The sequence below is a fragment of the Osmerus mordax genome, chromosome 3 (assembly GCF_038355195.1).
Source record: "Osmerus mordax isolate fOsmMor3 chromosome 3, fOsmMor3.pri, whole genome shotgun sequence".
In the NCBI taxonomy this organism is placed as follows: domain Eukaryota; kingdom Metazoa; phylum Chordata; class Actinopteri; order Osmeriformes; family Osmeridae; genus Osmerus; species Osmerus mordax.
In genome coordinates, this window is record NC_090052.1 from 20,786,010 (window position 1) to 20,855,237 (window position 69,228).

The following is a 69,228-nucleotide window of genomic DNA, read 5'->3' on the forward strand; positions in this document are numbered from 1 at the left end:
AATCGAGTGAAATCTATGTTGTTAGGCTGGGCCAATCCAACGGCAGGCAGCACTGCTATTGGGTGCTTTAGATTGGGAAATGGTGAAGCACTACAGAGACAACAGTAACCTTGGCAACAGCCGACTAACGCTTCGAGGCACACCACCGGCGAGTCACTACAAGAATCCATGTTTTTATCTGATCAACACTTACTGTGGTTTGGGGGTTGTTGGTTTAAATATGCTTCTGTCAAGTTAGCTCAGAGCCATGTTGGGGAGGTGAAACTAACTGGGGATCAATATTTGTGCTGAAAGAAGAACCCCAGACAAACTGTTCCGATGCTCCACTTAAACAATGATAAGACTTGGCTGCAGACCAGGTTTCTTTGCTCCCTAAAAGCAAGCTGTTGCTTTATTTCATATTCAGAGTCAAGTGAAAATACAGCAAAATAGCCCTAACACTTTATCTACACGTTTTCCACAAATTAACATCTTAAAATAGCAACAACAGCAAAGACTTCAGTGAATCAGGTCGACGTGATCAGAGCTGACAGTATGAAGTGTTAAACAATTAAAAACAGATATGTAGTGACTTTTTCTAGAAAGCACTTGTGGTTTCAATCATTTGAAATAGCTCCAAACATCTTGACAAGGTTAACAAGAGAACAAGAGAGAGAACAATAGAGAAAAAGATTCTCATGGTCTGTTCCATCGTTAACCAACTCACTTGGATCCCTTTACTGAATAAACATACATACTGTTTCACTCTCAAATATGGCAACAGGAGGTATCATAGCAGATTTTGCATCTGCAACATGTCCATGAGAACAATAGGGCTCGAGCTTCATTCTCTTGTTTCTACATCGATGTCGTCTTCCTCCATCCTTTCCGACGGTCTTCTCAGCCAGCCAACAAAGATGGCGGAGGGGACATACCTCTGTGAGGAAGGCCCCCCCCTTCCCCAGGTACCCGCCCAAGTCACCGTGAGGCTACATCAGGGAACTAGTCCACCTCACCACCCGTTAAAGAGAAGAACAAAAATGTAAACGTCTCGAAAAACTCGAAAGATTTGCACACGCGAGCAAATAAAATCCAAAGCGTTTTCTTCGTTTTTCCTTGTTCCTCAGGAGTGCAAAACAAACACATAGAATGGGAGGATTGACAAAAAAAAAAAAAAAACAATAAATAGAGTTCCTCTGTCATATATTTCTGTGTTGAAGTATACATATATTTATATAGAATATGTTTGTGTGTGGGCGTGTCTCTACATGAGCACACAGCTCTTGGCACGGTCCTTCCTCATGGCAGGGGTGGGGTCCAGGTGCTCGAGCCGGCCGGGCAGGGGGGGCAGGGGGGGCAGGGGCAGCTGGGAGACCCGCTTCAGGCCCCTACGGGAGCTGCTTCGCTTCAGCTGGGGCTTGTGTGGCCGTCGCACGGACGCCAGCGTGGTGATGTGGAACACGTCCCTCACGCTGTTCTCTGACACCTTGGAGGTGCACTCCACGTAGGCCACGGCTCCTACCTGCCTGGCCAGCATGCTGCCCTGAGAGACAACGAGACAGGAACAACATCAGCATCATCACCCTGATGTCATTTTGAATGTCTCTCTTTTCCAATATCGTTTTTTCCCCCCCACAATGCTTCCTTTCCCGATTTCTCTATCTGTACACAGTTAATTTCATTCTAACATCTGTAGACAACATCAATATACTACCTGGCAAGAAAACAATAATGCTTTTTCCTCATTTCACCCATCAACCTGATATGTCAGACTTGCTCCACATTAACTCACTGTTTCAACACCTGAGCACAAACAAGAAACAGCTCGTCGTACTGCTCTCTACCGACTAACAACAATATCTCAATCCTGCTCAGCATTGTGAGGTGTTGTTGATCTGAACACATCCAAGGACAGACATCTACACTTGAAGACTAAATAATGCAGGGCTGTCTTTCTTGCCTGGCTGGGGCTGTGGGGCTGGGGCTGTGGTGCTGTGGGGCTGTGGGGCTGGGGCTGGGGCTGTGGTGCTGGGGGGCTGTGGGGCTGTGGTGCTGTGGGGCTGTGGCGCTGGGGCTGTGGTGCTGGGGCTGGGGCTGTGGGGCTGGGGCTGTGGGGCTGGGGCTGTGGGGCTGTGGTTGGGGCTGGGGTGCTGGGGCTGTGGGGCTGTGGTTGGGGCGCTGGTTGAACTGGAGCAGAAGGACTGAGAGCTCGACGGGCCAGCAGGGCAATTTATGGAGGAGGTTAGAAGGGCATCACTGACTGGAAAATCATATTGATTGCAGGAGAGTCAGCCTCCAATCCTACTCTACAATTCCCTCTTCTCAATTCTCTTTCTTGTCGTTTCTAAATTGATCATCACACAGGTGCACCAGCCCCTGCAGCAAAGATGGATAAGGGACTGCATTTCCCATGAGCCTCTCTGGGATGGCATGCAGTCACAGCCAAACAGCAAGCCTTTCATTCCCACAGGCCTACGGTGTGATCTTATCAAGGCTTTGCACAGAGCTGAAGACATGAGACTAGAAGTCTTCATTTGGTGGAATGGCAGATTTAGAAAAGGAGGGTGGGGTGGGCTGGTGGAGGGGGGGGGGGGGGGTAGCTGTGGCAACCAGAGAAGCGCCATCAGGTCTTAGGCAGATTAGTGCGGAAATGTCCGGGGTTCACCCCCTGGTCACCGTCGCTTGTGACTCCTCAGCTCTGGCAGGATTCAATTTAAGATCAACAACGGGATAACGGCTGCAAGTTATTGGATTAGATCAGCAAAGGTTTGCTGTCAGAGGCTTCGCAATCTTGTAAGAAACACATTCTCTCGCAATATTAGAGAGTTCCACAGTAGCTGCTTCAGACGAAGATTTTTGTCCGTTTCTGGATACATGGGCCTTGTGTTTTCCAGAAATGCCCTTTAAATTGTCCCAAGAAATCTGTTTCATACAGTAGCACCCTACTCAAATGTTTGCATAGTTATATTGTTACATGATCTGGGTAAATAAACATTTAGATAAACATAAATACAAAATGTTCAGGTTGTGGGGCGTTTTCGGGTGGGGGAGTGAATCCGTTTTTTCCCCCCGCGGCTAGCTTACATTCAGATGTGGAAAAAGGCCTCTTTGTTCTCTGAGCGTGTGTGTGTGTGAGTGTGTGGGGTGAAAAGCCGTTCTACTTTGTGTATGTCTGACACAGGAGAGCACAAAATGAACAAGCAAAAAGCTGATTAAAATTCACGGATTTGTGGACCAGTTTATCAACCCCTCCCTCCACCCTCCCACTGGCTTACAGGGATATGGCAGTGAGCGATAAAAGGGCTCACTCATTTATCAAAGTCCATTTTTCTATTTATCCTGCATTTTTCAAAATCCCTAAATCTGCATGAATATTTCATTTCAGGGCAAAGTGTGTCCCTAGACATAACCCTTACCAGCCCCCTCCCTGCCTCCCACCCAGTCCTCTCACAATAAGATACCTTTACAAAGCTGTCAGCATATTGCAGTCAGAAAAAGCTAACGTGGCAACATGTCAAGTTTATTTTTTTATGTTTCTACCCCATCGTTGCTGATTGTGTGTGTGGTTGTGTGTGTGTGTATGTACAAGTGTATATTTGAGTTTGGATTTGTTCTTTCACGTCGTTCTCCTGTGGGATTCACTGAGTGCATTAGCAAAGCTACAGAGGAAAACACACATGCTGCTGTATTGTTTCTCATCTCATTCCATGTCCCTTAAGAGCAATTTATGCTTTATTATATCGTCCGAATCCCTTTTGCAGTCACACTCTCACACACTCTATGATCATCAATGGTTTAACAAATGCTGCACTTCATCTCAATGGTACAATAACTATGTTCCCGCCAGCCTAGTTTGTTCACATTTTTATTAGTTACTATATATGTTTAGATTCAAGAACCCCATTATGGAATCTGCCCCAAACTAATTTGTGTTTTAGAGACGTACAACTCTTCTATAGGCCTTCATGGTTGTCTGCATATGTATTTTAATCTAGTTCTACCATTTCCTCCATCTCAACCCATCCCTCCCCCCTCTCCTCCTCCCCCCTCTCCTCCTCCCCCCTCTCCTCCCCCCCCCCCCTCCTCCTCCTCCCGTCCTCCTCCTGCCCACCTGCTCGTGTGTGACGGGGATGAGTCTCTGCTTGGACAGCTCCCTCAGCGTGCTAACGTCTGTCCTCATGTCCAGCTTGCAGCCCACCAGGACCACCTTGGCGTTGGGGCAGAACTCCTGGGTCTCTCCCTGCCACTGTGGAGAGACAGACACAGTCAGTCATTTAGTCAGTATAACAGGCAGACAGAGTCAGTCATTTAGTCAGTATAATAGGCAGAGAGTCAGTCATTTAGTCAGTATAACAGACAGGGTTGATGCAACAGTAACACAGTAACATTCATTTCTTTTTTCCAAATACAGTCGGAGTAAGCTGAGCTATTCCAGGTACGGCACAGGCGGCGACAGTGCTGTTCAAACAGTTCCTCGTGAGCTGAAGTGTTCGTTCAAACTCAGCTTTAAAAGTGTTCAACTCCTCTACTGACACAAGAACACCGAACACCACTACTAAACCATCTGATGAGCCGGAGGCTTCTAGAAACCATGTGTTGAATACAAGAAGGAGCTGACAGTTCCATTCATCAAGTAGAAAAGAACCCTTGACCCTCAAAGGACCCCCCCCCCCCCAAACACACCTCCCCACCCCCCACTGTCAGCTGATGATCTTGGTTCCACAGGAGTCAGGAGTCTAATTTGGGGTGGTGATTGTGCAACAGGTCCCAATGTGCCCCAGGTCTTAGAGATTACCAGTGCGACAGCCAGGGGTCAGGGGTCATTGCAACCCCCTACCAGGGGATTCTGGGAAAGCGAAAAGCCCGATGTGAGATTCCCCCCCCCCCTTGTTGACAGGGAGCACTGAGTCTTGCGAGGGACTCGTGGGTAAAAAAAAGAAAAAGGTGTCCAGGGTTAGATCTACAAAGTCTGTGGGGGTGTTTCAGCAGCTCCCCACAGACCACTAAACACGTCAACAGACCAGGCGTGGGAATGCCTGAAGCCGTGGGAGCAGCAGTTCAAAGGGCCATGCCACACATGGCGTCAAGATGGGAGAGCCAACTATAGACAACTGGGGCAGGTTTCAATGACACACAAACCAACAACCGAACCTATAAAGAAAGGTCCTTCAACACAATAGACTACGCATGATTTGTGACGCTCTGGAACTAAACACAAACACACACAGACACACATTCCCATACGCCCATGAAACACATAAAACACACATAGAAACTGGACTGTAACCACAGTTTGCCACCCCACCCACACTTAACACACTTTTGCCACCACCATTAAATCCTACACCCAGAAACTGTACATCACACCCAAAGGCCATCACGCAAAGGTTAATTATCACCTGCTCTCTGCCCTAACCCTAACTCAATTTACGTGAATCTCACACAGACCAAAAAGTCATAGAAATGCACACAGCAGCTGTTCTCTTGATTGAGCTGGCGCGGCTAATTTGCAATAGCCAGGTCTACGCTCGAACTAAAGCCCAACATGTCTCCCGGGGCTCTCCTCGCATTCTCTCCATTCCGACGAGGGTCAAGGGTCAAGTGCTCCTAGTGGTTTTCAGGGCTCAAGGGGGTGTTCCTCAGCCCCCAATTGTGACTCGTTCAATTGTTGGAATTCGAGAGTGCGAATGTGAGATTCTGACGGGGTTCAAGTTGTCTCGATATTAACAACATTTCTCTCGCTTCTCGACGCTGACCTTCTTGAGGACGCTGTCCAGGGTTTCGGGGCGGCTGATGTCGAAGCAGATGAGCACGGCGTCAGAGTCGGGGTACGCCAACGGCCGCACGTTGTCATAGTAGGAGGAGCCTGTGGACACAAAACAGGAAGTGCATTAGGGACCTCTGAAATGTATGAAACCTTTCTTTCGTACATGGGCAATGTTGCCAATCCCATAGCGGTCTGAGATTGTGAGGAAGAGTGAGTGTGCATCAGTACACAGCGCATAAGCGGTTACAATCAGTGAGCAGGCATACACGCACTCTCGCCCTCCTCCGGCTTGATTGTGCATCCTGCATTCTTGCTGACACAAACGTACGTTGAGGTGGACCAGCTGTGTTGTGTGTGACTAGCCTCTGTGTGCGCGTGTAAACAAATAGACAGAGTCCAGCTGTGGCCCCCTTAAGCAGAGCACTCACTGAGGTGAGAAACACGAACATGCTGACCAAGAAACACCCACGGGCTGCAGATGAGGCGGGGGTCTTCCAGTACAGGACACACGTCAGATTCCTCATTATTTGGTATGACTGACATAAAGGTCCTTGCTGGTGTAAAACTTGGGTGCAGAATAAGATTGTTTTAACAGGTAAATAACTGTAGGCCAAGTGGCGGCATTGCTCCAGTGCTCAATAGCAGACTCGACACAATGGCTTCACAGCCTGCATTTGTCTAGTGGAGGAGTGGAGACTACACAATGCCTGTTGCGCAAGTTGTAGCACTGCTATGTTCCCTTTGTGGGACAAAATAAGGCCTTCAGAATGGCTGCAAGCGGCTCATACCCATGCCCATTGGACTGGTCGCTCTCTCCTGTCCTGTCCTGCTCCACCACCAGACAGGACAAAACAACCAACTCTCTGCCATAGGGTCAAAGGCCTCAGAGAAAGAGAGAGCAAGGGTGTGTGTATGTGCGTGCGTGTGTGTGTGCAACACACTTGATCTATGCTCTGTCTATCATGATAGTTTATGCCTCCCTTCAGAGTTAGAGAGGACAATACAGTAAAGAAAGCCATGGCAACATCGAGAGTAGTCGTAGCCAAGAGAACAAGCTACCCACTCTCATCCTGTTCCAGGCTTGTTAATGCCTGGGTGCCCAGTTCTCCCTCTCTTTCTCTCTCTTTTCCTTCTTTTTCTTAGTCTGCTAAGACACACACATACACTTGCGTGCACACAAACACACAGAATAAGACGCCCAGACTCTACATCACAGCCCAATCCCATGGACACTAGTTCCACCAGTCATAAGAGTGCACCGTACATCACAGGGGCCTGATTGGTCACAGTTGTGGAGCTGGGGCTTCTGAAGGATGTCTTTAGTATGTATCAGAGCGCAACAGGCCCACGCTGAGAGGGAGGGGTGGGGCTAAAGCACGCAAGAGCAGAAGGGGCAAGGAAGATTTAATGACTTTTGCTAGGGGGAGGAGGGGCAAGCCACGAAGGGATGAGAGGGCAGAGAATTAAAACGGATTCCAAGAAGAGTAAAAATAGATTAAAAAAGGGTGAATGTGCTAGAGGAGTGAACGTTTAGACCAAGGGGCTCAGTTTGAAATGATTAGGAGGTTGGGGAAATTTGGGGAAACTAGACCTTGGCGTCAATCTGTCAATCCCACCGATGGGCGTGACTGACGGCCGTTGAGCACAGGAGGCCTCGTCATAGCAGAGCGGCGAAGGAGCAGAGCAGCCAGCTCAGCACTTTCTACAAAGTCAGAAAAGAGGAGGGGAAAAGTACTGTGTGCGTGTGTGTGCGTGTGTGTGTGTGAAACAAGCCGAGCAGGCACAAATAAAAACCAATCAGCCTAACCATCGGCAGGAGGAGCAGCACGGGGAGAGAGGAGGAGGAGGAAAAGAAGGAGGCGGCGGTTTTCAACACTCGTAAAATACGTCAGCTCCATCCCCAGCCAGAGAAGTGCCCCCTTCTTTAATAGTTTGACGAAAGGGCAGGAGAAATAACTGGGTGTGTGAGTGTGGGAGGGGTGAGAGAAGGGGGGTGGGGGGGTAATGAAAGCACTGGACATGACGAGGCAGATCAAATCAAGAAGTATAGGAGCTCTGTGCCGCCCGCTGCCAGTGGGCGGGGCTGCCTTCATGTGCTGCGAAGTAGAACAGAAGGTCAATTGAATTCCAGTCAGGGAAGGGCTGAGATGGATAGGGCAGGGTGGGCAGCGATGGTGAGGACTGAGGCACAGCCTGGCCAACGAAAAACCATCAGAGCCGCCAGTGCCAGACCTGCCAAGGACCCTGCCTTCCCCCCACCCCCCCCCCCCCCCACCCTTCTCAGTGCCAAGGACGGCCATCAAATCCCCCTCACAAAACACCTAACGGTAACATTAGCCTGATTTAGTGTTGGCCACCTCCGACAGGCAGACTGGATGGCTGTCTCTATTTCCACTGGGCTAATTAGAGCAAGGCATGGAGAAGGAGTCTGTGTGTGTGTGTGTGTGTGTGTGTGTGTGTGCATGCGTGCTGGGCTTCCTCAGCCAACACAGCCTTCTTAAAGGCCACAGCCATCCCAGAGGAGGAACACTCCAGGCTGGAGCTCACTGAAGCGCTAATGTGCACTAATCCAGCCTGAGGGGCTGTAGTATGACTTGATTTAGGCCTGCAATCCCCGGGCACATAGACACTCCCACAGGAAGATCAAGCGCTTTAATAACGTTATTGACAGCTGAAGTTATATGTAATTTAAAAACCATATACACTTTCATGCGGGGTTTTTTCAGTGTGAGAATTACTGTTGTTGTGAATCTGGGGAATACTGCCCTCTTTGTTACTTGTTTTCGTTAGAAGATTTGGGGGATTTCAAGAGATATAATTTAGATATTAAGAACACCACTTCTAGAAATGTCTTCACTAGTAACAAGATGTTCTCTCCTTTTTTAGTCTCACATCCTGGGGAAAGTGGTTTTGCTCAGCCGAGAAGCATTGTGATGGCTCCCAGCAAAGTGGGGGGAAAATAACAGCCTAGGCCCACAGGTCTTCTGATGTTCTTCTACAGCAGGATGTCTACAGCCCCCGTAACAAACAAGCTGATTAGCCACACCCCCCCACACACGTACGGCACTCCTCAGAAGTGAGTAAGTGGTACCAGAATAATTGAGCTGGCCACAGTTCGTATACACAATCAGATGTATACACAATTTGGCCCAATCACACAATTCCTCCCTAACACCACCAGACGTTTTCCCCTCCATTTCTACCTTCAAAGAGCATAAACACATTTTAAGTTGGGGTGGATGAGTGTCATAGCAACCTGGAAGGATGCAAATGGCTCCTTTGTGTGGTCCTGAAAGCAGGAAAGGAGCACGAGAGCAGAGGAGGGAGGGAGGGGTATCAATACCGTATCAGAGAGGATAGGAGCAGGTTGCTGAGGTGCTTTTACAGCAAATGTTCATCCCCCAGTTTGTGTGCTAAATATGCTTGATGGGTTCCCTTGAGCAAGCTTCACAAAACCATATTTTTTTTTACTGCTGTTCATTACTGAGTGTTAAGAAATAGTGGTTCCTGACTAAACTGACCTCTCTACAAGCCTTGTGAGGAAGGCCACCTTGGCTCTTATAATCTATAGTAAAACCATCTTTGATTGGTGGAGTTCAGGGGTAAGTATGTGCAGCGCCTCACTCAATTCAAAGTGTGTGCACAGTTGTGCCCACAGACACAGTGATAAGAAAAGGATCTATGAAAGAGATTGCCGTGGCAGATTTTTAAAGGCGTTAAAAGCGCAGGTGGGACATTGGAGGTGACAGAGGGTTAAATGGCCATTAACCTGACCAGTGTGTGGCCTCCTCACTGGGGACATTGATCAAAGCCTGGCTTTCACTCTGGAGGAAATGAACCCTTTGAAGGGCACTGAGCACCATGCATGGACCTCCTCTAAGCACTGTGGATCTCCTACAGAGTTCATTCCCGTGTCGCTCTCCAGAGATAATTCCAGTGTCTTTCCGGCAGATGCAGGTGGAGCAAGGCGGGGGCTGGAGGCTATGGAGGAGAGTATGGAGAAGGGAAGCAAGTGGGAGTCAGGCAGAGGCAGGAGAGAGGTAGGGGAAAGGCAGGGAACAGGCAGGGGCTAGCGAGGGGAGAGGCAGGGAACAGGCAGGGGCTAGCGAGGGGAGAGGCAGGGACCAGGCAGGGGCTAGCGAGGGGAGAGGCAGGGAACAGGCAGGGGCTAGCGAGGGGAGAGGAAGGGAACAGGCAGGGGCTAGCGAGGGGAGAGGAAGGGAACAGGCAGGGGCTAGCGAGGGGAGAGGAAGGGAACAGGCAGGGGCTAGCGAGGGGAGAGGAAGGGAACAGGCAGGGGCTAGCGAGGGGAGAGGAAGGGAACAGGCAGGGGCTAGCGAGGGGAGAGGCGGCTGCCAGCAGAGAACAGGATTACAGTCGGTCTTGTGCCCCCAGAGATGTGGAGTGCCTTTTTCTCTCCTCTCTCCAAAACACTCTTCTCTATTCTCTCTGTCCACTGTCATTCCACCCGAGTGGCGTCGCTGCATTTCATCTCCTGTTGTTTGATCTCTCTGTTGCCGTTTCCTGCTGCGCTTGGCTTTTTGTCAACCTCAAACTGTTTTTTAGTCTCTCTGTGGTTCTCTCTACTTAGGCATGCCCCTCTCACTTGCCTAAAGCATCTTCCCCGTGTCTATTTTTGCTCCTCTCTTTTTCTTACCTTCTGTGTTTTCGCTGCACAGTTAAACATCTGAAGTGCGCTCCTTTCTAGAGTAAATGACGCACATCCTGTCAATTCTGTTCCCTGGGAGTGTGTATAGAGACTGACGCATCCAAGCCTGCGCTTGACGTATGGATATGCGAGTGCTTATACAGGATGCGATCAACGCACACATCAGTAGTGTTCTGTCTGGGTCTGCTCAAGAACAATGCGTGTCACAGCAAGAACGCGGTGTCCTGGCCTTGCAGACCCTTCTGTTTAGACATGTGAAACAAAATAATACCATTCAGAGAGACAGGAGGCAGTCGGAGCAAGCCAACAAAGCAAAACACTTTATTATCCTCCACCACTTCACCCAGTCAAGGCGAAACCGGGGTAATTCCAACCCTGCCAAACACCCAGCTTTAAGTCTTATGATAAGTCATTCTCTCCTGTTGCTCTGAGCATGTGGAAGCAGCAGACCTATAGGGGTGAAAAGGAGGGAAGCACATTTAAGAATCAAGGGGACCCGGGAATATCCGGTTTCACTCCTTACAAAGCTTGCGTGTTGATCGGATTAGACAAAAGGCTTGAGGAATCAGGTTCTAAGCCCCCTCTCCCTGCCCCTTCTCAGCACCTCCAGGCAGCATGCTGTGGCCAGGGGGATGTGGCCCGTCTGAACATGCATGCTGGCTTGTCCGGTCTGATCTGGCAGAGGAAGGCTGTACCTCACTCTAATTCTGTGACCAGTGGGAGGTGATTAGCATCTTGTAATGGATTCTGTTCTGAAGAGGCCCCACTCACACCCAATCTATTCAAATTCCCCCATTCATATTTCCTTTCACCTGCAGAATACGATGGATCAGATAATCCCCCTTCCCCCGTTTCACTCTCACCGCCCCCCCCCCCCCCCCCCTTCCTCTCATATATAAGAAATAAATGTAGTAATCTTGCAATAAGAGCTCTTATTGCAAGATTACTACAATAGATAGTTATTGCAAGATAATACAACACATCTCATCCAGATATTAAGGTAATATAAAAGACAGCTTCTCAGCAAGAAAGGAGAGGTCACCTCCCCTCCCCCAGTCCATCCTAGCTCATCCATATCATAGCGCTATCCCCCTTCACAGCCAGGACTCGGACTCTCTGGGGAGGATCAGGGGGGAACGGGCACCACCCTCTCCTGCTACAAAAGCAGCAGAGAAGCGGGGAGGGAAAATCAGATGCTGTTTATAAACTCATCCATAAATGATGGGAGCTTTACTGTTAAGGGAGGAGGGGGGCCCCAGATCCTCTTACGCCTGGCTGGGTGGTGGCGGGTGGAGGAGCTCCTGGGCTGGAGGGGGCTGAGTGCTGGGCCCTCGGAGCCACCTGGGTGGGGGCCAGTCAATCTAGCCGTTTGAAGTCGTCTGATCAAAGCTGGTGCCAGTGAGCTCCGCCGTGCGCCCCGGGCGGGAGCCGGTCCGTGCGTCTCCCGGTCACACGGTCGCCTGTCTGAGGCTCCTGCTGGGCTCGCTAAACCACGTACAGCCGGCCGTCGAAGGAGAACAAACGACTTGTTTGAGTGTCAGTGTGTCATCGAGAGCCAGGCGTCTGTATTTATAACTCATTCTGATAGGATCCCAGTACATCAGAGATGAACCTCAATACTGAACAGATCAGTGTGAATGGACCACATGTGAATGGAGCCCGGTGTGAAATTTGGGTCCAGCATGTAACTCAAAGAGTTACTTTTCCCATCATGTAAAACGAGAAGGCAGTTTGATTAAAATGTTTGCTGAAGGCCATGTTTAGTCGGTGTGCCCCAGATGACTCCAGGATCAATACCTTCCTGCTGTGTCCTTGGGAGTCCGTTACCATGGGAGGATCACATTACTGAAGGGGTCAGTGGAGGCCAGAAGTCAAGGTTTAAAAACAATATTATTAGAACACACTTCCCTTTTAAACCTTTCCTCTGTAATGCCATCAATCACTTTCCGACACTATCTACATCCCCTGAGTATTTGCGTGTCGTGTATTTGCAGATCACGCAAGTCTAAGTGAGAGAGGGTCAGCCAGTGTTTGTCTGCCTGTCTCCCCCAGGACCAGAGCCTTCCCTCGGGTCACACCTAAAGAGCTGACCCACGGCACCACACAATGCCCCGAGGGGGGCCCAGGGCGTGTAGGGGAACAAGCACAGATGTGAGTCAGGTGGCTGAGCGGTTAGGGAATCGGGATAGTAATCTGAAGGTTGCCAGTTCGATTCCCGGCCGTGCCAAATGAGGTTGTGTCCTTGGGCAGGGCACTTCACCCTACTTGCCTCGGGGGAATGTCCCTGTACTTATTGTAAGTCGCTCTGGATAAGAGCGTCTGCTAAATGACTAAATATAAATATAGATGTGTACTTCTCCCGTCGGTCTCCCTTTCCCACATTTCACATCAGTGGAACGCGAGACCCACTTAACTGTGAGAGCGTTCTACACCCCCACCACCCATCCCCCCACCCCCCAAACAGTCCTCGCCAGCTGCTTGGCTTCCCACCCTCTTTGTACCCTCAGTGCCACTCCAGGCTCCTCCCCCAGTCAGCCTCTGGTCAGCTGGGACACAATAGCAGAGGTCAGGGGAGCCAGAGCTGTTAGAATTCCTATAGATCCCAAATCCAATACAACGCACACAAAAATGTCAATTGGACAATTTTTCGGCTTCAGTGCCTTTTTATGTCGTTCTACTGTTGTTTCACGTATGTTTCCAGTCTCTTTTCGATTATCTTTCTTATTGTCAAGCCAGTGCTCGTCAGCAAAAACACATTATGAGAAAGTATCTGACCATTGTTTGCCATTCGTTCTGATGATCTGTTCTGAATTATCTTGGGCATGTCGCGTACAGGCTCAAGTAAGACATAACAAAACAATTTAACGTGACGGTTTATCGAAATCTCCGAGTGCAGCCGTGCCAGACGCTCGCACCGTCGCATGCGCATGTAGGCTGTACGCTACGACATACCTTCAAACAACTGGCACTTCACTCTCCAACATGAAACGATTCCTCTTCACACGTATTAGCATGAGTATGTAAGTACCATTTGTACGGTAGACCAATCAGGAGTACATGGACATGGTAAGCAGCTTGTTTCCCTGGTTCAACAGCCTGGCACCCAGCTGTGATGTAACAACACTGATGTGCTACAGAGACACATTATAGAAGGCAAACAGTGTTGAGGGTCATACTGTCGCCAACGAGATCACATGGAATGGAGGATGTCATTAGATATCTGGGATGTCATGTGACACTCAGATTCGACCCCAGCAGAGGAGCCGGGGCAGGAAGCCGTCCATGGGGCAGGGGTAGGATCGTTAGGACGCATCGCAAAACAAACAGCGTGGCTGCCCATGAGCGTGACCTTTGACCTTGGGTGTGTGTTCATTGTGTTTTCCGGTATCTGCGTGAGGTCGTATGCATGCGTGCACACATGCATGTGCACACGCGTGCATTTCCATGAGCAGTGGAGACATTCTGTGCGGTAAATATAGCCTGTGTGTTCCCTGTCATCGAGGCAGCTCTCTCCCAGCTCCTGCCCTGCCTCTGCTACACGTGGTTCCTGACTCCAGGTCAGATCAGAGCTTCGCTTCAGCAGCCGCCTTGACTAATGAGCTATCACAGAGAGGGAGGACTAGGGAGGGAGATAGGGCCATGCACGGGGAGAGAGAGGGAGATAGGGCCATGCACGGGGAGAGAGAGGGAGATAGGGGACAAAGACAGAAACGGAAAGAGACTTCCACTGTGCATTTCAAACGCTCTGTTCAGGCCCTGAAAAGTTCCAACGCTGTCACAGGAAATGGATTCCTCCCATCTCACTGTTGTTTTCACTGTCACTAGTTTTCTGAGTTTTATCTCTCTCCTGCTCAGCATTGACAGTTGATGAATCAGACCAAGGGTTCCATGCAGCTCCAGGGAGAGTGAGGAGATTCCTTCCCATCCAGCAGATTCCTCTAACAGCGGGGCTTCCAGCACTACAGCCTGTGCCCTGGGTCTCCTCCAGGCTCTCTACACTGCCATAGTCACCAAGGAGACCAGGGCGCATTGACAGAGAACAAGACACATCGAGTCAAGTCCAGGTATATATGCTGTAGAATTGGCAAACTAGCTACACTCCAACATACTGCATATACACTCCAACATACTGCATATGCAGTATACACACAGACACCGACTTGCATATCTACTGTCAGACTGTATGTGATCATCACTGTGTGATTTCTGATCTGTACGTAACAGGGGCTGCAGAGCCAAGTGTCTAAGATAATCAGGAAGAGCTGGAGAGGTTTAAGCTCCTCCCAGACCTGCAGCTTCAGGGGTGGAGGCGACGGAGGGGGTCCCGTGAAGGTGCCATATTAAATCCTCCTGACAGGGAGGCCGACGCCCCCAAGGAATCGGCAGAAAGCCGGGGTCAACCCCCCACCCCCATCCAAGAATCCCCCCTGAAGCGTTCCTACACTGCCTGTACGAGGCTGGCAGAATCGCACGGCTTTCTGCCTCCTGCTAAAACACAACACGGCTGGGACACTATCTGACGTTGCGTGTCAAGCTTTATTATCTGGGACGGTCTTCCACGGTGCTGCTTTGGAGCGCATCAAAACTTAAAAACAGGAAAATAGAATAGGTAATATAAATGTTTAATGGTGGGTCTGAGTTTTTTTTACATTTTACTATGATCAATTACAATACATAAAGGTTCTCTGACAGAATGCTAACCTGCGTTTCACGATCTAAATATATCATGGGCAACTCCCTTCCCATTATTTGAATCAAGCCTATTCTGCACAGGTCTTTATGAGACAAAAGATGTAAAAACCAGTGTGGATTTCGTTCATGCAGAATGTGACATTCTAATTGCAACATAATGACAGTGCAAGTGTAATTATCCCAGTGAAGTCTTTTTTTAATGAGTGAAATAAACGGGGAGTTTGGGGGGAGGTGTATTTCAGAAAATCTGCATGTCTGATCCACACACCTTGCTCGTTAAAAGTCTTTGCCAGTCTGAGTTCAGAGGGGTCAGAACCAGCACCCGTATCTCTGGGTTCTCTCATTAGCAGGCATGTACGCAGGTGTTCCTCAACCACAGGTTGCTAACCCACATGCCTACTATGAAATAGAAAAACAGGTTTCTGTTTTGGCAGTTACTGCCTGAGGCTGGTCAGCAGGCTGGCAAGAGCCGTTTGAAATCTTTGTTTATAGCATCTGGGTTTGTCAACGGAAGCTCATAGGAAATAATCATCCCCTTACAGGATGTTGACTTTAAACGTATTTATTTATAACTTGGCTGGGCAACAAATTATTTTCCTTGTCAGTGTGTGATATACCAAATCCGAGGCTGGAAATCTCTACCAAACTACTCAACCATAAAAAGCTTGAATAATTGTAATGAAGTCCCATCAATGACAGATGCAGCAGGTAGAGGGCATTGAAATGGTTCATGCTGTTCTGTGTGGGATGTGAGATTGCTTCCCATACAGCCAGTCACTCCAGTTCTCCTCTCAGATATCCAATGGCATTCAGCGGTCCAGGCGAGCCTCTCGCCTCACGTTCGAGCTGCTTCCTGAACATACTCAAGCCCCAGCCAGCCAGACCAGAGAAGCTCTGTTGACTTTATTCCATCTCTGCGTCGTGTGTTCTGGCTCTCGCAAATCACTGTTAAAGATGAATCAAGTGGAAACGGCTAGGGAATGGAAGACAATGCGAACTAAGCTTTGTTTAGACAGACCTCGGTGTGCCCTGCTGGTCCAGTGCACTAAGAATGTGGGTTTTTAACAAAGACAAAGCCAGCAGGAATGCCGAAGGTCAGTGTGCCTGTGAGACAGGGAGACTGATGGTGTGTGTTCGTCTGAAGAAAGGTGCTCCAGGATGTGGGTGATGTAACCTGTTCATACCGACTTGTCATCGGTACTGGAATGAAAAACAAATCACTGTCTAATATGGAGGCACTTACTGTGAGGCACTGAGTGTTACAGTCCGTCCTACATGCAGAAGTAGGCCTACCCATGTAGCTGGTAGTGGGGCTTGGGAGATATAATCCCATTAAGGAACCACACGTGTAGGTATGAGACTGTACGACCAAGAGAACACCCGAGTCAAGGACTTTCAAAACGAAGCATCGTTAAAATCGGAGAGGGCAAACAGAGATGTGACTGTGCCGAGCTGAGGGAACACAGACTGTCATGGGTTCACATTCTCTGGGACACTCATGGGTTCACATTCTCTGGGACACTCATGGGTTCACATTCTCTGGGACACTCATGGGTTCACATTCTCTGGGACACTCATGGGTTCACATTCTCTGGGACACTCATGGGTTCACATTCTCTGGGACACTCATGGGTTCACATTCTCTGGGACACTCACGTGTGTGAGCGAGAGACTCAGAGGAGAGATTTCCCATGCAGTAGCGCTACCATATTGGGAAGAGGAGGCAGACTTGAACATGCTGGTGGAATACCATTGGGCCCTGCTCTCTGATTGGTCCGCTGACCCATTGTGACCCGGTGTAGTTGTGAGGCTGGAGGATGAAAACTTGGAATGGGGCCTTGAATGGTGACATTTGGACTCAAGTAGCAGTGGAATGTTCGTCATTCATGTCTTTCTTATCATGCAAGCTTTCTTAACACTTCACAGCTTATTACTGCAGCACAGAAATAGACTATTTACCTCTCTTTCACAAACACATTTGACACTTATAAAAAAAAAAAAAATGTACATTCACACCCCTGTACACACATTAATAAACAGTTGAGAATGCAGTTGAGAATGTATAAACACACAAGAGCATGCTTATAAGCACACTCATGGGCGCATGTGCACGATTGTAACTCATTTGAATTCTATTCAATCAGTTCCTAATTGACTTAATTATCCAGATGGTCCCAAGCTGAATGCAGGGCAGAATATAAAGCAGCACAGGAAGTTGCCCTCTGGGCCTGGCGAGCCGTAAGGGCCCTGTTTCTGTTTATGCCTCTTTAAAATAAACATGCCGTTTATTTAGGGGCTTGGCTCACACAAACAGACTGATTAAGCACATGGAGTGGTTATGTCTTCAATAAGACAAACATCTCACCTCTGTTTCCATCTGCACCGAGACGCCCAGACCATAAGGAGAAAGCAAAATCAATGAGGCTAAACAAATCAATGGTCTGCTGCCTTGCTAAAACAATGCACACTTTTGACCTTCCTAATGGCAACATGGGGCTGGCTGCGCAAAACCAAAAGCATTGCTTTGTAAGCGCCGTGACTCAGGTTGCTGAAATAGATTTCGCGGTAAAGATGTTCAATGGAGCTTTGCATTACAAGGAGTACGAATTAAGGTGCCTTTCGTGCTTTACATTTTCAAAGGCTGATATAAAAATGGACATTGTAACTGTGATGGCAAATAGTATGGGACAATGTTTTGGGCAGTGCGGGAATCGAGTGACACAGATGGCTCCGAACAGCAATTATAGCGGTAGGTCCACAAGAGAGAAGAGAGAGCACTAGCAGCTGGATTCACAGAAGACACTTGGCCCTTGGCAAGCACTGACACTGCCAATGTACATGAGGAACAGGAGAAGGGATGCCAACGGCAGGAGGGAAGGGAAAGGAGAGAACAGGAACAGAAAAAGATGAAGGAGTATCATTAGGTAAATACGTTTTAATCCAGTGTGAACATCTGTGTTTGCTATGAACGAATGGCGCGCAGCATGTACACACAAACACACAAACACGGTTTTGGTGGGGGGGGTGGGGAACTATCAAGACTGCCAGTAGTCATTTAAGATTCTAGAAATGGACAGGGGCAGAATACTGCTAACTCATCAGCAGCCTCTGAGAGCAGAGCTAGGGCACATATCAGCTAGGGCAGCCCTAGAGACCCAGAAACCCCCTTGGACCAACACGACAGGCCGCAGTAGATTTACCCTCAGGGTCGAGACAAGGTCCCGGACATTTCGAGCAAATCTCCTCCCAAAGAAAACATTCTTAACCATGCGAGTTGAACCATGTAATACGAAAACACATGAGTGACTCCAAGTACAGGGTTAGGTTTGGGAATGGTTTTTTTTATGAAATAGAGGGTCTTCCCATACAGGCCCCATAGGGCAGCCACAGGCCTCTCGGCGATATAGTAAAATGGTCAGATAGACATAAGACACACTACAGATCCCAGATTTACACTGATCCACCTTGACAGGTGTGCACTGAGAGCATGACATTCCACGAGGATGGGACAAGTCTTCCTACTGAAGCACGGAGGAGAAGTCGGCCCAGTAGTGTCACTGTCAACCCAAAGTGCTTTCCCATCATTCACTATGTAATGCCACTAAACCACTCAGCAAGTCAGTGGATAGAAACAAACATGGACACATTAGCGAGACAATGGAAGGGTTATTATTCAAGACTCCAGAGGGTTGTCCTCTCATTCCACTGCTGACCGCTGTGGATTAAGCTAAGTCAAAACCACAGTCAAAACACCACGGAGGAGAATGCATGTTTTGGAACAGCAGGGAACATTTCAAGGAGCCCTCAGTCAGTTTCAACCCCACACGCAGTCGCCAGGCCCGAGGACAGAGCATGGGAACCTGCCACACACAGCGCATATCATACTGTAGCGAGGAATGCAGACGGAGGGCGCTGAGAGACATGGCTGGCACCGATGTTTCCAGCAAAGATAACAATCATAAATAGCTGATGCCCCATGGAGCCTAAAATATGCAGTCATGGGACTGTGAGGTCAAAACGATACGTAAATGGAATGACCGTTGTGAGAAGGCTGATTAGGTTTGGAGATGCACAGATCCAAAATACTCTTACCTGACGTGTCCCACATGTTCAGTTCAATCCTCTGTTTGTCGATTTCAAAACTGGCCGTATAGTTTTCAAAGACTGTGGGCACGTAGTTCTGAAATTAGAGGTTGGATTTGTGTGAGAGCAACTTGAACTTTGAGAAACTTATGGAAATCATGGTAGATTACGTGTGGATGCGGGTGACAACCTTTACTACCAAACCACCAATTATCCATTGACTTAAGACTGTGAACAAATCTATCTCTGACACATGCCTATCTACATGCGTGATTGGCGTTACATGACATGTAGGCTACAACCAGTCTTAATGAAATACATGATTATCTAAATGTATAACTTGGCTTTGGGGAATGTTGTGTATACAGGATGCGGCGTGCGCTCAATGCGCTTGACTCTACATAATGCAGTCTTAAAGAACTCGCCTTTACAAATGGTTAAATTCCCCGTTTGACAGTAGCAAAACCAACGATGAAAACCTCAGTAATTAAAACAAGGGACACTTACCTCTGGATAGCAGTCCTTCGCAAAAACGTGTAACAGCGCAGTTTTACCACATTGCGTATCCCCGACCACCACAATTTTACATCGGCTGCCTAGACTTTCCATCTTTGCCCGTCAAAGTCTTCTCTTGACACGGGTTGGATTCATTCACCATCCAATAAGGGTAGGTAGGGTTTAAACTGTCAGAAACCCGCTAACATGCATGGGGAGTTTTAGTTATCCACCCCGCAGCATTCACACTTCCCACGCCTCGCTTTGACTGTTGTCTGCTAACCCTAACCAGACTCAGCACGCGGACGCCTCTGGAGTCCCTACAAACTCTAGTAGTATTTATTTGGCCACGCCTTGCCGATATGCACATCCAACGAGGGGACTATGCCTCCCTGTAATTTGTACGCTTGTCTTATGCACAGGCAACACAGTGTGAGCATGTTCATTTATGTAGCTACTGCACGCAAAGCGTCATGATGCCGTGTCTGACCTACAAAACGTGTGTAACAATATATGATTTGTTATGACCAGCTGATTGAGATAATGGGCAATGTCATTCATGAATTGTTGTTCAATCACACAACCAAAAACTGTTCTAGCACACACATTTTTTTCATTGCCTTGATTCCACAAGACAGGGAGGAGTAGATGAAAAGAGTAGATCTCTGTGAAGATGAATCAGGTAATTGCAGGTGAGCCCTGTTCTTTGACAAAGCCTGTTGGCCACAAGTCTTGCCAATACCAATGTTTGGACAACAAACCAATGATGTATCAATAGGACCAAAATAACTGCTAATGATTACTATCTTGAACATCTTGGCTCGTTAAGGGGGAGATAACCTACTTAAATGAGTCCTTAACAGTAGATTTCATCATCAAAATGGCTTTAGTGCTTAGACTACCGAGAACACTGGTGGATCTGCTTTGAAACGCCCTCGTTTGAACCATTGTTTTAGTTTCTGATGAATGCGTTTCAACCTTCACCAGAGGCAGTGGCGCAATAATAACTATTTTGGTTTCAGATGTCTCAAACAAACCTGGGAGCTTATATTTTCTGCAAGCCTACACTGCCCTCTTTTGGTAACAGTATAGCCGACATCTCGCGAGAAACATGGAGACATATCTATCAGGGGCCTTTTTTTCGAAAATATTTGTAACACCTTTCAAAACTTTTTTTTCACATAGCCTACAGAGTGAAAGGAGAGGAGAGAGGAGTGAAAAGATGAGAACAGATAAGCCTATAACAGAGTAAAGCAGAGCAGAGCACAATACAGTATAGTATAGTCCTCATCAATGATAACCTTTTTCGAAAATAATGTTTCAACCTTTCAAAACGTTTTTTTAAATTTGTATCTGAATTATTTCCCAAACGGGGCCTCATATTCATCGGTACTTTGTCAGCCAACAGCGACACCACAAGAATGATTTTTTCACCTTCTTTGTTTGATTGTCTGATCATGAAAGGCAAATCACTTCACTAGAAATACATAACACAATCTTTCTTAAAGCGGTTTAGATGTTGGTTTAGTTTGTATGTGTGCATGTGTGTATGTGTTTACATGCATGTGTGTGTGTGTGTCTATTATTCTTCGATCGACCACACAAGCCATCAGTAGAGGGAACTACCATTGCAGTTCTTATTTTGTAAGCGTTTTTAATAATACACCATTATGTTATGTAATATGACATTGTAAACGTTTTAGATCAGTAATGATGAGAATTACAATATTATGAACAATACGGACCTTGGTTTTGTAGTGATTCAATTATTTATATCAATATAATTTTCCGATTTATGATTACTATCAATCATGCATTACACGTATTTATGTGTACTATAATGATATTGTGTGTTTTGTAATGTACATTTCAGACACCAGTTCTACTATCCTGTTGCTTGAGTGTTATGGGCAGAGGCAGGAAGGTGAGGGGGTTGCCATCCCCTGGGAGGCCAGGACAGGCACACCTCATTTGAATTGCAAAAATGCTAAATCAATTGATTAGAAAGGTCATTTTTCGCCACACTATGACATCTATGAAGCTACTGCAGCAAGGGTACAGGGGAATATTTGCCTGTCTAGGTATGTTCGTATAATGGATGTCAGTGTGCCTGCACTAGACGCTGTTACAGTGTGTGTGTGTGTGTGTGCGTGTGTGTGTGTGTGTGTGGGGGGGGGGGTAGGACCCAAATGCGGGAGAGGTAGCCAGTCATAGTATTGTTTTTTATTTATTTATATATTTATTTATTAAGGTTTATTCTTTTAACCCTCGTGCTGCCTTCGGGTCACATGACCCAAAGGTTCATAACGAACCATCGTTGTGTTTACCCAATTTTACCCAATACAAAAACAAATAAAAATAATTTTCTTTTAACCATTCCAATGTGGGGGGTCTGAGACAGCCCGACAGTTAAAAGAAAATGCTTCACTTTGTTTTTGTATGAGGTAAATTTGTCGGTGGGTCACAATGACTGATGGGTCAGAATGACCCGAAGATAACACAAGGGTTAAACTGGAAAAGAGACAGGGTACTTACGGTAACAAGGGTAAGGACAAGACAAAGACTGGACACAAAACAGGAACCTAAATACACAGAACCCAACAAGACACAGGTGGACACAATGAGACTAACGAGAACTCAAACCACTGAACGAGACACAGGTGAAGACAATGACAGACACAGGGAAGGGCAAAACCAAAAACAGGGGGGCATGGCTTTGGCCGTGACAGACACATAATCTCTCAGCAAACCTGACAACATAAGATGTTCAGTAACCTACTCGGAAAATGTTAGAACTAGAAATGTTAGAATGTTAGAAATGTTAGAAAATGTTAGAAGGAACTCAATGGTTGTTCAATGGCACAGCAATTAGAGCCCCAACCACAGCATAATGCTCAAACACCCTGTCTGGTCTGAGGTTGGGTGGTAACATACGTTATCATCTTGGCCAAACACTCATCAGGGCACGTGAGGAGGAGAATCAGAGTGCTTTTAGCATACTGACTGAAACTGATATGGGGTTTCTGTGGTTAACTGGAAAAGAGAGAACATTATTTCAATAACCATTTGTCTGTGTCTGAATTCCACTGGTGTAACAATCTGAATAGCAGAAAAGACCCAGAAGTGTTCAATAGCACCTTACAGCCACAAGGTGGCTTACCTCAGCTCACTATGGGCCGTCATATCCAAGAGGCAGTGAGGATCTGGTTATCACTAGCCTCCACACACTGGAAATGTAATTAATATACCATCTCACCATTGACTTGAGACATTTGTTGAGATGATTCTTTTTATGATAAACCTCAACTGGTGCTAGCTTGATCCATAGATATAAGACAAGATGAGAGCCACATTCAGTATGAAGATATATTCCCATTCTTTCCAATCTCCTTCCACTCTGGATCTAAAGCCTGCGGAGAAAATACAAACCTCTTGACGCAGGCTGTCATAGTTTGCATGAGCTGCCTAGACTGGGAAGTTCCAACAATGAGCTCTGACCATGTTGTATGTTCCATCCAGTCAAACAGTAGAATAGGCAGCATAAACAGATGTTTCCTTTAGACTCCTTGTGTTCCACCACTATAGGCACCTTTTGCTGACAGCGAGGTTGGGGGGAGGGGAGGGGAGGGGAGGGGGGGGATTGGGGACATCTAAGGATGAATGCTTATTAGAGGACAGAAAATGTGTTAGAAAAAGATGATTGTCTGTTTATCTGCCTTCTTTTTACTGAAGTAGTAGGCCTACATTTAAAGAAGCCTTGTTTTTTTAAGCAATCTAGTTCGGTTTCATATCAGAGTAATGTGTTGTTGGATGTGTTGATAATTCTGTTGTTCTTCAACTTTAGATATAAAATAGAGTAAAATGGAATTGTAAAACATATTTAAATCTAATCATATTTTTTTATACTTAAAGTTAAACAATTATACTGTCCAAAAAAAATACACCGTTGATACACCGTCATCCACTTCGGTGGGTGTATCAATCCACTTCCTTAAAGAGTCTGCTTTCCGTGTTTTGTAGCTCACCAACGTCTCATCCCACTCACACTCTTTGTCAGAGCACGGAGTTATCAACCTCTGGCCACTGTAGCCGTTGTGAGGCAGCCTCTATTTCCAGACGAACCCCTTACTCTTGGGTTTCCATGCAAGAACAGTGAAAAAAGATTAACATTCGATTATTCACTTTCTTTGCTAACTGCTCAACTGAGACAGAAAACGTAGCCAGGCCCTAAAAGCAGAAGAGAACAATAGCACAATAAGTGAAAATCTGAAGACTTAGCCTATACCTGCCTACAAATACTCTCATAATGTCGGGCGAGGACGCACCTGCTCAGCAGCAAAACGCCGAGGAACAGAAGCAAGATACCAAACCTAGCGATGAGCCGAAAACTGAGTCCAAAGCGGAGACACCACCTGCCAGTGCCGCCGAGGCGGCAGCTACACCCGCAGCGACCGAGAAGGTCCCCGAAGAAGATGTGTTCACTTACCGGTCCCTGGTCCTTTCCGGCTATGGGGGCTATGATAAAGTGAAGCTGCAGGTGAAGAAGGGGAAGCCTGCGCTGAAAGCCGGAGAAGTCCTGGTACTAGTCAAGGCTTGTGGACTGAACTTTGCCGACCTGCTGGCCCGCCAGGGTCTGTACGACCGGCTGCCGTCCCCCCCTGTCACGCCGGGGATGGAGTGCTCCGGGGTTATTGAGGCTGTTGGAGAAGAGGTGACAGATAGAAAAGTAAGCATTCTCCTGGCTGTTCTATTGCCATCATACACTGTCCATCAATCTTAAAACCCACTTTAAGTTATTATTTACAGATAACTGCTTTAATTTCTTGTTGTTTTTCAATAGGCCTACGCACTGTCTGTGTTAAAATGCACTTTTTGTTGTTGCTTTAACCCCTGATTGTGTGAATATTAATAGGGCGTGTCAGCACTTTGAACATGAATCCTTTTCTCTATACACCAGCATCATCATTACTATGCTATTTTTTGTATTCATCGCTCACTCGTAAATTCTCTTCATGATCAGTAAACGAGGCTAAGCTTTACATTTGAGGCGATACCAAATATTGATCAATAGTCTAGTGATCAAGCAGTTCGAACAATGGCTCAGCAAAAAAAAGATACGCTTCTTCACTACGCAAGTGAATACATTTAACCAACGGCTTAGAAATCTTACAAGTGGAAAGTTCAAAACGAGAAGTGTTTTTCTTTTTCTATCCATTTTTTTGGGACAACCATTGTGCAATTGGCACAGAGTGCACTGAAGCCATCGCCCCTTGTTTCCGAGCTATCAAATGTGTGCGTAGATTGACAGCTCCAAGTTTGCAGTTGTGGAGCCACGCATCTGCAGGAACCGGTCCTACTCCGCTTGAAAATGTAAAGCATTTCATTGGTTTATTTTAAGAATCTGATATGGTAAATAAAAATGGCTAAGATCATGTAGATTTTCCACTTTTTCACTTTTGAACAGACTATACAGCGTCTGACAGCCAAGGCGACAGTCACCATTGCCTTTGTTACCGGAGCTACACGGCACACGTACACACTGAGCAGAAAGGGCGAGGCGCGAGACCAAAATAAGACGAAATGTAAATTGCGTGTTCTTGGTCAAAAACCTGACAGAGTAAATCACCTGCAACCGCAGTTCATAGTTTTAAAACCTTAATCAACCATAATCCGTCTGCCATTATGTGCAATTTGATAGCTTTTACCATACATCTATCATTACTCCTTCTGAACCGTGTGAATAATGTGATGACTCATGTATAACTTAGGTTGGCTGACTACAAGCAGTTATCAATGGCATGGTGTCCAACATCAATCCACAAATTAGTTTTGTCAAGGCTAAACCACACCCTAATATGCATATGATCCATGTTATGAATGTACTAGTGGTACACACAGTTCTTCATTGATTCAATTACACCAATCAAATCCGTATCTAGGATAAAAATATATATCCATTGATGTGGTGACCATGTAAGCCCTATCCATTCAGATGTCTCTAAATCACTCCCCTACTTCCGCCCTCACAATGCCCCTGTATGTAGCAGGTCAGAATAAGATGCATCCTAAACAGGATTAGGTAGCTGCCTGTCTCCTTAGCACTTTGTCAGTATGAAGATTGCATTTAAAGGTCACACACACACAGACACACACACAACAGGCCCTAAGACCTCACACTCCTCCTGCCTGCTCTGAACGCACAACGTTCAGAGCCAATCGTCCTAATGGAGATCTTTGTGTTTTGGCAGGTTGTTAATTCTGAGGGAATGTGCTGACCCTGATGGTAGAAACAGTTTTTGGGAGTCTCTCTCTCTCTCTCTCTCTCTCTCTCTCTCTCTCTCTCTCTCTCTCTCTCTCTCTCTCTCTCTCTCTCTCTCTCTCTCTCTCTCTCTCTCTCTCTCTCTCTCTCTCTCTCTCTCTCTCTCTCTCTCTCTCTCACAGTCTCTCTCTCTGTCTCTCACTCTCTCTCACAGTCTCTCTCTCTGTTTCTCACAGTCTCTCTCTCTGTCTCTCACTCTCTCTCACAGTCTCTCTCTCTCACAGTCTCTCTCTCTCTCTCTCAGTCTCTCTCTCTCTCACACAGTCACTCTCACATACTCACTTGCCATGTTTGTGGTTGAAATGGCCTGCAGCATGACACAGCTTTAGAGCTCTATAATACAGTGACATCACCCTAGATGACCCAGAGACAAGCGCTGGAAAAAACAGTGTCATGACTGAGAATGACTGAGGGGGGGAAATTGCCCACAACACTAAATATTGGCACTTTTTGATCAGGCCTTTTAGCAACCCTTGTTTGTGAGTTAGCGGTTTCTGAGTTCTTGTAGGATCTGACCCATATGTTCTCAATTATCTCCCTCTGGCCCACATTGTCAGTCTGGTATTTCCTCCATCCCTTCTCCCTCCCCCAGTCCCTCCTTCTTGTCCTTTTAGCTACAGACGCAAGCACGTTCGTAGCCGGCATTTTACATAGTCCGACTTGACAGCCAGCCATAAGCAACGAAGAGAGAAGAATATGATATGCTGTTTTTCTAGCAGGAGCTAAAGAGCCTAGGGAGTGTTGGTAAGCATGTCGTAGGTTACATCCCTGACAAACGGAACCCCTTCACACACACGTTCACAGACTGGGCTGGATAACTGTGTTTAACAGGTCACCAGTAACATGACCAGGTCCAGTAACATCTCAGATACCTTTCCATCTGAGTCAGTCCGTGATTAAACCAATGTGGCATGCTTTGCCGAGCTAATTGCCCCCATAGATCCACTGACTTGGAGGCCCCCACCCCCCACCCCCCACCCCCATACAGTAGTGAGTTCATTTGATGCATCAGCGTCGCAGGAGAAAGAACACAGGAGGTGTAGGAGGAGGGTCACATAGTGGTGATTCTGTGGTAGACCTGTCACGAGGCTGACTGTGGCCTTGAGAGAGAGAGGGAGAGAGAGAGTGTGTGTAAAAGCCACTCACATGCCGACCGTGGGCACAGAAGAATATCTGCTCCTGTAGTTGAGTGTGATCTGTGAGTCATCAGTGTGTTTCCTGTACAGCTCAAACACCCCCGCCTATTGATTTCTGCAACACTGCATGTCCAATTAAAAAGAAGGACGACAAACTGAACTGAAAGGCAGAAAAAAGAGGGAATGGCAAGGAAAGTGTGTGTGTGTGTGTGCGCAATGCATAGAGAGATAGAGAGAATAAAAGACAGAGAGAATGGATAAGAGACGGACGAGACGAAACATCTAGAACGACAGAGGAAAAGAAACAAAGGAAAGGCAGTGAAAGAGAGAATAAGGAAGTCGAGATTTAAAAACGAATAGAGGAATCGGCTTCAGAAGGGGGTAAAAAAAAAAAAAAGCGACAGAGTGAGGCAGCGAGAGAGCAGGAGGGGAGATCTCTCTAATTGGAGTGGATAGACAGTGAGGGGCATGGCTCCCTCCAGACCATTAGAGCGGTCCGGGCGGAGCGGGTCGGTTCCCAGGAGGAGAGGGGCTTGTCTTGTGCTCAGCCATGGGGAAGGATCTGGCAAGGCCGCTGATGAGTGGAGCACGGCCAGGGGAGAAGATGAGGCCCCATTGTCTTGTCTCACTGATGAGGAAGAGGGGAAACCGGCGACTCCTCGCAGAGGGAGGGATGAAGAGAGGGGGGGGGGGGGAGAGAAATAGTGAGACAGTGTGAGGGATGAAAAAGTTGACAGTGAGGGAAAAATCATGTGGGAAGGAATGATAGGGAATGGAGACAAAAGAGACGGGGATGTAGGGGAAAAGGGAAAAACCGAAATGACAGTAAGAGAGAAGGCTGGTATACATCGAGGGAAGGGCTGGAGGAAGGGAATTAGTTGGATGTAGAGGTGGGGCGCAGGAGGAAGAAAACAGGAAGAGGATTAGAATGCAGTGGTCGGTTCTGTTTCCTGTGTTGGCCTCTCCTGATAGGCCGGTTCTGTAGTGGAGGAAGTTTACAGTAGAGCTATTCCTCCTTTTGGGAGACAGCAGAGAGTCAGAGAATCCTGCTATGAACAGGACTTTTAAGGACACAGCTTTTATTGAGAATGCAGAAGGGGTGCTGTTTTTACTGTTGCTGTGGCAGCAGCGTCATCTCATTTCATAGTATCGGGTTGCAGTCAATGTGGGAACACAATGCCAAGTGGAACGATAATAAAAAAAAAAAAAAAAGGAATAGTTTCTCCAGTTTCACTGACTAGGCATGTGACTTCACTTGTTTGACCCATGAAACATTGTTTTTCATGACCGCCAAAACATCCGTTTTGTTGACGTCACGTGGCTACAGTAAACCATGAGCTCCTCGTTTCGTCCTCCCCTCCTCCAGGTGGGCGACAAGGTCCTGGTGCTCAACCGCTGTGGCCTGTGGCAGGAGGTGGCAGCTGTTCCTGCCTGCCAAACCTTCCTCATCCCCGACGGAATGAGTTTCGAAGAGGCCGCCGCCATCCCTGTCAACTATGTCACCGCCTATATGATGCTGTTTGACTTTGGCAACCTGCGTCCCAACCAGAGCATCCTCATCCACTCGGCTGCAGGTAAGGACAGAGACAAGGCACACACAACCCCCCCCTCACACACACACACACACGTTCAGACACACCTACATTCATTCTGAAACACTCCGAGGAGCATGCTTTGTGAAGAGGATTTTGACAAGTAGCCACAGTCCAGAAGACGATTGTTCTCTGTGAATTATGGGCACGAGGAAATACTTAGCACTCACTTGAATTGTGTTAGCTCTTTATCTCCTGTTTATGTCTGTATTGTTTCTATATGAATGATGACTGGGGAAGGGTAATTTTCCCATGGTATGTTTACTTTACTATGACCTTACCGTGTGTAAGTGTGTGTACTGTAACACTGTAGATGGTACGATACTGGCTTACATACTGGAGTGAGCTGAGCAGAGATGTTTCAGGAGCACCGGGCACCTTCAGTTGAGGGTCAGAGTGCTCTGTGTGTGTGTGGGTGTGGGTGGTGGAGTGTGGGCGAGGGACGGGTCCAAAGCACCTGCAGGAGGGCGTGAGGTTGTGAGCGTGAGAGTGCATGCCTTTTGTGTGTGCACGAGATTGGGCCAGCTGGCGAGAATTGGAACAGCATTCAAAGTACAGTAGTATCCAAAGGAGGGAGGGAGAGAGACACAGAGAGAGAGACACAGAGAGAGAGACACAGAGAGAGAGACACAGAGAGAGAGAGAGACACAGAGAGAGAGAGACACAGAGAGAGACAGAGAGAGAGAGACACACAGAGAGAGAGAGACACACAGAGAGAGAGAGACACACAGAGAGAGAGAGACACACAGAGAGAGAGAGACACAGAGAGAGACACACAGAGAGAGAGACACACAGAGAGAGAGACACACAGAGAGAGAGAGAGAGAGACACAGAGAGAGAGAGAGAGAGAGAGAGAGACACAGAGAGAGAGAGAGACACAGAGAGAGAGAGAGAGAGAGACACAGAGAGAGAGAGAGACACACCGAGAGAGAGACACACCGAGAGAGAGACACACCGAGAGAGAGACACACCGAGAGAGAGACACACCGAGAGTGAGACACAAAGAGAAAGAGAGAGACAGTGAGAGTGGGAGAGACCGAGAGAAAATACTTGATGCATTTCGTCTGCTGTGGGAGTCACAGAGGTACTGTGCAGTTTGCCAGCGGTGACAGAGTGTGGGCGGGGATGGCCATGAAGAGTCAGCGCAGATGAACATACATCTGTGTAGGTTGAAGGAAAGCGGGTCGTTTCACGTTGAGCACCGTGGGACTTCCAGCCCAGGTTTTTGTGCCCCTTGACATGAAACACAATCCAAATGAGACTGAATGTGAAAGGAATGCGTTACCATGACGAATGTGTAGCATTCACAAAGAGGTCTCAGAGCTCGTGAAGGCTAATGGGTCCATCATCACTCAGACTGGATTATCATAGAAGGCCACAGTGGAATTCACAGGTGCTCAGGCTCATCGTGGTTCATTAGCCCTGGTTGTTTTGTGAGCCTATAGCTTGTGGACGTCATGTGAAACTGAGTTTGTCAGGGGTTTTGGTGCACAGTGAGAAGAGAATGGGTCCTGTAGGAGAGGCGTGTGCGATGCTCTAAGTGCTCCCCCAGGTTGATCACTCTGAGGCAGGGATCTGGTTTCTCATGGCTCACTTCCAGACTAGACTCTCCAGCTGTATGGACGTGAGGATTCTAACAGAGCGTTCTTCAATCCTTGGAGAGAAGATCCTGTCAGCTTGCAACAGAAATCCTCCTTTCTTTCTGCTGTGTTATTCATCGGACTGGACACTTAGGTTCTCTGGAAGGATTGGGTCGTCATATCAGTTGCTGTTGTGACGGGGATGGTGAAACGATAAGGACAGGGATAGAAGTACCGACCAATGAGATGTTGGTTCCAAGCATCAAACGCGGTCTTCTTTCTGTGTGGGTTTGGGGGGAGAGGGGGAGGGGCGTCTCAAGGTCTTTTACTGATATCATGTCAGATATATGTAAAATGTATATTCTGATTCCACCCCCCTTGTGTGTGCATGAGTGTGTGTCCTAGCCTGTAGCCTAGTCTGCCACCGCGCTTCCTCATTGCACTATTTCTCCATGTATTTGTTTCCTGTTACTGGCTGCCAGCTGTTCTCACCAAGATTCAGTGGGTTCACGTCTCGGTAACATCATTATCATGAGGTAGCACGAGGACAGAGGGAACGGTTCTCTCTCAATAAGACGTAGCAGATCGCATTACATTTGGTGGCATTTTTTTTTATTGGCAGCTCATGGATCAATAAGCTGATTCTCATCGCAGCGGCCGTAGGTCTTCATTTGATGCACAATTTTCTCCTTCCGCGGTCTTCAATCATGTGATCAGCGTTGCTCAGTGGTAAACGTTCCATCATCTCTCCTTTTGAATCGATCTAGAGTGTGACAGAACCCCTCTGTTGAATAAAGATGGAATATTACAGCAGATCCTGCAGGGGAGCCTGTTGAGGCTCATTCTACAAGCAGGACCCTGACAGGCATGCAAGAGAGAGACGAGGTGCAGAGGTTTGTCCCGGCCCGGCCCGCTCCACCATGCTGGTCAGCGTGACTCCCAGTGCTGACCCATCCTCAGCTGCCTCTCTCGTGGGCCCTTTGGCCCGCCTCGGCTGTCCCCTCCTCCCTAACAATGCTGGATTGTTCCCCTCCCCGCCCTGACTCTGCTCTCTGTGGACCTCCACATCTGCATCCTCTCTCCTCCTCCACCCCCCCCCCCTGCTCCTGCCTGCCCTGCCCGGCCCACCTCCTCCTCCAGCCCCCGGCTCCTGACCCTGACCGCGCCGGATTCCCCGGTCATCGAGGAGCGTGCACACGTTTAAAACAGTTGTTGTCTCCATGGGGACTGGGTGTAGGGAAGTGCAGTGACATTTGGAAGTGTCCTGAGGGGGCGTGTCCATTAAGCCAAGCCAACAGCCTTTCCTCTGACCTCTCCCTGAACTGGACCTAGTGTTTATGGATTAGGTCTGGCCTGCAGCCCTGATACCGCACCCACACACACACACACACGCACACTATTGTCCATGCTTGAATATCTTCGGTGTGCCCTTTTATATTATTTCCTAGTGCAAGCAACACACTATAACAAGAGTTCATGCACACACATACGAAGTTGACAATTATAAACGACTATTCTCTGTTTTACAGAAACGCATTGTTGGCAGCCATGACAGTATACACTACTTGGTAATAGTCTCTTCTTCCTTCCTGCTATCTGGCTTGGGAGTCTTAGCCTACTTTTGTGAACGCTAATTCACTCTGACCGATAGACTAGTAGTCGTAACAGGCAGGCAGACAGACAGACAGACAGACAGACAGACAGACAGACAGACAGGCAGGCAGGCAGGCAGGCAGGCAGGCAGGCAGGCAGGCTGTGTGGTTGAACCGTCTGTGTTCCCCAACCTTGGTATACCCAGCGGCAGATCAGTTGCACTGATAGGAAACGGAAACCAGGGCAACCTCCAGTCTACCTACCAATCACATCACTCTCTCACAGTGCGCTGGCAGCCGTTGCCACATGACCCCATTCAACTGTCCATGCCGCACACATACACACTCACAGGTGTATGTGTGTGTGTGTGCACTTGAGTTCCATTGAATGTGTTTACATGACAAAAGAATGTGTTTGTCCGTGTATGATTACGTGGAGCGTTTGTGATAACACATTTAATCCTCAATGCATATAGTTACAGTAAATGCGTACAGTGTTTGTGTGTGCGTGTTATCGTCTGTGGGTATGTGTCGGCGAGCATTGTAAGAGTTCTTTCTCAGGAAATCACAGGGACTGCCTTCTCACATGGGCACAGGATGTTTTTAAAATTCACTCACCCAGTAACTAAAAATGAGTTTCCTCTAGGCTGCGTGTAGAGGAACCATCCTGTGATAGTAAAGTGCAGAGAAAAACACCATGTTGCATAACAGTGAGTATTCCCTCAATCAGACTGCAATAAAAACACCTAACCTCGGTGTGGCTTAATTCAGCTCATACTGTACTGTCCCACAGGCCAAGACCGTGACATGCTTTAGATACGCTTTTTTGCTCGCTGCCTCACTGTAGTTGGCTCACTATAGCCGCGAAACTTAACAGAGCCCAACCGCAATCATGTCTAACATGTTGATCTTGCTGCCGATCCATCTCTGACTACCAGGGAGGGGTTCCTGTATCCAGGGTTGTAACTCATTCTTCTTTAGCCACAAACGCCACAACCTAATTATAGGGCGAGAGAGGGAGAGGAAGCATGGTAGAAACCTGGAGAGAGAGGGGGCATGAGTGGAAGCAGAAGGCTCTGGTATGATGGCTCTTCTCCTTTCTCTGTGTTCGTTGCTGCAGCCAGACGACTGTGAACCTCTCGTGCCCCATCACCTCTCCAGGTGAGCTCGATGCTCTTATCCTTCCAGACAGCCTCTCTGACTCTGATGATGCGCCCCTTCGCAGGTGTGCGCGCATGGTGCGTGGCGCATGGCGCATGGTGCATGGCGAGAGCACATGGCTACGTGTGAGATTTCGGTTTAAGCGTTACTGTTCCCTCTGGAAATCTCCGGAGCGATGTCTGCTGTCCGCACCCTCTCCTCGAGTTGAACTCTGGGTGTGGACTCACAACACTGGCCAGAATGTCCGACTGAAGACCTCTGTGTTTCAGGGAGAATTCCTCTGCCTTACTGTGGATGGTTTTGTAAGCCAAGTCTAATTGGTGCCAAAATGTGGTGCATCTGTGTGCACGCGTATTTGTTATTCATAGAGAGAGAAAAGCGAGTCCACTCTAAAGAAAGAGGCAGAGACGTAGACAGGGAGACAGAGAGGGAGACGGAGAGGGAGAGAGAGAGGGAGAGAGAGAGGGAGAGAGAGAGGGAGAGAGGGAGAGAGGGAGAGAGGGAGAGAGGGAGAGAGAGAGAGGGAGACAGAGAGGGAGACAGAGAGGGAGGTAGAATGATGTCCAGTTAATATTCCTCAGTGTAAACAATTCAATCTATTCCAGAGAAGAACAAATGGAATTAGACCACAACATTTGCTTAAGCTGCTATTTTGGCAATGGGTTAGTGTTCAGGGATGACCTCACATCACCCCATGAGATGATGAAAGCAGGGAGACTTCTTTATCTGGCCTGTCCTCACTATGGAGGAGAGAAGGATGGAGGGGAAAGTAAAAAGTAAAAGGGAGTTAATGAGAAATGTGAAAGCAACAATGGAAACCCAGTTACAGGTTAAAAATGGGTTAATAGTGGGCTAAAACCCGGCACATATTTTAGAAGATTAGCTGATATGAACGGAATTACAAGAGCATTACAGACTAGAGTCTCTCATGTGTGGTGTGTCTGTAGTAGGTGTGTATGTGTGTGTACTTGTGTGTGTGTGTGTGTGTGTGTGTGTGTGTGTGTGTGTGTGTGTGTGTGTGCGTGTCTGTGTGGGTGTGGGGATCTTTGGCAGTGCTGCGTGGGTCTTGTGATGGGGGTTCTGTCACAAGGTAGGCAGACTGAAGCTGGTTCTCAGGGTGATCCAGACACTGTTCCCCCCCCCAGTCTGCCTCACCATGGACCTGGAGAAGGGAGATCATGATTGGATGGTGAAACAGACCTAATATAACAAACACGAAGCACTAGTAATCTATTCGTAGGAATAATTCATTATTTGAGAGTATTGACATTGAGACAAATACATTTTGCTCTTTAACATTTTGCTTCCTGGTCTATCAGAGTGTGTATATATATATTGTTTTATCTCTGTACCCACCAGTTATTTCCCTCCAGTAAGTACACACACATTCATGTTTGCAAGTGCTCATGTACTGTCACACACACACACAGAGGATCTTTACATGATGCTGGATGTTTATCAGTTGAATGTCCCCGTCTGATCTGTCAGTTATCAGCTCATGAAAAGCGGACGATTACCACCAAATGACTCTTCAAGGCCTGGAAGAAGAGAGACCAACGGAACAAAATGGCTCCCCTATGCGCATTCATCGCTGCCAATTTGGCCTGGGTTTCCTTGGCAACGGCAACTTGGTTTCCCTACGAGGACAGGGAGAGATAGTGATGGTAGAAGGCAGACTCTCTGACACTGCCTTCCAACAGCAACAGAGTTGCCCTTGTTATTTAATCAACAATGTTTTCGGTCAGACTTGGTAACACTTCAGTTCCTATAGGCTCTAGGTCTTCTTAAATGGGAGTTGAGGGGAAATAGGTCAACTTCCTGATATTCCATATGCAAGTGTCATAGAAAAGAAGGTTCCTTTTGCAACTTGGTAACCAATGAGGGATTGGAAAAAGCCCCCCCCCCCCCTCGCGTGTATACGACGCGTGTGATCGTTTGCACGCCAGTGGGCTCCGAATTCGTCAAAACACGTTCGCGACCTCAGCAGCTCAGCTATGCTTTGGAGAACAGTTTCTGTTTGAATTGAAATGCACTTGTTGTGAACGCTCTGTTTGCATTGCTCTATTCGCTCTGGCGTCGATAAGATGTGCCCTTTACTTGGTCAGGCCTGACTGACCTTTATGGACGCCTTTCGGTTCAGGTTTCTACAGCGGCTTCCCTTCACTCTCCTTATCAGTAACCTATTAAAACCCGTCTCTGCAGCTTTCGCAAACCATGGCTCTGATGTACGTACACACAGACACAAAAATACTTTCACACGGTAAATACACACGTAAAATATACACCCAATGGCACGTTGATGTACTGTTCGCTTGCTGAATTGCATGCTGTACACACACAACACAATGCCTTGTCTTCGAAGGTGAACATGGACTGTTAATATTTGAAGATTCGTTTCTTTCAACTGACTGTTTTGAAATGATACACCCATGAATATATTTCTATCAATGTCACCTAGTCTTGTCTTGACAAACATGTAACTTAGTTTAGCTACTTACAATGGCTCCCTCATGGAATCCTACACAGGTGGCCTTGCATAGGGAGTAAAACAGGGCTCTTCTGAGTTACAATGAAGACTTTCTTCAGAACAGGAAGTCCACGTGTGCGTCTGTGTGTGTGCCCCATTCTCCTCAGGGCAGACGAGGTAATGTGATTGTACCTAATACTTTCCTTACTTACCCCTGAGCAACACACGGCCACACTGATTTTGAGTGGCCAGTCTAAGACCGTAAACAATACAAATCACATTTGGTTGAGATGCTATAGGTGGGTGGAATGGGATTTTTGGATACCTCAGGCGTGTGTCTGTCAGCTGAGTTTAAGTGTCTGCCTGAATGAGCGTCTTTCTCATGACTAAACAATTGTGACGGTGGACAGAATTGATCAGGGCCGTACTTCTCGCCAGTTATTTTGCTCAGAGAAACTTCGACGTGGAATCACGAGGGCATGCCTGCAGATCCAGTTTGCAATGAACCCGTGCTCGACCTCGTTCTATTTTTTCACCTCACCTTTTACTCTATCCTCCATGTCCTCCCCTTCCCTCCCTCCCCCCCCCTCTCCTGCTTCCAGGTGGTGTGGGCATCGCTGCAACCCAGCTCTGTCAGACCGTGAAGGACGTGACCATTTTCGGCACGGCATCAGCCAGTAAGCACGAGGCCATCAGCCAGGGCGGAGTCACGCACGCCATCGACTACCGCACACGGGACTACGTGGAGGAGGTCCGCAAGATCAGCCCCAAAGGTGCCAACTCTCCAGTCCTTTGGATTCGGGCTATGACCCGATGTACTGTGATAGATCCAGAATATGAGGGCCGCGACCCAATGTTCTCAGATGAGGTGGAATGGTATCTCTACCGAGACGAGGCTCAAATGTATTAAGAGCCTTCCCTAAAGGGAAGGGGTTTGGACCCAGTCATAAAGCTCAACAAATGCAGTGCACTATTTGACTTCCATTTGCTGATAGCAAGTTGATAAACACTGTTGATCTATTAGACTGTGTCAGAGCTTTCAGCGATAGTGGCTGTCAAGAGTGTGCGATGTGGAGTGTAGGCAGACAGTTGCTTTCCACTCAAACAAACCCATTAGAAACGGGTAGTGACTCAGGTTGGATCCAATCCCAAACACACCTCAGGGTAATACCAGAACCAGTCATTTCTTTAATATAAACCATAAAACATGTTGTTTATCAGCACCAACCACACATCCTCAGCGTTATATTTTCTCCTCTCCTGCCGTTCTCACAGATGCGGGACTCGATGCTGGGTGTTTACTTGGCAACCCTCCCCCCCTGCACCCATCCCCCCCCCCCCCCCCCAGCACCTCCCCCCTCTCTGCAGTAGGGCGAGAATTGGAGAGAGGAGGCCTTGCACTTTAGACAGAAACGGTCTAATTAAAGGCAGGGATCAATGGGAACCCTTGCTGGCAGGTCTCTCACTGTCTCCCTGCCTTTATTTCCATCAGTCATTCACTGTGCTGTGGTTAAGGCAGAGTCCTGCCGAGAGTCTTCAGAATCAATAGTACCAGGTTCCGTCTGATTTGAGAAGGGTTAGTCAGCTTTAACCTCGCAGCTAGAATACACAAGGATGGAGCCCATGTGAGTAGTATAGTAACTGTATGGTTAAGATCCCCCTTGTGCTCTGAAATGTCTGTTATTCTATCCAAGACATCCCTACCTTGAACGAAAGGGTCTTAACTCCAGAAGACTAATAAAAAAAAAATATTATTTGAGAATAAGTAGACTTCCAGCTCCTCTCTCCCAAACTGGTAATTGGAGATTACGTCTTGATCATCATGTCTGTGTGTCCACATCAGGGTTGGATATTGTTCTGGATCCATTGGGAGGCTCGGATACCCACAAGGCCTACAACCTTCTGAAGCCAATGGGCAAGCTCATTACCTACGGTAAGCTAAGAGGGAACCAAAGCCAGGACAGTTTGAGACATCCACTACTGTATCGCTACTCCAAAGACTCACATAATACATCTGAATTGTCATTCATCACAAAGAACTGTATTCAAAGGACAGTAACAATGGGTTCGAGTCACGTACATAACGTCCTCATCCTGTTGCTGACCTCGCTGCAGAGCTCCATGTCCTCAGAGCGCTCTCTTCAGAGCGCTCTCCCCAGGCCGTTCTCTGTGGGACTGTGCCTTTGCTCTGTGGCGATGCCAATCTGGAGCTGGCGTGCAGGCCGCAGTGGGCCGGGTCGGCATGCACAGAGAACAGGGCCTTGCATGTTTGTCAATTTCTTTATTTTTTTTTAAACGACTGCTCAGCACGGAGCCCCCCACCCACTTCCATTCATGCGTTCACCCCTACAACCCCCCCACCCCCACCCCCACCCCACACACACCACTGCTCCACACACCCCCCCCCCCCTTCTCCTCCTTCCTCCCCACAGCCTCCCTGCTCCTCTTCAAGCTTATCAGAAGTATGCATGGTAGAACAATAGGCATTCTATCTGCACGGAACCTGGAATGTGTCTGAATGTAGCAGACTGAGTCTCTCTCCAGCACCCTCTCTTCTCCCTCTGAGCGAGTATTGTGTCCAAGTCCACAGGACAGAGAGAGAGAGAGAGAGAGAGAGAGAGTGTGTTTGAGAGAGAGATGGGCACAGAGAGGGCACGGGAGGTTATGAGAACATAGAGAGATTGAGTGTGAGGGGACTTGGGGACATGGTCATTGGAAGGGTGAGTGAAGCTATAGGAGAGAAAGTGAGTGAGAGAGGGGGAGGTGGGAGAAGGGATTCCGATACCTGCTGGGGCCTCAAGCTGGCAGCAGAACAGTTGGACATTACACAGAAATGGAACAAACTGAAAAAAAGGAGAGATTGGTTATAGGATGAGATAAAATAAGGGAGACAGAATGGGAGACAGGAGGGGAGAGATGAAGGGGAGAGTAGGAGGAGAGATGGAGGAGAGAGATGGAGGAGAGAGATGAAGGGGAGAGATGGAGGGGAGAGAGAGGGAGGGGAGAGATGGAGGAGAGGGAGGGAGGGAGGTGAGGCAGATAATATGACAATAAATGAACGAGACACCAGAACAAAGATTCATCAGTGAATCACTTACAGAGATCCAAACTGACCCTCTACTGAGAATCAAACAGCCCGCCTCTGCAATACACACATACACACACACGCACACACGCAAGTCTTTAATGTATTGACAGATTGTCAAAAAGTTTAAACCCTTTCTGTTGTCTGGCAGGGGCGTCTAACATGTTGGCAGGCCAGAAAAAGAACCTCCTGGCGGTGGCTAAGACCTGGTACCACCAGTTCTCCATCCACACCCTCAGCCTCATTCAGGGGAACAAGTCTGTGTGCGGCTTCCATCTGGGATACCTGGACGGGGAGATCGAGCTCATTAGTCAGACCATGAACTCCCTCCTGGAACTCTACCAACAGGGCAAGATCAAACCTCGCATCGACTCTACCTACCACCTGGAGCAGGTGTGTGTTTGTGATTGCGTCTGTGTGTGGTGATGTTCAAGCTGTGTGTTTCTTCATACATGTTTTTTATACGATGTGTGTACGTGTTTAAATGTGAGGATTTGGGTGTGGCTGTATACACCAAGGGTCATCTTGCCAACAGTGTTTAGCCTGGGTAGGCGTCACAGCCAAAAACAGAATGAAATTGTTTGGGGTGGTAGAAACCATGTAGACAGAAAAGAATAGCTAGGTTAGACAACATGGACAGCGCAATAAGACCAGTCTAGATGCCAGTGGTCAAGACAGAGACGGTCGATGCCAAAGCAAACGATACTAACCAGTGAGAAATGTCCGTTTCAAGCGTTTGTTTTCTTTCCTTTTAGTTTCCTTTTCGTCTGTCTGACTCTCTCTCTCTCTCTCCGGCGTTTTCAGTCTCTCTCTGTGCACTCGATCCGTTTCTCATTTTCTTTGAATGTATCTTTTTCTCTCTTGTTGCCATGGTGACCTTCCTTGGTCTGCCTGTGCGTCTGTTGAAGGGAGGCGCTCTGATGGAGAAGAGATGGAGTGGAGGAGGAGGAGTGAGGGATTGGAAAGAGTCAATCTGATAAAATAGAGAGATTTTATTAATAAAAGTTGCAGAAAATATGTCAAAGATAGAGGTTTTAAATCATTTCTGTTTGTTATGTGTCTGGCCTGCTTTAAGGAGCCCCACACACCCCGCCTTGAACCCATCCATCACAACCCGCCCCACGGCACTTTTCATCACTGAATACAGTGGCAAAACATCTCAATTTGTTAACCCATACTAAAGAGGTCTTTCAGCCTATATTTCCATGTCGAAGGTTGCTACTATTGCAGTCTTTTGTCTACGCCGCAGGTAGGCCTTGGGAGCTGGGCTCAATATTTTCTCTTTTTGTCATTTGCATTCATGCAAGCTTTGGATCTGCACACTCTACTTTTCCACCGTCACTACCCTCCCCTACTCCTTCACCTGCTCCTGGTTTGTACCAGCTTACAAGCACCAGTTGCTCCCTCCCCCCTCCCCCTCTCTGACTCCCCCCCTCCCCCTCTCTGACTCCCCCCCTCCATCCTCTCTGACTCCCCCATCCCCCTCTCTGACTCCCCCCCCCCTTTCTGACTCCCCCCTCCCCCTCTCTGACTCCCCCCCTCCCCCTCTCTGACTCCCCCCTCCCCATGTGTCTGTGCGTCTCCGTAGTCAGGGCCAGGCTTCGACGAGGCTTTGCGTTGCTAGGAGATGGCCCTCTGTTGCCGTGGCATTGGTCGTTAGGTGGCCTGCCTGCCGGCTTTCGCAAGGGGTGTGGAGGGGGAGGAGGAGGGGGAGGGAGGGGGGCGGAGGAGGGGGAGGGGGGGTGGGCGGAGGGGGTTGGACAGACACAGATGCTGAGCAGACCAAAGTGGTCAGAGGAGGGTGTGGCTCCTGGCTGGCAGCCTTCCTCTGTCACTGTGACAGACATATTGTAACCAGCGGGTCGATCAGTCATTAACCCTGTGTTTGCCTCTTCCCTTGGGACGGGGCCTGAGACACCTAGAGACCCGTCAATAATGCTAATATGACATGCTATCGCCATGGAGACAACCTATCACCACAGTCCCAAGCTTGAATAAAACATGGATGTGGTGTGTGCGGTTTAAATATGAGGTTTTCACTTGGAAACACATTAATCCTTAAAAAATGAATGTTTGAAATTAGAGCTTAGACTCGCTGTAGCATTTTGAGTCTTTTCTGAGACGATATCATGCATGCTGTAAATGTATTTCGCAGATTTATCCAAACCTAACCCTATTCATCTTATAACCGCTTCACTTTTGCCTTAACTGTATATACAAGAAGTGGGGCAGGTCACAGAAGTGAAAGGTAGAATCATTTATCATCGTTTGTGATGCCTGGTATTTTTCTTAGATGGGAGGCTAATGGGTGTGTGTTACTTTTAATGTGGAAGACGAGCAGGCAACTTTCTTCAGATGTGTTTTTTTTTTATGTCCGGACAGATGGATTCGAGGCTTGCCTCCCTATAGTTCTACTCCTCTCACATTCTTTCGTGCATCTTTTTCCCTCCCTCTTTCTCCTCTGCAGGTGGGCGACGCCATGAGGAGGATGCAGGAGAGGAACAACATCGGCAAGGTGATTCTCATCACCGAACCCATGAAGGAGGAGGAGAAGAAGGAAGAGCCCAAGAAAGAGGAGAAAAAAGAGGAGAAGAAGAAGGACGACAAGAAGAAGGACGACAAGAAGAAGGAGGAGAAGAAAGAGGAGAAGAAGAAAGAGGAGCCCAAGAAGGAGGAGAAGAAGGAGGAGGAGAAGAAGGAGGAGCCCAAGAAGGAGGAGAAGTGAGGGTGGAGTGGAGTCAGGCAGACCGTCAGGGGGGTTCTTGTCCTGGGGGTGGGGGGTAAATTCAGAGGGGTGGGCTGGGAAGGAGTGTGGGTGGGGCATGAATGGGGCGGTGGATGGGAGGGTGAATGGGCAGGGAATGATCGAGGGGGGGGGGGCGTGATGAGTAGAAAATGAGGTAAAACTGGATGGGCGGTGGAAATCCACAGAGCTGGGGTGCAAACGAGAGGGGTGGTCAGTTATCTCTTCCACCTCTCAGCCCCCTCGACAGTTCACTTTGACCAATCCCTGCTCCCTTCTCAGGCATGTCTGTATTTGTTGAGTCCCTTATACCTCCCCAATGCACCTTAATGTTGGCTGTGCTCTTAACAACAGCCTCCCGTGAATGGGAACCACTATGCTCTCTCTTGACTCCTTGCTTTCCTCTTAGGCATGTCTCTGAGATCCCAGAGGCAGAGAGCCCAAGAGGACTGTGGGTAAAGCCCTAGCCTGAGGCACATTTCTTTTGCCTTGACAACGATAATCCAAGTCGCACAGTGCCCCCATGGCCCTCTCCCCTCCCCAGAAACAGCCTCTCCTTCTGAACTCCCTCTGTGCTAGATTGCTCTGCTCTGACTTCCACCTGCCACCTCCCCTTCCTCTCACGCTTACAATAGTGCCCAACACTCCTCCTCCATCATGGTCCAGACACAGACAGACAGACAGACAGACAGACAGACAGACATGGAGAAACAGACAGACAGACAGACAGCTATTGGAGAAACAGACAGACAGACAGACATGGAGAAACAGACAGACACAGACAGACACAGACAGACAGACACAGACAGACACAGACAGACACAGACAGACACAGACAGACACAGACAGACACAGACAGAGAGACAGACAGAGAGACAGACAGACAGAGAGACAGACAGAGAGACAGACAGACAGAAAACCACTCCCACCCATAAGCTCACAAGGTCCAGTGAGTGTTTTGTTATGTTACTGTGGATGAGTCACTGTTGTCAGTGATTGGCTATCAGCTCCCTGGAGATGTGTGGTGCATCACGGTCCAACTAGTGGAGTTTACATGCAGGTTATCGCACCATAACTACTTTAATGTTTTCAGATTAATGGCTTCTCCTTTCTGTAGTATTTTACATCTTTATCTCAAGCTACAACTGCTGCATTTTCTAATAATCCAACACACAGGGAATACTGTATGATGTATTTGACTAGCCGTAGAGTGTGCTAGAAGTATATACTCTGTAGATGAAGCACCCTTCTCTACTACTTGCAAATTAATGAGCAGTATTTTTCCAGTCTTGAATGGGAAGGGGGGAAATCATTGCCTAGTCCTCCATAGTTACAGATTTTTCTGACAGACCACCAGTTGGCAAGCATTGCGCAGGGCCAATTAAGAGAGAATTTTGTTTCTGTTTAAACAAGGCACCCATACACTCACACACAAATAGCATTTAGTAAATGAGGCACTGTCATGTGGACACACTAACTGATTTGATATTAGTAAGCTGAAGAGGTGAACCCCACTCAGCTTCTCCCCGGATCCTCCGCCGGCACTCCACGGCATTCCTCTCTCTCCACGGTGACCGAGCGCCTGTCGTTCGCCTTGACCTGGGAGAGGGGATCCGAAAACATAAATTCAAACTGGCATCCACGCTCAGCCTCCCCTCTCCCATCTCTGCTCCACTCATTCTACTCTCTCCCTCCCTCTGTCTCTCTCTCTCTCTCTATCCCCCTCCTTTCTCCCTGTCTGTGGTCGGCATAGCAACAAGCGTCGGTCTCCTCAGATATGGTATTGTGGTTGCTCTCTCTCTCTCTTTCTCTCCATTTCCCTCCCTCTCATTCTGACCACAGCTGGAGTGATTTAGCAGTATTAAAGAACCGTGGTATCTCTTGGATGACTGCAGTATTAAGTGTATTCACCGTAGATCTTTTTTCTATCTATCTTTTTTGTATCATCTGGACATGAGATCCTACTTTGGATATGTGTTCTCTCTGAGGCGATTAATCAGTTGCTGGTTTTTTCCACAAAGCATCTAAGGCCACTATCAACAGTTGGCTTGTTTAAATTGGTCCACTGCTACCCCTAATGGCCACAATGTGTACGACACTGGCTCTCCAAGATAGCTTTAGGGCACCCTTATGTACTATGTAGAGTTAACATGACAGTCAGTGCCAGATTGGACATAACCTTGACGTAAACCACTAATGCACCACACATCACTGTATAATTTAGGGAGCACTCCACACATTCCAATCGTGTTTACTAACCTGTCTGTCGGTCTGTCTGTCCCTCTGGAAGTTCTGGTGACGACTTAGTGACATTGTAAAGAAGTTGTTGTGTTAGCATGAGTGTCCTCCCTCATGTCTCGTGTGTGTGTGTGTGGTGTGTTGTTGTGTGTGAAGACGTGTGTGTGTGTGTCCTCAGGTCGTTTGTCAGGTTTTTAAAAAGCACCTCCTCTCACAATGCCCTTCACTAGCCCTGCACTCCTACCCTTCTACAGAGCTCTCCAGCTCTCCCCGTTCTCCTCTAGCTCTCTCCCCCCCTCTGATAAAAGGCCTATGTTTTGAGGACAATTGGTATTGGTATTTTGCACTCTGCTTGCTGATCTTAATGCACTTACAGCACATGGCAGTCCCACTCTGGTTGCACAGCCTTTTAAACCATCACAGGTTTTGCTACAATGCCCATTTAAAAGACACTGCAAGTACAGGTATCACACACAGGCTCCAACTCTCTGACTCTCTCTCTGTCCCTCTCTCTCTCACACACACACACACACACACAATTGAAAACACACATCCCTTTCATTTAGCCTCTGTACTGGCCAGACCACCTGGGTGACAGCTCAGATCCAAACCGTCTTTAGGTGCGGCAGGCTGGAGTGAGACTGCCACGCTGGTGTGAGGGGGGTGACTGTGTTCTGTTTGGCTCTGGTTTGTGTTCTGTTCTAATCTGTCGGGCTCTCTTTGTGAATCTGTGGATGGTGCTTCTGTTCCGAGTGCCATGTGAGAAACAAATGCTTCAGTAAAGGATGTTTTACTTAATGTTATTTTGTTTTTTTCAAGGGTTTAAAGTTCAAAGCTCATGTGTGGGGACCTCCTAAACTACATTCATTTGAATTATAATAAGTCTTTCTGTTGGTCCTGACCATTATGTGCCAAACACCTCTGTCAATGCCTTTACTACAATGGTGCGTAACAAATATGAGAAGTGGAAGAAAAAAAATGAAAGAAAAATATTTTTCTGGATACTTATCCTCTGACCTTGTAAGAGAAAAACGAAATCACTGAAAATTGATACTGTGTGTATGATTTCCATCCCAAATGCGTATGGGTGCTGGTAGAATACTGCTGCAGTGCATTAAAAGAGACACAGAAGTCGTTTGTGATTGGTTGGGGTCTTGCTCTTGAGTGTTCACTGTGCCTCGGTCCTAACACACACCAGATTACCTCGCCCTGAAGCTCCTCCCTCCGTATCCATGTCCTCCTTACTGTGAGTTGAGGCAGGTAAAGCTACATAAACAGCAACAAACTGGCTCCTCATCATCTGTGTCTACAACCATTCTGAGTCTATTGCCACAGTAAAGATGACACGGACAAAAGTGCATGAAAGAACGATCGACTTCTGCAACTTCCGCCCAAAAACTAAAACAAAATACAAGTTAAAAATGTAGTATTTGTACAAAGCTGGGTGAATTTTGTAATCCTCTGCACTGACCACTGAGTTCCAAATTAGTTGTTTCTTTAAGCCTGATTCCAAATGTGTTGCTGATGAGGAGGCAGGTGCACTTCCCCAGCTGTGCAGTGACGTCATCACCTCGGCCCAGCTGCGTTCAAACCCCCCCCCAGCTCAGTGGCTGATCTCAGCTCAGGCAGAGAGGCTCCCAGATGCGACGTTTCCGCTCTCGAGCTGATCCGAGTCCCAGTAAGGCCTGTTTAAAACATTCCACCTTTCCTGTGTTGCCCCTTAAGAGACTCTTGGATACAGAACATGGTTGTTGTCAATCGTTAAGTCCGCCAAAACTCCACCCTTCATCTCCGTACGCACTCATACAGAACCACTCATTACATCAACGTCTGGAATGACATTGCATGCAGTGAATAGCATGTGGCCAGCATATTGTATGTCATTTGACTCATTGTTATTTCCCCTTTAATTTTATTATTTATGAGTAAAACGTCTCCAAGATGACCTCACACTGCATGTGCACTGTACCTACAGCTGGGTTTTGGGTGCAACTGCAGGTCTAAAAGTATAGCTAACCTGTTGGTTGAGTCCAATCCCACTCCTTTCTCTACCGCCTCATAGGGTAACCAGCTTGGTGAATCTATGTTGTAGCTGTGTCATCTGGAAAGACTATTGCTGAGAGACAGAAATTCTTATGCAAGAGATAGACTACACTAATCCAGAGACCCTCCATTGAAAAACATTCCATTAGCCACATGGTGTCTAGCCTATTGGAAGAAGGAAATCAATCATTTCAGTGTCATACATTGCATATCAGAAGCCAAATCCCGGAGCAGTTCAGTTTTAATGGCAACGAGCACAGTATTTTCCCGGCTGTCTGTAGGGGCTTTACAGACCACCACTGTTCAGCTGCGAACCATATTGTTTTGTTTCTCACAGGCCAATCAAATCAGCAGTTTACCTTTTGATCAGGAATTACAAATGTTTCTTCATTAGTTAGTATTCCATGTGCTCATTCAGTATCATGAGTCCCTCTCCAGCATGGTTTGCTGTATAGTGTTTTTAGTTAGAAAGATGGACGTCTCTAGACAGAGAACTGTTTACCACAGCCAGAGACACACATCTCATTCACGCACACGTACAAACACACACATATATTACCCTCAACTAACCCCGTCTGGCTGTAGACAGTTATTCATTAACAATCACTTAAAACTATTGCAGTGCAGCAACTTTACCCTGGTGTCAGAGATGCTGAGCGAGTGCATAAAGCATTTGGCCGGGCTTGTCGTGGGCAGCACCCTAGAATCCATGTGTAGATAAGTGGCAGAGAAGAAAAAAAAGAGGCATATTCACGTTTATAGTTCACTACTTCATTGGAGAGTTAACCGCTTGTGGGTTTTATCAGTGCATTCGACCAAGTCAAGGTACCAAGAGCAGCCAGATCACTGTCGCTTAACCACCCCCTCCTTCCAAACTCAACACCTGCTTCAGTCTCACACCAGGACACACTAATCTCCAGGACCGCTTCACAACTGCAGGTTCACCCTATCAACCCGTCCTCATAGGCACCTGCTGGTGCAGTTTGGGATCCACAGGGGATTTTCTACAAGGCATCCTACAAGTTTGATCTGTAAACTGGTTGTTTTCCTTAGATTTCATCGTTCACCGTGTTGCTTTCCAGTAGCAGACACCTCGTCTCCCCTTGTCACTCCTTTGTTTTTTAAACCCTTCAAATCGATGCTGCTTCTGTGCTGACTCTGGGTTGACTGTGTGGTGCCATGTTGTCCACATGGACTCTAGAGCTTGTAACGCTTCAGTGTGTAATGTTACCATATGCCTTACATGTTTTCCAGGACTAATAAAAAAAAAAAAACATAACAAAAAAAATATCGGAGTGGTTTCTTTTATTTTGTATAATCTGTGTTGATTAACATTGGAAACGCCTGCAGTGGCGTTTCCAGGGTATGTGTTGTGCAGTTGTACATCGGTGCCAGTGGAATGATGGTTGTGAGAGCACAAGATCGTTAATCAAATCTGATAAAGAAATCTATAATAGCTGCCAGGACAAATAACGGAAAACTAGGAGACAATTAGTTTCTATTCTATTAGACATGAACAAACACAGTAACCATGAGGCATTTGGCATTACAGTATAAAACAATCTTGTTTAAGAATAGTGCATAGATTGCAATATATACAAATTAAAATGTTTACATTGACAAGAATCCCCCCCCCCCTCCCCCAAATGAAAATGTTAAAATCAATTACCCCCATCATATTTGATTTGTATTTTGAGACTTGGCTGGCACCGGCTCTATCCCAACAGCAGCCAGCGCATCAGCCAGACGAGTCAAATAGTTGGAATCTGGATATCCGTTCCTGAAAGAACCAAAATGATAACCGTTACAAACCAGAATCCTCAAGCAGAATTCTTAGCATCTTCCCTGATGGCACGAGGGAGCTCACTCACCCAGACTTGCCCCCCTGCAGGCTGGTCTTGTGGGGGATGCAGTCCCAGGTGACCCTGGGCCCTGTCTTGGTGCTCGTAACGGTGAAGGTGAGGCCCAGCTTGAATGCCCTATCTAGCCGGGGCAGAAGACTGTGAGTGCGTTCACACAGGGGCAGGTAGGCCTCAAACAGCCCCCCTTGGAACGTTGACCCAGGGGACGGGTGACCCTCCTATTAGAGATGACAGCAATATGTGGCATGCTATCAGACAGAGTGCAACACATGTTACGCTGACTTTACAACGCTCAACAATTCCATTAGTGAGGGATATAAACACAGCTCATTCGTTGGAAAAAAGGTCGGATTTAATTGTCCAGATGATCCTTTAATTTTCGCATGCTGTTGTTCACTGACATTTAAGGAGAGGAGGTGATAAATTGTAGCTGACAAAAAAACAATGAAAGATGCTCACCCCCTGAATGCCATCGGGAATGTAGTAGCTGATCTTCATTGTGGAGTGCCTGTTGTGGCCGGGCAGGGACAGGGACATCTCGGAGCAGCTCATTTTGCCCTGGATCCCAGGTGGTATCTCCTTTACTTTAGGGCAAACCTTGCAGTGGATGTGAACGCTAGCCAGGCACTCTGGACACAGGGTAGACCTGCACTCTGTCATTTTCAATGAGGCTCCACTTTTACCACACACACACATCCCCCCCTGTGCCCCAGGCAGACTGGACCTTCTTGAACTGTGTTGTGTAATAGATCCTCCTGATCCCTCTTGATTCTCCGTTCTGGACAATCTTTCTTCCGTCCGGGGCAACTGAGATGGAAGGTTGTGGTCTTTTGGTGGCGTTTCTATGCCTTGACTGGTTTGTGTAAACACTGAATCGGATGCTGGCCCACTACCCATCACTGGTGCCTGTCCTCTATCCTTCCCTTTTACTGAATGGCTGGTCAATGTGTCAGTCTTGTTCCCATCCGTATCCACCGTCTCTCTCCTCTTCCCTTTCTGTCTTGTAACAGGGTCTTTCCTGGTGGACGGGAGGCTGACCACTCCATTCATGGGCTCTGTCTCAGTCTTCCTCTGTGTCCGTGTAGAATCTTTTCTCTTAAAGTTCTTCTCCAGACTGCCGCCGGTTACCTCCCCTTCCTCTACTCTATCGTAGTCTGTCTTCAGCTGAAGGGTATTATTCTGAGATGGTGTGGGGTTTGGAACCCCATTCATCTGGAGAGGCGTCGTCTGGTTCATGCTGGAGGTAGAGGGGGCACAGAGCTCCACTTGCTCCTGCCTGGGGCCTTGCACTCCAGAGAACACCTCTCTTAGAGCTGCACTCACCTGAGAGCACAGGAGTCTGGGGCCAATCAGAAAGACACTCTCCTTCAGCACCTGGATAGAAACGTTCTTGAACCGTCCCCGGATCTCGGCACAGCATTCATTCAATGTCTCATCATGCGGGTTGGACACGCCCAGTTCGGCCAGACGCAACTCTTGCACGGAGAAGTCTGTGGTAACCATAGCAACCAGCTTTTGTAGCTCCAACTCACAAGATTTTACTATGGACGATGCCGCGCCCTTCAATGTAACAGTGACTTCGCAACTCCTTTCTGATTGGTTATCGGCCATCTGCAACTCGGAGGTCATGTCCTCAAGGCGAATGGCATAGGCCTCTTTAATGTACCGCCACATCACCGTGGAAACAGTCACCTCTGCGGTGTAGACACCTCTCCTATCCCTCCCTGTGCGGTTACTGAAGCTGTTGGACCTGGCCATGGACTTACCAGCTTCCTCTGCAGTCTTGCTCTGCCCTGTGTCCTGGGCCTTGGGCCTGGACCGTCCAGAGAAACTACTGGTTCTCCTCAGACTAGAACCAGATCCAGGGGTTGGGATTGTGGCGATCTCTGCCAAGTTGCTCTGAGTTGTGGCGAGGGGGGCTACATCACTCCCTTGTCGTGTGCCGATTAACAAAGAACTCGAGGCAGCTTTCCTTTCCGTAGTGGAATAATTAAACAAGGGACTGCCATTCTTAAATAAGATATCCTCTTCAATGTTTTGCGTTCCTGCGCTTGAGAATCCTTCGCCCCCTAACCTTGGTTTCTCTATGCCAGACAGATGCTCGTGAGTCTGCATAGGCCTAAGGCCTGGTTGTGTACTAAGACCTGAGGACCCTGCAGCCACCGTCCCCCCTGGCTTGGCCCCCAGCCCACCCAGCCCCAAGTCCTTAAACCTGGCTGCTAGTTTATACCCTCTGGCACCTTCTGCTTTCCTCTCAACCTCATAAGACTTCAGCATCTTATCTACCCGGGGGTCCAGAAATCCTGCTGAGGCGACAACATATGGTTTCGCCTCCTTCCCTGGTTTTGAGGAATAAGAGGTAGGTGGAGGAGATCTCAACAAGCTGGCGACATCCTCCGTTGCGTACTTTTGCTCTCTCTGGCCCAAGAGGAGGATCTGCTTGGCCTCCGACACGTCACTGCCGCTTCCTACTATGTAGATGTTTCTGTCATCCTCACTGAGGAGGAGTTTTGGCAGGCTGACCTGAAGGGCCTCAATGGTCGTCTGCAGACCGCCACTGGGGGATAGAACACTCTTGGGCAGCTGAGCTCTTCGAAGCCTGGCCTCGTTCTCCTGGTAGAGCTGGCTCAGGTCCCCGCGAGCCCTCCTAAGTCGCTCCAGCTCCCTGCCCGGCTTCCCCGTCCCGGTACCGTTCTGCAAGAACAGGGTGGTCACCCCCTGAGCCGAGACGTCCACCGCCTCCACCCCGTGACTGCTGAGGATGTGCCGGTACTCCTCCCCACAGTGCCTCTGCAGATACAGGAACATGTCTGCATCCATAATGAGGGAGAAGTCTTCGTCCACCATGGTTTGAGCTTCAGGCTGCAGACCCACAGCGCCGTCCTCGGTCTGGCCCAAAGCCTCCCAACCATAACCTCCAGATCCTAAACCCTCATACGAGCCCAGGCCTTGAGCCCCTGCGGGCAGAGGCTGCTCCTCTGCCCTCGTCTGTGTCGAGTCCCTGGTTTGAGAGGTCCTGCCTGTGTGAGGAGAAGCAGGCCCTTCCTTGGCACCATTCAAGGCAGCGGAGCTGGTATCTGTGGTCCCCTGGTCCCCGGAGAGGCCCAGTAGTTGGGCTACTGCAACCTGGATCTCGGCGTAACGGCCCATCAGGGTGCAGAGCTCTTCTGGTGGGTTGTAGCTGATCTGGACATCAGGGTGGCTAGCGAGCATGTGCGTCACCGCCATCTTTCCCTTGGGAAGCTGGCCGTAGTCTACGGTAACGGACATGTTTAGGATGACCTGTGGAAGGAGAACCGAAAATGCTAATGAATAAAATGGTTGTTTGAAATAAACAGAAATGTTATAGTATAGTCATTTTTTTTATATCATTTGGTGTACCTTAGCTGGGTCAATATCTTTGCGATGCTCTCTTAGTTTTAGTTCATACTTTTTCTTGTCCACCTTCAAAATGTGTCGGCCATATTGAAGCACACTCTGAGCCACTGTGTGAGGTCACCGGAGGGAAATCAATCTTAGTCTGAGAAACAGCTGGACTAAGCACTATGAACACCTGTCCTCATCCATTGAAATGTAAACCATCCCTCCAGCCTTCACAGTAAATGAATGGTGACAGGCAATAAAGCACAATACCTTACATTTCATATTTTGCAAATGTGCACAAATAAGAAATGTAAGATTGGATGTCATCAAAAAGAGGGTCAGTGGAAAATCTTATGGTAATGATCATTTCTGATGCCATGACAAATTTAATTCTCAGCTGCTGTGAATGTCGATACAATATAGTAAACTGTATTATTAAAACTCATTTTGAAGTGAATGTTTAGCTCAGTTGTAAGGCATTTTATTGCCGATAAAGGAGATTGCAGGTTCAAACGTCACTTTGGATAAAAGCATGTTACATGAACACATCACATTACAACTGAATTCACACTGTAAATACCCAGCATTCTACTCCATCCCCACCCCATGCATACCAGCACCAGCCCTACATCTTCCATACACACTTTCTATGCATTCACATGCAAAACCCCTGCTGACCTTTACAGTCCTCGAATGTGATGAGGGCAGAGCCAGGTGTGACAACAGTGACAGATTCGATTTCCCCTCCCCCGTTGCTGGTCCTCAGGAAGTGGATGAATAACTTGTCGATCAGCCGGTCATCCTCAATGTTGGTGGGCAGGCCACTCACTCTCACTGTCCTGCCCTGCTCTGCCATCTGGTGGGTGCAACCGGGTCACTGCAATCCAGGATTATGGGAGACGTTACAACGACCCCTTATATTTTCGAATATTCCCCCCTCTGCTGGACGTTGCTACGAAAATACACCAACATGGCTTCTTCTCTTCAACAATTTGGGTGAGGTCAGTGCAATGCTAAAGGCATCATCATAGTTACTATAAGACGCAGTGATTAATTTCTTTCATAAACGAAACGCTGATACAAGTGTGCTTCTGTGTTCCTTTTACAAAATTGGAGTGGCGGCATGCACATAGCTAGGTCTCAAAATGGCTAGTACAGACTTAATTCAAGATTGTTTATATTTATTATTCAGATAGCAAAATACATTTCTAGCGAGTAACCGATATGCATTGCCGCTACTGTCTGTACAAAATCAGTTAGCGTGACATGCGGATCTACGAGGAAGTAAAGTTTTTCAACAAATCTGGCAGTGCAGTGCCGATCCAATCTAAACTGTAGAAAACCATGCTGTTTATCTATCTAGCAAATGCCAGATATTTAGTCGAAACATATAGCAACCATCTATCTTTTCATGCCAGTCTCTCTCACCTTACACGCGTCTCTCATATGTTTCGTCTCGCACAACAGACACACTTCTGAGTTCAAAACATGGATGAAAAGTGAAACTAAACCAACTGTGGATTCTGATGAATGTGTAGTTCTTGATTTCCACCGGCAGGTGGCAATTCTTGCGTGCAATACCAAGTAGTAAATTTTATCTTCTGCAAGATTCTAAATTGCGATGCTACCTTTTTAAAAAGCTCCAATTATCCCTTAATTGCAAATCATGGGGTTAAGTGTGTCCCATACCATGTATAACCAGAAGCATCTTCAAGTCTACCGCTCATACGGCTCCACGACTCAAGATGGGCTTCAATAACTAAAATGCTTTTAGACGTTCTTTACTAATGAAGCCAATGAATTGTCTCAATACACATACCCATCATACTGTCTGTCCAATCAGAAAGAGGTTTGTTGCAAAAGCTGCGCATGCTCTGTTAAGCCAAATGTTCATGTGTTCTTCTTACGTTGTCTCCGGTGGAGGTCATAGACGGAACTGACAAAACCTTAGGTGAGTCCAAACGAACTAATCTAAAGCATTCCTTGTATATGTGCATGTGTTTTTAGAGGTGTAATTCTCTCTACCATTAGGATTTGTAAGAAAAAGCGAGTGACTGTTTTGGGGGTCCATGATAAAACATGAGAATGCTGCCTGAGTAATTCCAACATGGGCACGAACGCAAGTTCATTTCGCTGCCGGATTATTACTTGCTACGCATTGCGTTGAAAATGAAGAAATGTTAGCAAGCTATTTATATACCATACCTACATATATAGAAAATTACTGATTTTCTGACTCAATGTTTTATTGAAGGCGAAATCATTTGGATGACAAGCTAATATAGTGCTGCTATGTTAGTTAACGTAACTTTAGCTCTAAAGCTAACGTTATCTAGGTTAGCTCTCAGCCCTTGGCACTGCAGCTCACCTTAACTAAGCCAAGGCCAAATTTATCACGTCCACATGGAAACCAAAACAATATGACTAACAAGTATATAATTTTGTGGTTACTCGTGAGTGTTCACATATTTGTGTCCCGTATGTCAAATGGCATATATTTACAATTACTTTCATTTGCATTGATTGGTGAGGGTCATTGTGTTGCTGTCGTCATGGCGAAACTGTTCGAGTCCATCGGGAAGTTGGGGCTGGCTCTGGCCGTTGGTGGAGGGGTTGTGAACTCTGCCCTCTTTAATGGTGAGTAGTGATTCATATCATTGTGTCCTTGGGCTAGAAGTCAGATTTCTGTGTGTGTATATAATGCTCAGGTTCAGGAGGTTTTATGTAACTAATTGTTACAATTCTTAATATTTTGTTGCAGTTGATGCAGGGCATCGAGCAGTCATCTTCGACAGATTCCGGGGAGTTCAAGAGGCAGTGGTTGGAGAAGGCACCCACTTCCTTATTCCTTGGGTTCAGAAACCAATCATTTTTGATTGTCGTTCCCGTCCACGTAATGTACCTGTCATCACAGGCAGCAAAGGTACATCAATGTATGATATGATCCTATACAACAGCGCCTCTAATACTGTCTTTGCACTGTCACAGGCATTTTACCCAAAGTCTGTCCCATTATTGGCTTCAAAATAGAAATCTCTACAGCATTTTGTCTGCTCCAATGCATATTTTATTTTTTTAACTTTTTCTATTCTTACCACAGATCTCCAGAATGTAAACATCACATTGCGTATCCTCTTCCGGCCGGTTGCTGGCCAGCTCCCACGCATCTTCACCAGCATTGGAGAGGACTATGACGAGAGGGTGCTTCCCTCTATTACCACAGAAGTCCTGAAGTCGGTGGTGGTGAGTATTAGAGAAAGAGTAGGATGCAATCTTAATAAGAATCAGAATCAGAAAGGGATTTATTCGCCATGAAAGTTTGCACAGACAAGGAATTTTCTTTGGCAGGAAGGTGCATACAATAAACATATACCTAAAATTTAAATATGTGGACTACAGGGTTAGGGTTAGGTCAATGGGGGTAGTGCCTTGTACTGCTGTGTAATATCCGTATGTCTGCATGTTGTCATACGTGTTGCTCTCTCCTCCTCACAGGCACGGTTTGATGCAGGTGAACTCATTACCCAGCGAGAGCTTGTTTCCCGGCAGGTCAGTGAGGACCTGACGGAAAGAGCCTCTACTTTCGGCCTCATCTTAGATGACGTTTCACTGGTATGACCCTGTTGTTAAACCCCTCACTATCAAGAACCGGTTTTTATTCATGTTTGTTGTTTCTAATGGAAGACGACCACATTTTTGTCCCACAGACACACTTGACATTTGGGAAGGAGTTTACAGAGGCTGTTGAAATGAAGCAGGTGGCCCAGCAGGAGGCCGAGAGAGCCAGGTTTGTGGTGGAGAAGGTAAGGGTCTCTAGCATCAGTGAGCTTTATCGAGATGCCGTTTTTGAAATCTATTCATAATTTCACCCCTGTGACAAAACTAACCAACCCCTTTCTCATCGCTGGTCTTCAGGCAGAACAGCAGAAGCAGGCTGCCATCATCTCAGCCGAAGGCGACTCTCAGGCTGCTCTGCTCATTGCCAACTCCCTGCAGGAGGCCGGAGATGGTTTGGTAGAGCTGCGGAAGCTCGAAGCAGCGGAAGACATCGCCTTCCAGCTTTCACGCTCCCGCAATGTGACCTACCTGCCCACAGGCCAGGGCACTCTCCTCCAGCTGCCCCAGTGATACTCACAAACCCCCCTAACTACCCCCTCTCTGTGACCCGCAACTACGTTACTCACGGGGGGGGGGGGGGGGGAATGCAGGAGACAGCAGCGAGGGCTTTCCACCTTCACACTCTGTCTTCTCATTCCCTCTCCTAGTAATGACTAGATGTTATGGTGGCTTGGAGGGGGAATGAGAAGGGGGATCCACGATATGGATATTGATTCTGAGTGTGTGAAGGAGGTAATGGCCTTATATATATATATGGTAAACTTACACATTACGTTCTGTCAAAATTACATAATTGTGGATGCAGTCAAATTCTCTGGACTTGTCTTTACAATGTATTCGCAAATTCTGAGCAGTATGATTGAAAGATATAAGGAAGAAATGTTAAGGAATATGGAATTATATAAAAGATGGGACTTTACCGCATTAATGTTACCACAAATAGTCTAATAGGAGGGAAACGAGCAGTTCAAATCAACTGCATCTACATGTGTTGAGTATATTATTTATCTTAAGTACATTTCTTTCTTTTTTTTGACTGGTGTGCTGAGATGGCCTGTTAAATTCTACTGCTCAAGTTGGTTTTCCTGAAATCCTAACAATTTGGTGGCACTTGAGCCCAGTGCTGCCCATCCTGTACAGGAGTAAAGGTTGAATCAAGTAATGTCTCAGAAAGCCCACTCCTGTACAGCCCTTTGTCCAGTGGAATGAATTGTGCCTGTCAGAAGTGGGGTGAGATTAGTTAACCTGCCATGTTTTATAGTTTGTTGCTTTCTTTTTGTTAGGAGAAATTCCAAGACCTCGTATTCCACTCAAAATGTCTCAATAAATTTGATTTGTCTCATTTCTAAAGCACAGCTGTAACTTGTTCTCTGACCGTAAATATGTTTAACAATGAAGCAATACCCTTTTTGTACAAAGTATTTTATTTCCTTGGCATCACAATGGCTCTGCACACACTGTAAGGTAGGTTTGGTTGCCCGTTGACTCCTGTCTGTTCTTTTCTGAACAGTTTCTGGTTTCCTGTTAATATCATACATAAAGTATAATTAATAGACATTGGGTAGAAGTAAGGGACCAAAGTAACCGAAGTACATAATGGTTTAATCATTGTTACAGTTAGATTTTAAAAGTTATAATTAAAATTACCTACTTGGGAGCTTGATTAAGTAGCCTACGTTAATAATGGAGAGCAACTTATACCTTGTTTCATCTTACGGCAGATGAAGGGTTCTTAGTATTTTTCCTCCCATTATAAAATAGGGACTATTACGAGCACGCGCATCGTGCCCTGTCTGGTTTGGAGGGGAGACAAAAAAATCGCCTCACGCCGTGCGCCTACCCACCCAGACAGCGGCCTGCCGTGATGAGCGCGGGACAACAGTGCGCGCGAGACCTTGGTTGGCCAGGCCACGTAGCGATGGATGCAGTATTGAATCTCCTGCAAGCGTGCAAAACATGAACGCAAAACGTACAAAATAATGCAAACACTTTTAAAAGTGAAACTACGCAACTGTGCATGCCATAGCGGGAAGCATTAACAAGCCGGTTCTTTTTGAACGTCTGCAGGACTCTAGAATCCCTGCAACTCTGATTGTACGGAACGAAAAAGAAGAGGGCGCTCTTGCTGAGGGTAAGTAGCTAAGGAGTGCAAGACCTTGTTACAAGTTATTTTCATAAAAAATATATTTTCAAAAGTGACAGTCCTAACAAAAGCAAGAAAAAGTAACAAAGTGCATTGAAAATACGTTTCCACTAATTCAACGACGCCTTGGTAACGTCAAACGGGGAAGTTTATCGCGTATGAAAGCTGTCTTCATTCGAGTTTTGCTAGCTGGCTAGGTTGAACAATGTTGGGTTTTTCTTCGGAAAATGTTTATTTCATTTTATGCCTATATTGTATACAGTTAAACCATTACACCAACCGAAATTAACATTATTTACCCTGACACCCGATATGCATGTATTTACTATAGACGCAAACGTTATTTCAGCTCTCGTGTTGTAGAATTAGAGCTAACGTTAGCCAACTAGCTCGGTCAAACAATTGGCTAGCTAGCGTGCAGAAATCTGGGCGGTTTTGAGTTAAAAAGTGATAGTCGGTTGCTATTAGCGCTTGCTAACCCATGTGTGTTGCTGTGTGGCATGACAACGTTAGCAACCTGGTTCATGTCAGAATTGTGCTGGAAGTTGACTATATCAATAGCGCCGTTTTCTTCTGGATTGCTAACATAACGCGCAGTTAGCTAGCTACTACGTCTCTTGCTTGGATAGCTAATGCGTTAGCTTGCTAGAAGTTGGACTGCCCGTCGCACGGCCTGTGGTGGCCAACCAATGTTTCCTTTTTGTTTAACCCTTTCTTTGCTTATAATTTTCAACTTGGATGCACATAGCCTTGCAACTGGTCAACTAATATTTATCTGGTTTTACAGTCTGGCATTTGGAATAGCATTTCACTTGAATAATTTCGGAAACGAGTGTTATTTCTCCGCACCAGCTAACTTCAGCATGTAACACTACCTAGTAGTGAGCCGCTAACCTAGCCAGCTGTTCATATCTTAGGCCAAAAATGATTGCACGCAGTGCTTGCTTCTGAGCTTGATAGCTAACGTTAGCTGGCTAGTCAGTGGGAAGGGGCGAAGAAATGCAGCCTGTGTCAGCGGTGAATTAGGCCCATCAGCAACCTTGCCAACTCTTCATTCTTGCGAAACATGAAGTCAGCTTTATTTTGGCACAATTTCGTCCAGACAGTGTACACAGTTGGTTGCTTTAAGCTAGTTATCAGCTAACTTTAATTATTTAGGCGGTTAAAGCGAATATTAGACATTAAAACAAATGTAGGGTCACTGTAATGTCACTTCTTGGTACTGCAGTGCTTTCCAAATACCATCGTTTATCTTGGTTTGTTTGTTTTTGGGCAAAGTTTTGAACTTGGAACATGTTCTAGAGAAAGGTTTGAAGCACATTGGCGTTGTGCAAATGTCCAGATACACATGTCGAAATGGTAAACTTATAGTCTTAATTTGAAATACTTAGTGATTTGTACCAATACTGCATTTTATACATTTCTGTGCATCCTATCCGTTTTCTATGAATATGGAGGTATGAGAGAAAATGTGCATTTTTTTGGGTTCAGGACAAATAGAGCAGAGGTCGAAAGAGGTTTAGGTCTTAAGCACGTTAATCAGCAAGCAGTGCACTGCTTCTGTGATGTCAGTAACCCTATAATGTTGGGTCTAAATACCTACAAGGGCATGATGGTTTCCTGCTGTGTGCCAACCAGTGAGCACTTAAGGTCTTATGAGTTTGCTGTCAGGAATGTGAACACTCTCACTTTTCCCTCCAAAGCTGTGAAAGGGAAAAAGCTCATTAAAGTTCAGACAGAAAGGGAGAGTGGATTTGAATGCTACAAATGAATTCAGGGAACAAGACAATGTTGGCGGTCCTTACCTGGAACACTAGGCTCATAATAATCACGTAACAATGTCTATAATTCCAAAACTATGACCAGACTATCCTCTTTCTGGCTGTCAGTCTCTAACCAGCATGCTAGTTATCTTAGTGTAGCCTTGTGCAAACCAAACAAGGCTTCTTGTGGTGCTAAACACCAAATTGGTGAGGTCTGGCTGGTCATTAGCTCAGTGAGGCATGAAAGGAACTGTTCAGAAGGTAGTGGAGAAGGTAATGACTTGACCAAAGTGTGTTGTTGATCACTAGTACGCTAAGGCATAAGTTATGCCTTTAAACATGCCCAAACTTCATAAAAATAAGCGTATTTTTCAAATATTTTTACACTGAATTTGACCTCGAGATCTGACGTGGCAATCGTGCAAATACTACTGATAGTGTGGAGTCTGCTGTCTTCCTGCTTCCCACATCAAAGAGTTGTGCTGTTTCAGGGTGAATGAAATTCTGAAGTGACTCATTGTCTAACATGAGCGAGTGCAAGGATTTTTATTAAACGGGGCATGCCTAATGTCAACTGATGCGAGTGCACGCCTGTGTGTATGAGAGATACCGATTCATTCTACAAACTCTTTGAAGAACATGTCACTTTGTTTTCTCTGCCTTACATTCCCTCGCCGTTGCGTTCTAACCGGTCTTTGGTAGAGCCACTGTTTTATGGACACATTATCCAGTATCATCTACATACTTTAGGATCAGATTTGTTTGTTGCTCGAGTGCAGTGACACCCCGCCACCAACACCTCTGCACACATGCGGGCTTAATGCTCTGTCAGAGCTGTCCAATTCTAAGAAAGGATCATGATAAGCAGGCACAGGAAGAGGGCTGGTGGTTCTGAGGTTCTCACTGTTGCTTTGCATGCAATGTCAAAGTTCAAATAGGTGTAGTCTTGAGCAAAGGACTGCTTATATTTGTGTTGTGTCTGTTACCTAGATCAGAGGTGAGGAGAGCATGCAGAGAGGACGAAAAGTTCGAGTAGTTCAAGGTTACCCACAACTATATAACATTTGTTGTTATTAGGTGTGCTCTATTCTTACAAGGAGACCGTCTTGATGCCTCCTGAAACAAAGCGGAGGTATGTGACGGTTGAGAAGAGGATGTTTATTGTTTGTGAGAGAGGAAATGTTTTTTTTGCCTCTTGATCTCGTTGCAAGTTCAGAACCAAGCCCCAGTGCTGATACAGCAGCAATGTCCTACACACAGTCATGTCACCTAAGGTGACGGTTGCAGATGGACAATTTTCTCAAATGTTGTGTAAATCAATCGTAGGCTCACCTTTCAAGTTGGTGGGTTGATGCATAATGGCTAACATTATGCACGTTTAAACAGAGCACACAAATGCACATACAAACTAATGCACATGCTTAGTTTCCTGTGGTTGTTTGCAGTCCGTCCTGGTGCAGTGGTTCAACTGAGCTCTGCATCTGTCACCAGAGCTTAGTGATTTAGGATGTGGAGAGATACGAGCACAAATCAAACTGTAATTTGAGCTTGATTTCAATCTAGGGATGAATAAGTTTGTAACTGGGTGAAATATACTAGGTATACTATAAGCATCCTTTTTAAAGGTCGAGAGGATTTTCATCTGGATACAATTTCAGTAAGTATGATCAAACCTCAATACTAGTGATTATTAAACCTATGCTGGTAATGGTGAATCTACAGAATTCAAAAGTTGTGCTGTGGTGGTAATATATCGAGGGCCAGTTGAATAAATTCAAGTGATATTAAATTGTCAGACATTTTAATATGGTATGTATGTTATAGTAAAGGGATGCAATTGGTTTTATGGTTTGATATTGAGATGGTTAATTGTGATTGACACTGTAAGGTGTGAGGTTCAGAAATAAACTCAGCTCTGAAGCGTGTGGTTTTGATGCTCTCTCACTGCACTGAAACTGTTGTGGTAAAGTGTAGAGTCTCGGTTTACAACTTAGTTGTAGTTTCAGTTCAGAAACACCCATTCTTTTCAAACAGACTGGCTCACTATCCGGGAATTTAATACCTCTCTCACTCTTGTGTCTCGTTTAACAGGGCGCAGACTACAGATGACTAAAGGAATCAGAAATAAGAGCTTTGATTCTGGCGTAAAGCTACTTGTAACCACTTTCTAGGTTTGAAGACTGAAGCCCGAAGCTGTTATCGGGGAGCCTGTCCCTGAGAAGGGAACTAAAACAACATTGAACTGTTGTCAGCTGAGCCACAGAGACTAAATATCGCAAGTTTAATAGAAGCCTATGGAACTAAATGGCTACAGAGTTCCTCTCACTCAGCTTTCCTTCCCTTGCCTGAAGAACATGGATGCCCTCTTTGAGTCAGGGTAAACCCTTTACACTCTTCCCCCCCCCCCCCCTCCCCCCTTTCTCTTTAGTAGCGGAAGGAGGGGTGGGGGATAAGCACTGTTCCCCCTACCCCTCCTTAAAACACCGAAAGGAAATTTGTGAAATCGATCACCTTTTATCCTGGAGATCAACTCGTACCCCCACCCACTTTTAAACCAGTACCCCCACCCAAACCCGGCTCCATTCCCGCCCTACATGAAATCCTGCCAGAGCCTCAAGGAAGACGCTGCCGTCCCAAGCCCTGACGGGATGTCCCAGGAGGAGGGACGCAGGACGCAGGTGTCTCAGGCCTACTTCCACTCCTCCACCTCAGATCTGAACCTATCTAGCAAGCTGTACAAGCGGGAGGGCGGCGGTAAACCGTACTCTGTGCTAGTGGACAACAAGATGGCCGCCAAGACCCCTATGGGGGACCAGGCCCTCAGCCAGCTGCCCCCTCAGCATGTGACTGCCCAGCAGCAGCAGTACCACAGAGAAGGGGCAGCTGCGCATGAGGGAGGCCCGCAGGGGGCCCGGGCATGCAACAGAGGCCCCTCTGAGGACTCTGACGAGGATGAGGACGAAGACGAGGACGAGGAGGGTGTGGATGGTGAGGAGGGGGCTTTCAAGCGTGAGCAGATCATTGTCGAGGTCAATCTGAACAATCAGACACTTCACGTGTCGAAGGGAGACAACAAATCAACTCCTCCGGTTGATGCCTCAGAGAGACATGATAGTGAGGAGGAGGACGATGAGGACGAGGAGGAGGAGGAGGAAGAAAGTCTGGATGAAGAGGATGAGGAGGAAGAGGAGGATGAAGAAGAAGAAGAAATGGAAAGTCGAAGAACGAGAGCCAAGAGAGCGTGTCGCGGGGCTGGCAGCACCACGGCTCCAAGTCAGCCGCGGAGAAAGAGCCTGCGAACGGCAATGAACAGCGCCCCGTCCGGGATGACCACCAGGGGGCGACGGAAGCGGGCAGAGCCCCCGAAGAGGAGGCGCAGGTCTGCCAGGGAGGCGAAAGCAGCTCCTTCATCTGCCACGGCCGGCTCGGCCACCGGAGGAGGCAAGGGAGATGGGGAGGAGAGGGAGTCGCTGGCGTGTGAGAAGTGTCCTCGCGTGTTCAACACACGCTGGTACCTGGAGAAGCACATGAACGTCACACACAGACGCATGCAGATCTGTGACAAGTGTGGCAAGAAGTTTGTCCTGGAGAGTGAGCTGGCGTTGCACCAACAGACTGACTGTGAGAAGAACATCCAGGTGCTTCAGTTTTTTTATATTCTCATTAATATATATGTATCGTCCTGAATGATTTCTATGTAGCTGACACCTATGTATCTGTAACAAGTAAGAGCACCCAAAGTAGTTTGCATCGTCTACATTTATTATCTTAATTAAGGCTTATGGAGAAGGTTCACCCTGTTCTTTGAGGTAAACCCCATAGATGCATACTTGGGTAGGTAGTCATGTTTTAGTCAGCAGAGGGAGCCAGAACATGGAAAACCAGCAGATGCTGGTTCTCTTACAGAGGTCTGATGTAGCACCATCTGCACCTGCTGCCCCAGGCCCAGTCTAGTGTCCAGACTTACAGCCCCATCACTGCATGTCAACGCTGTCAGAAGGTGTTTGTAGCTTTGGAAACAGATAGTGACATACAGCATCATGCTCCTATGTCACTATCCGTGAGGATCAATATGTAAAAGAAATGGACTTGTTCCTTAGTGTTTGTTTCTTCCCACAGTGTGTCTCTTGCAACAAGTCCTTCAAAAAATTGTGGTCTCTTCACGAGCACATAAAGATTGTGCATGGCTACGCTGAGAAGAAGTTTGCCTGTGAGATTTGTGAGAAAAAATTCTACACCATGGCCCATGTCCGCAAGCACATGGTCGGTATGTGATTCTAGTTTGACAGTTCCAGCTCTACCTGTTGATTGACTGACTGTGATCACTCAACATCTGATTGAGTAAGATAGTTGGGAAGATCCAATCATTATAAAGCTGCTCTGGATGGCTTAAGTATTTAGGGCCACAAGAAAGTTACATTTGTTGCTATTTTCATGGATTCTATATCATATTCTATGGAAATGTGTATTTATTTTACCATAATTATTTTATTTTTTGTATAAATAGTATTGACCATATTCAATTGAAACTTTTGGGAGGCTTTTGAACTTTGAGATAATATTGGGATATATTTTTGTTCTGCTTCATCAACAACAATTTGAAACATTTCAAATGAGTAATTTGTCTGTGATACATTCACATGCAGATTCACTCACAGACACAGCCCTATTTGATGCACACATTGCATAACAAGTGAAAATCACTGACAGAAAGCCAAATTATTCATATCACTGTTAAAAATATGACAAGTACACTTGTCTTTTGCCGTGTCAGATTTCACTTTGACATATTCTGAGCTTCTGTCTTGATTTATCATACATGACTTGATGACGACTTGATTTGTTGTTGCAAATGATATTATTGTTCTTCCTTTCTGTCTCATGCTCACTATCTCTCTGTAGCCCACACAAAGGACATGCCATTTACCTGTGAAACGTGTGGGAAGTCATTTAAGCGCAGCATGTCACTGAAGGTGCACTCACTCCAACACTCTGGAGAGAAGCCCTTTCGTTGTGAGGTGAGACACACAAACTCTGCCCACACGGGCGCACACAAGAACATGTAATTAAATCTGCGTTCGGGGTCTGTGAAAATCTAGACTTGCTTTTTGAAGAAAGGAATGATTATTATCAAAGTATTTCCTTTGTATTTAACTTGTATTGAGCTCATGCACACAAATAATTCACTAACATGTTGAATGTCCATGGCAGAGAACTAGGACAATTATTAGACCTTTTTGTTTGACCTCAGGTTTCGACTGCCTCAAAATAGCTAGTGAAATTGACCTGGGACTCAGTTTCCTGTTTGTCTATGAGGCAAACCTTCTTTCCAACTGGCAATGATTTCATATTGTCTAAGCAAATAATGGATGCTGAAAATCTTTACCATGTCAACATTTACAGAGCATGAATATTTCATGTTTTGCTAAAAAGGACACTGGGATACATTCTTTCAAAACATGACATTATTTGTTCATTTGGCTTTAAATGATTTCCATGGGTTTTTTTTCTCCTGTGAAACTTGTTCTTCTTCACCAGTATTTACTGTGGTGGCTACTCCTACGCCGTGCCTCCCTGTGACCAACTACGTCATGAATAGAGGGTGGGCCGCCACTACACCCACCGCTCTTGTTGGGTGGGGTGGCGCTGAGTGATGATTTAGCTGCTCTAACCTGTGATTACATGCTTATTTAAGACTTGCAGAAACAGTAGTCCTGAGTTGCACAGTTTCCATCTCTGGAAGTTAGGATGTAGTGGATTGTGAATGGCCTTCCACTCCAAAGTAGTAGGGTCAGAAATGCATGTTTGCAGTGTGTGTGTGGCAGAGTCAGGTAGCTGAGCGGTTAGGGAGTCGGGCTAGTAATCTGAAGGTAACTGGTTCGATTCCCGGCTGTGCCAAATGACGTGTCCTTGGGCAAGGCACTTCACCCTACTTGCCTCAGGGAGAATGTCCCTGTACTTACTGTAAGTCGCTCTGGATAAGAATGTCTGCTAAATGTAAATGTGTGTATACTTTAAGTATATAATGCTTTCTGTCCCCCGTCCCCCCCATCTCTGTAGAACTGTGACGAGCGGTTCCAGTACAAGTACCAGCTGCGTTCCCATATGAGCATCCACATCGGACACAAGCAGTTCATGTGCCAGTGGTGCGGCAAGGACTTCAACATGAAACAGTACTTTGACGAGCACATGAAAACACACACAGGTGAGGCCCCCCCTACCATTAATACAATTTCTATGACAGCCTTTCAAGAGTTTTCCCATTTACTTGTTTTTTTGTGGGGGGGGCAGACCAAACTCATCTAATGCTTTTAGGACCTCCAGTAGTTTTACTTCCTAGTCGCCCACCCCCCCCCAAAAAGATATACACAATTAGTTTGCTGTCTCTTGATGAGGGGTGCAGTGAAGAAGGAAGGGCGCCCAGGCTATGTAATGAGAGGGTGGCAGAGCATGAAAAGGCCAGGCTGCCTTTTAATGACTACCCGGACACATGCTAAAATACATCCCTCCAATTTTCTTCCCTTCCACTTTTCTCTTTCCAAAATTAAACTTAAGGGGCACAGTCTGTCCTTCCTCCAGTCTTTTTTTTCATGCTTGCGTAGTGTGGGTGGATTCTCCACAGTCTGTTGGATGCGATGGTTCTATTTGTAAGATATAATTATTCTGCCCTCGTCTTCTCTTCCAGCCTCTGCTGACCAATTTAGACTCTTGGTAGGAGACACACCCGGTGATGCTCTGTAATTGGTACACACGCATTCCTTTTTTTGAGCTTTTTCTCTCTTTCTCTCTCAAAGGCTATAGCTTGTGCAAGCCTCCTTGAAACATGCACCACATTCCTCTGATTATTAAATTGTGTTGAGGTAAAGGGGAAAGTGAACAGCTTCAGTTGAAATAAAAAAATATATATACAGTATATATTCTGTTCCTGTAACGCGTGGTTTTGATAATTTAATGAACACAATATAAAACGGTGTGAGTGGAGTTTCACAACACATGCATTGCAGGATTATTAAAAGTATTTAGAGAGCTCTTGAGGCTCTAGTCAAGTGTGTGTGGGTGGTTTGAGACACTCTGAATGGTTCCATCTAAGAGAGGTTAATGAGACTAGCACTCCAATAGAGAGATTTGCTGTTCATTTTCACATCTCATCTCCTCTGAATGTGTGTGCTGCCTTGGTTTCCTGCTGAGGGGGTGCACTGACAGCAGAAGCTCTCGTACAAGAAAGGAAGTCATTAGCATTTTCAATAAGAGAAAACTGTCGCTCTCCGGGAGAGAAATTATTCAAGCGGAGAAGTTAACTTCTTCTTGTGTTTTCAATAGATTTACTCAGCTTGATGATGTAAGGATTTATAATGTGGTACATCCTTTGCCGAATGCAAAACAAATACCAACTAATGAACAATTACGGTATCTGAATTCCCTGATTCAGTAGTGTCTTCTCTCCCATGTTCCCTCGCAGGAGAGAAGCCTTTCATCTGTGAGATCTGCGGGAAGAGCTTCACCAGCCGGCCCAACATGAAGCGCCACCGCCGCACCCACACAGGAGAGAAGCCCTACCCCTGCGAGGTGTGCGGCCAACGTTTCCGCTTCTCCAACATGCTTAAGGCCCACAAAGAGAAGTGCTTCCGGGTGACCAGCCCCGTGTCCCTCCAGTCTGGCGGCCTCCCACTGCCTCTCCACCTCACTGCCAACGCCCCTTCCTCCTCTGGGCCTGGCTCCAGCCTCGTCCCACCGGCAGCCACCCCTGCCCCCACCACCTCCTCCTCTCTGGGCCTCAACCCCTCCGGAGGGTCCCTTCCTCCCCGTGGCCCCGTGGGACACACGTTTTCCCACCTGCACCTGCAGTCGCCTCCCTCTCACCATCACCCGCATCACCACGCGGCCCAGCACCACCCCAACGCGGCGCAGCACCCTCCCCCGCACCATCACCTGTCTGTGCAGACGGTCTCCCACCTGCCTCCTCCCCCAGCCCTCTTTAAGAGTGAGCCCCTCAACCACTGTGGGCACAAGGACAGTAGCTACCTGCGCCACATGCCCCCCCCTGATGAGGCTCCTGGAGGCCCCCAGCACCACTGAACCCTCAACAGGATTAGCATTCCACACCACACCTCAGCCTGACCTGCTTCACCTTTTACCTGAACTGCAGGTTTAAAGGGCCCCTTCAAAGACTCTGTAAAAAAACACCGTAGTGTGTTAAAAAAAAATGGACCTCTACATTTAAAATGTGTGTGACCCCAGTCAAACACCAATTTTACAACCTCTTGCTAAAAAAAATGTTCTAAGGAAACAATGTTGGTAGACAACCTGCAGAAGATTATGTATTTGTAGAAAACCTGCCTTTTCTGGTAGGGTGTATATGTATTATGTGGGTTTCCTCTTTTTCATATGTGATCGTGTACAGTGTATGCTCTTCATTGATGGCTGCTGATGTTGTTCCTCAACAATTAAATCAACCAAGTTAGTGGATCAGAATAGGTCCATTTCATCGCTTTTTAGTAATTTACTATTTGTTCTATTTTTCTCCTCACATTTCCAAGGTAGGACTGTGGGCCCTGGTTGTTCAGGTTCTGTTTGACACAGGGCTCCTTCATGTCCCTTACGGCATTCCTCCCAGGATCAACAGCAGTGTTGGGCACAAGCCAAGGTCATAGGTCACTGGGGGGCTATCTTGTTCAAAGCATTAGGTATGACCTGCTAAGGGTCTGCTTCAGCCTGAAGGCTAATTGGTGCGCTCCATTACAGGACAATACAGTTGTTTATTTTCAGTTTACGTTTATGTGGCTTTCACACAGTACCACATACAATATTACTGGTCTCTGGCTGTTCCTTGACTTTCCCTTTTGATATAGTGCCATCCAGTCCTGCTCCTGGAGATCCACCCTCCTGTAGGGTTTCTACAAACGGTTGTAACTATTAACAATAAACGGTTGTAACAAACATGACTCCGATGGTCACCCAGCTAATTCATAGACTTGGTTGTGTTGGTTTAGGGGCTGGAATGAGAACCTGTGGAGCGGTAGCTCTCAAGGAGCAGGGTTGGGCCAACCTGGGTGAGAGCTTCTTGTCAGTGTAAAGGTTCAATAATGACACTGTGATGACTTGGATGCACTTGATGTCCCCGCCTGGCTCTCCTCTGTTTCACTCTGTCTCTGTATCTCTCATTGCTGCTGCCGAGATAATACGGGTCACCATGGACAAGGTCATAAAACACCGTGCAGTATAGGGGTTGTGCTCCATTATAAAAATTAATTTGATATACCCAGTTTATATCTTAGTGTGGTATAAAGTAGGGCACTTTGTAAGACAAACTTATTTTGCTTTCTCTCATACTGTTATCCACTTTGGGATGTATCAAAAACTTGGGACAGAGAGGTTAGTCAACTTGAATGTTCCCTACATGTTGGATTTGTTTAACTGATCAATCACACCTTTTCAACAATATTTTCTGGAAATTTGATATATGGTAAATAATTCTCATCCCACTGTACTTAGTATGTCATAGATAATGGGGTCAGGAGGGGAGGGGGGGTGGCTATATAACCCTAGCAAATCTATGTTTCTTGTATAGATATATGTATATTTACCCAAATTGTCAAAAGAAATCACATCTGTAAATGTATCTTTTTTTTATTTTTATTGTGTGAATGTCTTGTTGTAAGGTGTTCTGGTAGAAGAGATATGGGTTGTAAGTATTCTTGATGGATTGTTCAGTTGGGTTATTGCTCTCGCCCTAATCCAATCTAGGACTGTTATCAGTTTGAGTGTTAAGGAACAACATTGAGCCTTGTTCTAATGAGTGTGTGCGCGCTAGCAACCGTGTGTGTGTGTGTGTGTGTGTGTGTGTTTTAGTAAGCCCTCTGGTGCTCTTGTATCAAAAGCTGCTTTTTAAGTGATCTGACCCATTCTTTATACGTATGGGGATTCTAGAGATTGATGATTGCAGTAACTTTAGCGAGTCCCACTAACCATCTTGAGTTGAGGGAACTTGGACCTTAAATTGAGTTATTTAAAGGTCCCATGACATGCTGTTTTTGGATGCTTTTATATAGGTCTTAGTGGTCCCCACATACTGTATCTGAAGTCTCTTTCCCGAAATTTGGCCTTGGTGCAGAATTACAGCCACTACGAGCAGTCCCACAATGAGCTTCCTTAGGATGTGCCATTTCTGTGTCTGTAGCTTTAAATGCTATGAGGAAGAAAGAGGCGGGGCTAACGGCCATGCTTCGGTCGTTTGCAAGCCATGATGTCTCGAGGAAGAACCAATATCGCGCTCGCACGGTCGTAGCTCATTTTCTCATTGGCGGGCCAAATTCTCTTGGTGGGCAAAGCAGAGAAAGGGGAGGTAACCTTTCCCCTTATGATGACATAAGGGACCATCTGAGCTTTAATTTTCTCAAAGGCGGAGCAGGATACCCAGGGCTTGGTTTACACCTATCGTAATTTCTAGCCAGTGGGGGACCATAGGTAGGCTAGGGCAACTCATTAATTTTTTTTAAACCTCAAAGTGAAATTTTCATGCCATGGGACCTTTATTTAACGCAGCACAGGCACGGAAAACCCTCCTGTTGAGTCGTATAGGACTCAACGGTGTCCGCTTAATCAGTAGCCCTCTTGTTCACTACTGTGCTTTGAATGTTTCAGTATCAGTCTTTTGGTCTTTTTCTTTTTCTTCAATGCCTTTTTTTTTTGTGTGTGTATCCTCTGCACTTTACTGCTGTGTTAATGAGGCGTGGTGAAGGGGGGGACTGACTGTGTGTTGTGGGTGTGGGTGTGTTTTTGGGGCAAGGGGTGCTTGTGACTGGTTTAGTGAGCGGCTGTTTGTGGCAAGGAAAAGGAGG

The 69,228-nt window shown here is 46.9% G+C and overlaps 6 protein-coding genes across 6 annotated transcripts; 3 read left to right on the forward strand and 3 right to left on the reverse strand.

Moving 5' to 3' along the window:
- Nucleotides 1-337: 337 nt before the first annotated feature.
- rnd2 (Rho family GTPase 2) lies at nt 338-19,983 on the reverse strand. Its single transcript, XM_067232982.1, has 5 exons — nt 19,698-19,983; nt 19,200-19,287; nt 5,736-5,845; nt 4,091-4,225; nt 338-1,522 (listed from the first exon to the last, which is right to left on the reverse strand). Exons 1-5 carry the CDS (start codon nt 19,797-19,799, stop codon nt 1,244-1,246), a joined length of 714 nt encoding a protein of 237 aa, XP_067089083.1. The 5' UTR covers nt 19,800-19,983; the 3' UTR covers nt 338-1,243.
- Nucleotides 19,984-23,832: 3,849 nt separating this feature from the next.
- vat1 (vesicle amine transport 1) lies at nt 23,833-41,370 on the forward strand. Its single transcript, XM_067232569.1, has 6 exons — nt 23,833-24,411; nt 28,507-28,714; nt 36,135-36,305; nt 37,376-37,465; nt 38,769-39,010; nt 41,085-41,370. The coding sequence occupies exons 1-6, from the start codon at nt 23,992-23,994 to the stop codon at nt 41,340-41,342; spliced, it is 1,389 nt and encodes a 462-aa protein (XP_067088670.1). The 5' UTR covers nt 23,833-23,991; the 3' UTR covers nt 41,343-41,370.
- Nucleotides 41,371-46,929: 5,559 nt separating this feature from the next.
- Nucleotides 46,930-49,720, reverse strand: LOC136940428 (uncharacterized). The gene is made up of 3 exons (XM_067232570.1): nt 47,963-49,720; nt 47,513-47,721; nt 46,930-47,421 (listed from the first exon to the last, which is right to left on the reverse strand). The coding sequence occupies exons 1-3, from the start codon at nt 49,616-49,618 to the stop codon at nt 47,316-47,318; spliced, it is 1,971 nt and encodes a 656-aa protein (XP_067088671.1). The 5' UTR covers nt 49,619-49,720; the 3' UTR covers nt 46,930-47,315.
- Nucleotides 49,623-52,342, reverse strand: LOC136940558 (RNA-binding protein 43-like). Its single transcript, XM_067232748.1, has 5 exons — nt 52,295-52,342; nt 51,545-51,743; nt 50,885-50,988; nt 49,716-50,785; nt 49,623-49,629 (listed from the first exon to the last, which is right to left on the reverse strand). Exons 2-5 carry the CDS (start codon nt 51,720-51,722, stop codon nt 49,623-49,625), a joined length of 1,359 nt encoding a protein of 452 aa, XP_067088849.1. The 5' UTR covers nt 51,723-51,743; nt 52,295-52,342.
- Nucleotides 52,343-52,770: 428 nt separating this feature from the next.
- On the forward strand, nt 52,771-55,144 carry phb (prohibitin). The gene is made up of 7 exons (XM_067233560.1): nt 52,771-52,817; nt 53,398-53,503; nt 53,628-53,789; nt 53,967-54,109; nt 54,362-54,478; nt 54,574-54,669; nt 54,782-55,144. Exons 2-7 carry the CDS (start codon nt 53,419-53,421, stop codon nt 54,992-54,994), a joined length of 816 nt encoding a protein of 271 aa, XP_067089661.1. The 5' UTR covers nt 52,771-52,817; nt 53,398-53,418; the 3' UTR covers nt 54,995-55,144.
- Nucleotides 55,145-56,446: 1,302 nt separating this feature from the next.
- Nucleotides 56,447-67,332, forward strand: znf652 (zinc finger protein 652). The gene is made up of 6 exons (XM_067233282.1): nt 56,447-56,615; nt 60,482-62,028; nt 62,510-62,657; nt 63,293-63,408; nt 64,451-64,595; nt 65,850-67,332. Exons 2-6 carry the CDS (start codon nt 60,985-60,987, stop codon nt 66,464-66,466), a joined length of 2,070 nt encoding a protein of 689 aa, XP_067089383.1. The 5' UTR covers nt 56,447-56,615; nt 60,482-60,984; the 3' UTR covers nt 66,467-67,332.
- The last annotated feature ends 1,896 nt before the right edge of the window (nt 67,333-69,228 follow it).

Bases quoted from the DNA above. Each gene is read 5' to 3' on its own strand.
- rnd2 (XM_067232982.1), bottom strand. From the start codon at position 19,799: ATGGAAAGTCTAGGCAGCCGATGTAAAATTGTGGTGGTCGGGGATACG. The intron at 5,846-19,199 runs GTAAGAGTATTT...TTGTGTCCACAG, and splicing joins GAACATGTGGGACACGTCAG to GCTCCTCCTACTATGACAAC. The intron at 1,523-4,090 runs GTGGGCAGGAGG...GTTGTCTCTCAG, and splicing joins TCCCCGTCACACACGAGCAG to GGCAGCATGCTGGCCAGGCA.
- vat1 (XM_067232569.1), top strand. From the start codon at position 23,992: ATGTCGGGCGAGGACGCACCTGCTCAGCAGCAAAACGCCGAGGAACAG. The intron at 37,466-38,768 runs GTAAGCTAAGAG...GTTGTCTGGCAG, and splicing joins GGGCAAGCTCATTACCTACG to GGGCGTCTAACATGTTGGCA. The intron at 39,011-41,084 runs GTGTGTGTTTGT...TCTCCTCTGCAG, and splicing joins CTACCTACCACCTGGAGCAG to GTGGGCGACGCCATGAGGAG.
- LOC136940428 (XM_067232570.1), bottom strand. From the start codon at position 49,618: ATGCAGACTCACGAGCATCTGTCTGGCATAGAGAAACCAAGGTTAGGG. The intron at 47,722-47,962 runs GTGAGCATCTTT...CATCTCTAATAG, and splicing joins TTCCCGATGGCATTCAGGGG to GAGGGTCACCCGTCCCCTGG. The intron at 47,422-47,512 runs GTGAGTGAGCTC...TGGTTCTTTCAG, and splicing joins CTGCAGGGGGGCAAGTCTGG to GAACGGATATCCAGATTCCA.
- LOC136940558 (XM_067232748.1), bottom strand. From the start codon at position 51,722: ATGGCAGAGCAGGGCAGGACAGTGAGAGTGAGTGGCCTGCCCACCAAC. The intron at 50,989-51,544 runs GTCAGCAGGGGT...GACCTCACACAG, and splicing joins CACATTCGAGGACTGTAAAG to TGGCTCAGAGTGTGCTTCAA. The intron at 50,786-50,884 runs GTACACCAAATG...CTCCTTCCACAG, and splicing joins AAGATATTGACCCAGCTAAG to GTCATCCTAAACATGTCCGT.
- phb (XM_067233560.1), top strand. From the start codon at position 53,419: ATGGCGAAACTGTTCGAGTCCATCGGGAAGTTGGGGCTGGCTCTGGCC. The intron at 53,504-53,627 runs GTGAGTAGTGAT...ATTTTGTTGCAG, and splicing joins GAACTCTGCCCTCTTTAATG to TTGATGCAGGGCATCGAGCA. The intron at 54,479-54,573 runs GTATGACCCTGT...TTTGTCCCACAG, and splicing joins TCTTAGATGACGTTTCACTG to ACACACTTGACATTTGGGAA.
- znf652 (XM_067233282.1), top strand. From the start codon at position 60,985: ATGAAATCCTGCCAGAGCCTCAAGGAAGACGCTGCCGTCCCAAGCCCT. The intron at 62,029-62,509 runs GTGCTTCAGTTT...TTCTTCCCACAG, and splicing joins ACTGTGAGAAGAACATCCAG to TGTGTCTCTTGCAACAAGTC. The intron at 63,409-64,450 runs GTGAGACACACA...CCATCTCTGTAG, and splicing joins AGAAGCCCTTTCGTTGTGAG to AACTGTGACGAGCGGTTCCA.